The following is a 72,089-nucleotide window of genomic DNA, read 5'->3' as shown; positions in this document are numbered from 1 at the left end:
ACGATCCAGGCACAAACTTACATATAAATACGCAATTATCATTATAGTTAAATAAAAATAAAAATAATTGCTTTGCCAATTAAATTTATTCTAGGTGGTTGGAGGAATAATTATTATCCTTCCCACCTAGATTTAATTTCTACAACAAACTTTACTGCAATAACTTGGAGTCTTTTTGTTAAATTTAACTTTCAAAATTACTATATATTGCTAATATATATATATATATATATATATATAATTTGGTAAATTTAAAATTTATATATAATATTATAAAATATATAAAAACGTAAAGATAAACTTTATTAGTGCTTACATTATTGGAAAGACAATTTCACATTGTAAAAGACATGTTGATAAATGTCTTTCGGATTAATCACATTTTCAGGATTGGGTCGACGTTTCGAACCAACTAATTTGGTTCATCCTCAAGACAAGGTGGGATTGTAAAAGACATGTTATTTTAAATATTATAATATTTAATATATATATTAAAACACAAGAAAATTGGAGGAGCAGTCATGTGCACAAATTACTCAAAATCAATTCTTATATGTTACACGCAAAGCCAAATTACAAGCCACATAAATAATGCTTATGAAATCCAATAGATTCCAAACAAGGAGAACATTATTGAGAAAATCTCTCAACAAAACTCCAACAACCAACAACCCAATCCTACTTATATACTAATGTAAGCATTATTCCAAGTCCCCTCTTTAATGCTTACATTACATTATTACAAAGATTAATACAAAAATGATAAATTACAATTCACATTTCACATGTGTCTAATTGGTCTTCCTCGACACTTATCCCCGCTTTGAAGTCTCCCGGACAACGCTCTTTTCACCACCACAACCTTTGAGCTTCCCATTCAATTCATTTAAGACAAAATCACCTCTAACCATCTTTGATGAACTTTGTATAATTTACGCTTCTAGATCTCCCAAAGGACAATCTTAATACTAGAATGTATCCAACAGTGAATTATGCATCCAACCTTTCTACACACATGGATCTCATAACATAACTTGTAACTGATGGTCTTGAAGTCCGAAGCACAATAAGATTCATCAACATATAAAAAATTCATACAATTAACTTAGCGATGCATTTTTTTAGCACCGAAGAACACCAAAAACCACTAATTTAATTATATTCCTTTGTTCATTAATTAGTTCTCCACCTTTTTTAATCTAGAAACCAAAAATATATAAATACAAACTCAATATGAAACAAGTTCCATTTGGAATATCACTACATAACCATGATTAATATAAAGCTTCCCATTCCTTGCGAGGAGATGAACTGTTCTTGATTAATATGAGACTCCATCGTGTCCATTGCGATGAAATCATGCCTCTATACTAGATTCCTTCAACTTAGGTGAACAACATGTTTATCATGCAGTGCTTTAATGTGGGAATCACAGATATGATAAACCCTTCTAACTTCTCAATGAAGCCACTAAGCATGGATGCTCTGCATCTCATAAATAAAATTGTAAACTTGCTTGACACGGTTCTCTGAAACGGATTGATACAACTTTTTCCAAAATTCGGGATCGAAACAAGATTGAAGATCTTTCTCTAGCTGTGGACTAGTAGCTCATTATATATGGTTCGCTTGCATTGAGGGCCACAGGTTCTCAAACACTTACAGGTTTTGACAACTACTTGATCATCCAACCAGCACAACGATAACAACTTGATCCTTCAACAATCAAAACGAATCTCTCTATGGTCTATAAGTGAGCCTATGCAGGTGTTTTTGAGAATGAAGGCAACGCTTATAGGTGCCTTCATTGCTAATTTGATTATGTTATCTCATTGTCCACTCATAGTAGGTTCCGAAATCAAATGCTGCGATGATCTGTTGCTGCACAAGAATAGGCCAAGACGAATCCCAATCACGAATAAATGTCCAGTGTCGCTAGGATTACCAGATAAACACAGACGAGAGTAGCCCCATGGATTTGAACACCTTGAATAAGATCAAGGACGATATCGATCACGCATAATCTCTTTCACGTTGGCGGCTCACAAATGAATAATTTACGCTGCCCTGAACATAGTGAGTGCTATTAGTTGCGGCCATATTCGAATGTTTGATCCAAGATTGGCAGCATAAATTATTCATTTGTGAGCCGCCACCGTGAAAGAGATTATGCGTGATCGATATCGTCCTATAGAATTTTATATTGAGAGCAAGTTTTAATGGGAGGGAGTGGTATTACAGGGGATGCTACTTATTTAATCAAAGAAATCAAGCAACAGATGTCACAGGGGTTCGAAATGAATCACAGGGGTTCGAAATGAAACACTTTGGTGAATTAAGACACTGTTTGAGTCTTGAGATGTGGAGAGATTTAGGAAAAACATTTTTGTCCCAGGGAAAGTATGTCAAAGGACTACTAGAAAGATTTAGTATGGATCAGTGTAAGCCTGCAGTAGTACCATTACAACAGAACATCAAACTGCAGAGTGAGGATGGCTTTAAAGAGGCAGATGCGGCACTTTACAAATCGCTGGTTGGGAGCCTAATCTACCTAACCACTACTAGATCAGATTTGGCTTATGCAGTCAGTGTGGTAAGTCAATACATGTCCAAGCCACTTGAAAGTCATTGGAATGCAGCGAAAAGTGTTTTGAGGTATCTACAAGGTACTGTAGATTATGGTATTATTTATACTGATTCCTCTGATGTTAGATTGACATGATTTACAAATTCAGACTGGGCTGGAAATGTAGACGATCGCAGATCCATAATAGGCTATGCATTTAGCATTGGATTCGGGGTGATTACATGGAGCAGTAAGAAACAGAACACAGTTTCCTTGTCTTCAGTGGAAGCAGAGTCAAGCTATGTGTGCAACAATGTGTGAGGCAATTTGGTTGCAGAGACTTCTTTAGGATGTTGGGGAAGAACAAAGAGATGCAACAACAATTAGATGTGACAATCAGAGTTCAATCAAACTTGCTAATAATTCGGTGTTTCACAAAAACACTAAACACATTGATACACAATTCCACTTTGTCAAAGAGAAAGTGCAATCAAAAGAAATCCATTTGGTATATTGTAATACATGTGATAATATTGCAGACATTTTCACTAAGCCTCTTGGAAAAATCAAGTTTGACATGTTTATGGAAATGTTAGGCATATTTGTGAACCCCTTATCCATTAAGGGGGAGTGTTAGAGATAATGGAGAATATCTTAGAATAGTGAGTTGGTTCACGAGACTTCAGGATAGGAATTAGTTTCTATTTTTTAGGTTATGGTTCTAACTTCCCTAAATCTGTGATTACTGTATAATGTGTGATATACATGAACAATGAGAGCGTTCTGCATAGCCAGACTCTCCTGGTTCAGGGTCTCTTTCGTAGAGCTGACCAGTGGGTTTCATTTTATTTAATACAAAACATTGCATTTTTAACAAAAATGTTGTTGTTGATGGTTCCATATGAAAAGGTATTTGTATTACACGCTGGCTCTGCCCGAGATCAATTTCTCCAAACACAATAGCCAATGACTTTGATCAATGGGATTCTTAATTCACTATTGTCTGCAAGTCGATCTAGGGGTCAAACTAAACACAGAGAAATAAAATTCACAAACACTCGAACTTAACACAAACAAAATCTAAACATTCTCACACACTCTCCTAATCTTTGTACAAAGAACCAATAACACTCAGGGATCCCTCATCTTCCTGGCCATTCCCTAAGGGAATCAAGCCAGAATAGGCTCTCATATCATCAAGAAAATTGGAGCATCATTCATGTGCAAAAATTACTCACAAATCAATTCGTATATATTACACACAAAGCTAGCTTACAAGTCACATAAATAGTGCTCATGAGATCCAACATATTCTAAACAAGGAGAATATCAAAACTCCAAAAACCAACAACCCAGTGCTACCTATATACTAATGTAAGCATTATTCCAAGTATAGGAAAAGAGGGTCAAATTAATAATATAAAATTTTATATTAAAAAGATTTAAAATATAATTTTAAATCTGAATAATATTAAAAAATAAAAATGAAATGTTTCAAATTTTTACTATTATTATTATCATTATTTTAAGGTTAATTGTGCATTATCTTAAAGTTTCAAATTATATCAACTTATTAACATAACTCATTCTATTATCAATCTTAGTCTACCTCAAGTGAAATCAAATTTAACCGGTAATTTAAAAGCAAGTTTATCAAAATAACGCATTTGTTTTTGAAAATCACTAGAACTAACTAAGACTAAGTTACATAGGGTATCAAAATAATTGCATAGAGACATGAGGTCAAGAGTCAGAGGAATCCAATGGAGCAGAATCCTGTGAACTTGTACTAGCTAGAGCAGAGGGCTTAAGCTCACATTGAAGATGACTTTATAGGAGAGCCAAAATAGCAACCATGTTACCAAGCTAGCCAAAAATGAATGTTGATATCACTGCACCTGCTTGATCTCTCTTAGGGAAGAAATGATGTCCTTACGCTCTTCATGCTTCTCTTTCATGACTCTACCCAAAAGAGTTTTCATATAACAATGGAGGGTGATGGAATTTAGGTATTATCTCTGTCTTACCCTAGTGTGACCAAGGTTAAGAACCCAATTCGCCACCTCCTCCAAAATTTCAGAGTCGAGCAATGATTGACGGTCATTAGTGGTAAGAGCTTGAAACTAGTGGATTTATTCATGAATTTTAGGAGGTGTAGTAGAATGGAAGATAACAATGACTTATTGGATCTAGGGTCAGGCACATGGCCGGCCTTGCGGTCCTTTATCACCAGCTGCCGTGTGGTTACACATACATTTCCGTGGCATTTTGGATCAATAGGAAAGAATCCAGACAAGATTACGATGCCTCAACACATCTAAGCTGAGGGGAATGAGACTAAATAAGCCGAGAAAAATGTAAGGCCAAAAGATACAGGGAGTATGGGATAGCCTGAGCCAACATAGAAGCAGAGGGATTAAGCTTACATTAGACATGAATTTCTAGGTGAGTTAGACGAGCATCTAAGCTAGAAAAACATGAACGTTGATATCACTACACCTGCTTGATCTCGTTCAGGGATAAATTATGTCATTATGATCTTCATTCTTCTCTTTCAAGACCCTACCCAAAAGAGTTTTCATCTACCAATGGAGGGTGATGGAATTTAGGTACTAGCTCTATGTTTAGTTAGTGTGACTAGGGCTAGGAACCCAATTGTCTACCTCCTCCATAATTTCATAGTCATAATATGACTAGCGGACCGCGGTCATTAGGGTAAGAGTTTCAAGATATTGGAGTTCTTCATGAATGTTAGAAGGTGTAGCAGAGTGGAAGATAACACCGACTTCCTAGGCATATGCCTAGACATGTGACCAACCTTGCATTCCTCTAACACTAGCTCTCCTGCGACTATGCATATATTTCCAGGGAATTTTGGACTAATAAGAAAGAATCCAGATGAGATAACTGAACCCAAACAAGTCTAAATTGAAGGGAATAAGACTAAACAAGCTAAGATGAATGTAAGGCCAAAAGATATAGAAAATTCAAGACAACCTGAGCCAACATCAACGTAAAGATAAATACACCATTGTCCCAAAAGGAAACCTCTAGGTAGAAGTACCCACTCGCAAGGAAACCCCAAGGCACAAGACACAATGAACCCTTGGGAAAATTAAAAGGAAATCACCAAACCTGAACCAAAAAAATTCAGAGTAAAAATAACAGGTAACAAGGGTCAAGGGTGTTGAAAATTGGTAGCTTCGGTCGATATTTTCATTTGAAAAACATAGAAGAAATTATGTGCTTTTTATGTTGACCAAGTCGGTCCCACCACATGAAGGGGTTTGAGCCTATGGTCAAAACCCACCTCGTAGCACACATATATATTGGAGCTTGATTGACCTCATTTGGCATCTCATATCACTCATCCATTTGATCTGAAAGAAGAAGATCTATTCACACATGAGAGGAGAAGAAGAAGAAGATCCGTCTCTGTGTTGATCAACTATTTGAATTTTGTTTGACTAGCGTTGACTTGGGATTATTTTCTACTGATTGACTGAGCTTTTGGCTAATCTTGGAGGTTGAAATTAGATGTGGTTCATTGACTATGGTTGACCAAATATTTTCTTCTATTCTAGCTCATTAACTGAGAGTTGACTACAGGTCAACTTCTATGATTTGATCGAGACTTTGACTATGGAATTGTAGGCCAAATTTTGGACCCTTTGACTAGCTACCTCAGGCCAAAATTCAGTCTTTTATTGCATACTTTTACTTGGACAATGCATTCACTTTTCACTCTCTTTTGACTGGTTTGAATTTGCATTCATTGAGGTTAGAGATTGACATTTATACTAGAATATTGTGATGTACATTTTGATGAATTGAAATCTCTCTCATAAGGAAAGATTACTGGGTTTTACCCCTTGTGGGTTTTTTTCCTAATAAATTTTGGTGTCTCTTGTCTCATTATTTACTATGATCTTTATTGCTCTATTGAAGAAGTTAATGGTTGAAATTTTTGACGTGTAATTTCTTAATGATTAGAATTAAATATATCATTGGAAGTAGTTATCAATTTGAAAAATTGTACTAGTCTTGATTGCACTAGAAATTCAACATGGTTTCAAAGCTTTGGTGAAGAGAAAAAGCATTGAGATCACCTTGAAGAGCATTGAGAACACCTTGAAGAGCACTGGGATTCTACATCTTTTGATTTGATTTGTCATCTTCATCATGAATTCTTCCATGAAGACAGAGAAAAAGCTTGAAGGTGCTACAAACTTCATGTCATGGAAGACTAGAATTGACCTAGTGCTTGCAAGGCATAAGGTCATGGGTATTGTATTGGGAAAAATTACTGAACCAGTTGATCAAGAAGGAAAATAAAAGTTTTAATAAGATGGAATCTTCGCCATGAGCATAATTTCAGAATCTGTTAGAGATCATCTATTCCTTGTATTGCTGATCACAAATATTCCAAGATGTATGACTCCATTATTGGTTTGTACACCACCAATAACATCAATCAATCTATAAGTCTAAGGAATCAACTTCATGTTTTCAAGATGACAAATAATGATACTATGGCATCCTAATTTGTCAAAATATTTCAATTAAGAGATCAACTGAAAGTTATTGATGAGCAAGTATCTAACAAATAATTAATAACTATAGTAATGGGGGGTACGTGTAAATCTTAGGATTCTTTCACAGCAAGCATTAGTGGCATAGAAAATCCAGCTTCCTTTGATAAACTATGGGTTTCTTTCGCTAAATAATAATTGAGGCTCCTATGCAGAGGCAAGATTCCAAATCTAGTTGAAGATTCTCAAGCTTTTATAGCCCACTCAAAGAATAACAAAGATAGAAGAACTTTTGGAATATTTCAAAGAAGTACATGTATAAGACCTACTTCAAGATATGCTCCAAGACCTACTCCAAGAAGAGGACCTACTCGACAAAGAATACCTCCTCCTCCATCTCCGCAAAGGAATGATGATTGAAAAAGGAAAGGGAAGCGCCATGATTCTACAACTAACCTCAATTATCCTTCACATAAGAGGAGGTCTAAGAAGAAAGATTCTGACGATGAATATTCTTTTTATTCTGCTTTCATGGGTTCTATTGCAGGTCATGATGAAACTTGGTTGGTGGAAAACAATGTCTTTAGGCACATGACTATAAGTTGTGAGAATCTCTCGAAAATTGTTGAAAAGAATATAACTCAAAGGGTTGAGGATGGAGACAATGTCAAGTACAAAGTCAAAGGAATTGGTTTGTCATCCTTCCGATTGAAATTAGGAGGTAATGTCTCTATTAACAACATTTTACATGCTCCTAGTTTAAAGAAGAATTTGTTGTCCATTTCATCTCTTAAATACAAAGGATATATAATTGCATTCGTTGATGAACACGTTCTAGTATGGAAGAAATATTCCTCTTTTGAATCTACCAAAGTCATTGGTGTATGAATTGGAGGCCTATATCGTATCCTTGGGCGCTCAATTCAAGCCTTGATACACAACACCTGTGATCTTTGTAAACTATGGCATCAAGGTATGCTCATGTTCATGATAAAGCTTTGTTTATAATGAAGGATTTTGTTAAAGGTGTACTTGAAATCAAGATTGAGCATAATGGAGTTTGTAAAGGATGCACTCTTGGGAAAAATGTCAAATAACAAAGTACTAGTAGTGATAGTAGATCCAAAGGAATCTTGTTTCTTGTGCATTCTGATGTTTGTAGGCCTATGTCTGACAAATCCTCAAGTGGTCATTTGTACTATGTCACTTTTATTGATGATTACTCTTGTAAAACATGGATTTATTTCTTGAAATATGAGGATGAAGTATTTGAAAAGTGTTCGGAATTCAAGACACATGTTGAAAATGCTACAGGAAGAAGGATTAAGACTTTAAGATATGACAATGGAGGAGAGTAGGTATCCAAGGAGCTAATTTATCTCTGCCAGGATGATGGAATTAAGAGGGAGTTGATAGTTCCCTATTATCCACAACAAAATGGAATGGTGAAAGGAAGAACATAACTTCTATGGAAGTTGCCAAAGCCATGCTTGATGATCAAGAGCTACCAATGTTTCTATGGGGAAAAACTTCAAATACAATTGTTTATGTCCAAAATAGATGTCTACACTGAATCTTGGATTATAATACTCCTAAAGACATCTTCACATGTGGGAAGCCCAATGTTGAGCATTTAAGAATTTTTGGTTGTCTTGTTTATGTTCATGTGCCCAAGGAGTAAAGGAGAAAGTTGGAACCTTCCAAGAAGAAGGGAAATTTTATTAGATACTTTGAAAATTCAAAGGCCTTTAGGGTCTATGTACCATGACAATGTTATACTCAAACTTGCAGGGATGTCTTTTTTATGAGGATGCTACTTTCTGGAAGTCCAAGGGATCACACTTGGACTCTGATGATGAAATGCAAGTGGCTCCTAAGAATGTGGAATCAAAATCTAAAGAACTTGAACCTATGGAACAAGATCCTCAAGAAGAGTTTGATGATCCTCACGAATTTGTTGACTCACCAAGAGTCACTATGCTTGAGACTAGAAAGAAACCTGCTTGGATTGAAAGAACTTTGAAGGAAGTTGAAGGACATGTAGCACCTTGTGGGACCTTGTAGGAAAGCAAGAGGCAAAGTAAGTATTCATGTTATGCAACATTGATGAGTAAGATCATTGATTCCGAGCCATATAGTATGTTATGCTCTTAATCTGCAAGACGATACCAAAATACCAAATATGCGAAGAAATATACCCAGAACATAGAACAATGAGCAATAACAACAAGTATTTTATTATTCAGAAAGCAATGTTCACTTTCCTCTTTGAGGGGGCAACCTCCAATAGCGCTGAGCTCAATTACAAAATAAGACACGATGCTCCTAGAAGGGAGTCTCTATCCTTTATATAGGATTCATACATGCAATACCATGGGGCAATAACATGGTTCTTATTAATACCATCTATCTAATACCATGGCCCATTTGCAACTAACTGTGGTCATGTCATTAAATGCGGGATAACCCGTTACAATTATTAATATGGGCTTTATTGACTCTTTACTTAACTATAACTATGACTCGATCCTATTACATAAATAAGGGGGTTAGGGTGGGACCCTAAGATGCCCTCCCCCATAAGAATAGCCTTGTCCTCAAGGCTGAAGTTGCGGAAATTGCTGAAGAATAGTGGCTGGTTCCCAGGTTGCATCTTCCAGAGAGGTGTCTTTCCACTTGACGAGGACTTCCTTGATCATGCGGCCACACAGGTGCCATTCTCGTGTGTCTAGGACCTGTTCGGGTTGGAGCCAGATTGACCCTTATTCATCCAGTTCAGGTAGACTGGTTTGAATTTTGCAATTGTTTCTAATCACTTTCTTGAGGCATGAGACATGGAAAACTGGATGGATTTTTGTAGTGGGTGGCAAAGCTAGCTTGTAGGCAACTTCTCCAATGCGCTGAAGTACTTGATACCGTCCATAGAATTTTGGAGATAGTTTCTGACAACCCTTGTCTTTGAGTGATGTTTTCTTATATGGTTGCAACCTCAAAAATACCTGATCTGCTTCTTGAAATTGGCATTCTGAGCGATGTTGATCTACTTGTTGCTTCATGTGGTTTTGAGCTTGATGAAGATTCTCTTGAAGATGGGCCAACATGGTTGTGCGGTTCTATAGGAGTTGATCCACTGCTTGTACCTTCGAGCACCCCTTGATATAAGAAGTAGGGGAAGGAGGGAGTTGACCATAAACTGCTTCATATGGAGTAATTTTGGTGGTGGCATGATAGTTGGTGTTATACCGCCATTCAGCTAGAGGTAACCACTATACCTAGAGATGTTGCTTTTCTGAAGTGAAACACCTAAGGTAGGTTTCCAAACATTTGTTGACTACTTCAGTTTGACCATCAGTTTGTGGATGATAGGAAGTACTGAGTTGTAGTTGGGTACCTTGTAGCTGGAAGAGTTCTTGCCAAAAGTTATTGGTGAAGACCCGGTCATGATCAAACCAATGGAAGTGGGCATGCCATGCAATTTGAAGATCTGATCCATGAAAGATTGAGCGACCAAAGTCAGTGTAAAAGGGTGGGGTAGGGCGCAAAATGAGCATACTTAGAAAGTCTGTCCACAACCACCATGATGACTGACTTGTTTCCTGACTTTGGAAGACCCGTAATGAAATCCATAGAAACCTCCGTCCATATTGATGCCGGGATGGGCAATGGCTGTAATGTGCCTGGTGATTTGACTGTTTCTCCTTTGTGGCGCTGACAGACGTCGCATTCAGCTACAAAAGTAAGAATGTCCTTTTTCATGCCTGTCCAAAAAAATTATCTTCGAGTGCGAGCATACGTCTTCTGAAAGCCTGAATGTCCTACAGTGGGAGATGAGTGCAACTCCGCCGAAATGTGGCTTTTGAGGGTGGATGTTGGTGATATTACGACTCTGTCTTTGTAGCGAAGAATCTCATCCTGCCACGAGTAGCCCTCTGTGGAATTTGGATCCGCCTGTAATTGAGTAATGAGTTGGGAGAGCCAGCGATGTGAAAACCATTCCTTGCGAGCCTCTTCAATCCGTTCTGGAATGGGAAGGGAAATTGCTAGCAGGGTACTTTACTCCTCAAATTGGCGGGATAATGCATCTGCTACAATATTTTCGCGCCCTTTCCTGTAAATTATCTCATAGTCATATCCCAATGTTTTAGTGAGGATAGGCGTTGCTTCAAAAAATATTTAAGGCTTTGATGGTCTGTGCGGATTTTGAAACATCGCCCCAATAAGTATGGTCGCCAGGTATCAACTGCATGTAAGATGGCCATCATCTCCTTCTCATAGGTAGATTGTCCCAGATTCTTCCCACTTAGTTGTTGGCTCGTGAAGGCCAAGGGTCGACCTTCCTGCATTAAGACCGCCCCAATACCCGTACCCGAAGCATCACATTCAATGACAAAAGATTTGGTGAAGTCGGGTAGTGCTAAGACTGGAGTGGAACAAATGGAATTTTTGAGAGCTGTAAAGGCCTGTTGTGCTTCATCATTCCAGAGGAATGAATTTTTCTTGAGTAGTTGAGTGAGGGGCCTCGTAATGTGACCATAATTACGGACAAATTTGCGATAGTAGCCTGTGAGACCCAAAAATCCTCTCAGGCTCTTCAAGGTCTTAGGTTGAGGCCAATCCTGCATTGCTTGGATCTTTTTAGGGTCCACCCTGACACCTTCACGCCCCACAATGTGGCCCAAATACTCAACTTCTTCCATGCCAAAAGAACACTTGGACATCTTGACAAATAATTTATGCTTGTGGAGCAGTTGTAAGAGCAGATCTACATGTTGAAGATGTGTGGCCCAAGTGCAACTGTAGATGAGGATGTCATCAAAGAAAACAAGGACAAATTTGTTGGAAATAATACTGAGAGGGGGGGGGGGGGGTGAATCAGTGTTATCGGATCAGTAAAACCTTTCCAATTTCATACTCAGAAACATATACGCTACTTCAATTAAGTGAACCCGCGTGTACACGCTACTGTGTCTAATGCAACTAGCGTATATCTAGAGATCTTATAATTCAGTTAGCTTAATCTTCAGTAAATGCATCAGAACATTATTAAGCATATTAACAGTAAACAGGTGCAGTATAACAGAACAGAACATCACACAAGAGCCACACACATGAACACCATGATATAAGGTGGAAACCCAATGTGGGTGAAAACCACCTGCTGCAATTTGTCTCTTTCTTCTTTAATAAGAAACTTCTTTTACAATGTACTGGTGCAGTCCTTTACCAGTACGCAGGCTACAACCTGCAGAGGGCTACAACCCTCTCTCGTTTTCCAACTACTTCTGGAAGGGAGCTACAACCCCCTCAGCTCTTGTACTAGCTGATCCATTCACTAGTACGTAGGTGCTGACCCTACAACCTTCTTTCCTTCAGGGACCACGTTTCATCAATTTTCAGACTGGATCCAAGAGTACAAAACAAACATTACTGCAATACAATCATCAACTTATACTTGCATCATAATTCATTAAACAACCCAATACTGAATCACTGAAACCCTGTCATCAAGAACACAAAACCCAAACCAGAGCCCAGAACTCTGCAACAACCACCAGAATCAACAGCAACCTGAAATATCAAATCTTATTATGCATACGCTACTTCACTGTACCAAAACCGCGTGTATACGCGCTTTCTCCAAAGGCAACCCATGTGCAGATCTAGAAATAATTACTTATGCCTTCGCTGTCATATCCGACCCTTGCCAAGCGTCCCGAACAGATAAACAGTAATACCAGATCTTCTCACTTCGTCAGACACACATGCATACCCTTTGCCTAATGATCTTCTACTTATATAGCCTTAGGCCCTTCACAATACCACGGGCCAAAACCATAGTAACACAATACCATCAACTTCAAAACTAGGGATCGACATGTCCGTCGAGACACCATGGTCCAAAACCATAGGCACAACTTCCAAGGACTAACCGTCACGGACCAAAGATAAGTTTTCCACATACACGCTCTTTTACTGAAGCCAACCTGCGTGTACACGCGACTTGGTATATAGCGAACCTGCGTATACGCGACTTGGTATATAGTGAACCTGCTTGTATACGCGACTTGGTATATAGTGAACCAGCGTGTATATATTTTCTCTTCATACTTGTAGTCTGATCATCAATTCCTTGCTGCTATCCTTCTGCACTATGATTTGTCATCAGTGTGATTTGCCATCAAGGACAACACTTGTCTCATAATGCCAACACAATTTTCTAAGATATGGTTTGAGTAGGTGGTTCATAAGGCTCTGAAAAGTGGATGGGGCATTACAAAGACCGAATGGCATGACCAGGAACTCATAATGGCCTTCATGAGTTCGGAAAGCAGTCTTTGGAATGTCGACTTCTTTCATGCGAATTTGGAGGTAGCCTGAGCCAAGATCAAGCTTAGTGAAGAATTGATCCCCATTTAGTTCATCCAGCAAATCATCAACAACTGGGATGGGAAATTTATCTTTGACTGTCAACTTATTAAGGGCCTTGAAGTCTGGACACATATGCCATTCCCCATCTTTCTTGAGCACCATGACCACTAGTGATGAATAAGGACTAATGCTGGGACGAATGATGCCTGCTTCAAAAAGTTCCTTGATTATCTTTTCTATTTCATTCTTTTGGGCGAATGGATATCTGTATGGGTGCACATTTGGTGGTTGGGCCCCTGGGACCAAAGTGATGCTATGATCATGTTCCCCTCTCGAGGGTGGAAGTTCATGAGGCTTGTCAAAGACTGGCAGATGGTTATTTAAGATCTGTTGCATCTCAGGATGAATCTAAAGAGAATTGGGTTCGAAGGCCTGGATGGCATTAAATTGAGCTATAACTCCATGGTGGCCCTTTTTTAACAATTTTTCCATCCGATGTGAGCTGATGATAGAGGGAGCTCCCGCCTGGAGTCCGCGGAGGGTATGTGTGTGGTTGTTCTGCTTAAAGCTCATATATAACTCCTGGAAATCCATTGTGATTGGGCTAAGTGTGCGAAGCCATTCAGCACCTAGGACAATGTCGCACCCTCCCATGTGTATGGAAAACATGTGGGTCTTTAACTTTTAATCCCCCATTTGAAGTTTGACATTTTCACATCGGCCTTCACATTTCATTGTTCCCCCATCAACAATTTGGAACTGGAAGTTAGAAATTGCTCGTACAAAACAATGCACTGCTTCCGCGACTCTTTGATGGATAAAATTATGTGTACTTCCACTATCAATCAAGACTACTACTAGGCGATGCTTAATAAAACCTCTGATTTTGAGAGTTTGAGGCGAGGAAATCCTTGCCAAAGCATGCGGCGAGATAACTGGTTCTTCAGGTACATTGTCCTGCTGGTTGTCCTCTTCTTCCTCCTCTGGTTCCTCAAGTGGTGGGGCTTCCTCCGATGAACTGTGATCAGTAGCATCAATTTGAAAGAATTTGGGCTCCTTACATTTATGCCTGGGGGAGTATTTTTCATCACAGTAGTAACATAATCCTTGCTTTCATCTTTCCGGCATTTCTGCAGGTGACACCTTTTGAACCTTGAGTGTTTGGGTAGTGCTTTGAGCCTGTGGGGGGTGACCCTTGGCGATGAAATTTGGGCGATTGGACTGGGCCGCTAATGCACGTTCTACTTCACGAGCGATCTTGCAAGCCTACAGCCATGAGCTAGGGTGGTGCAGTCGGATGTGGGCTTATATGGCTTCTTTAAGACCATTGACAAAACATTCCTTGTAGAACTCATCTTGTAGATCTCCAGTGCAGAAAGCTAAGGCTTCAAAGGTTGTAATATATTCATTTATTGTTCCTTTCTGTCGGAGCTTAGTGAGACAACTCAAAAAGGCAGAGTCATGGTCAAAGCGATCCATAAGAGCTTTTTTAAATGTCTCCCAAGTCAAGGGCCTTCCATAGCAATGTTGATGCCATTGCCACCATTGCCATCTTCCATTGTCCAAGTACATGATACCCACACTAAGCTGAGTGGCATTATCTAGGATGTAATTCAGATTGAAATATTGATCCATTTGTGCTGTCCATGCTGCCGGGTGAGAGCCATCAAATTTATACATGTCAAACTTGGGTGGTTGCGGATGGGATTGTTGGTGGGTGCCAAAGAGGTGAAGAGACTGGCTAGACTCACCCTCACTTTTTTCAGTGCCAATATATGCCTCCTTGCGTGCCTCCATCTTGCCCTTAGAGAGTGTTGCATTTAATTCCTTCAGCTGTGACACTATGTCTTTCAAGGCTGATTCAAGGCTGTCCATCCTCTCATTTGCCATTGCTTGAGATCTAGTTTGTACCATGCACCGAGGCGATGTACTTGAAATTTGGGACTACTTGAATTTTTTGGCACCAATAATTGAATGGTACCACCTTGCTCAGCTCGTTGTCCTGATTCTTATGGGCTAAGTCACGAATAAGCGCCCCGGGGGGTCTTAGACTTTTTTTTTTTTTTTTTTTTACTCCAAACGAAGTTTTACTCCTTGCTTAGGAATACTACAGTAGCCGAATCCTAGAAATGCCTATGCTGCCAAAAGTCCTGCGAAAATCACGCCTAGGTATAGGAACCCACACAACTACTCAGAGCTGGATGGTGGATCTGATGGATCTGAGAGATTTGAACGGTGTAACTGATTGTTGCTGCGGATCTGATGGATATGAGAGATTTGAATGGCTGATCTGATAGATTTGAACGACGAAACTGATTGCTGCTGCAGCGAAAAAAACCCCACTTGCGAGATTTGATCTGGCAAATATTATGCGTGATCCAGAGATAGATCAGGGAACTATGGTGTCGAGGAGTGTCAAGTGCTACAAATCACAATATACATAAGGGTCTGACAGTAGTACTCGGCCCAATTTTTCAGGGCACTAACCCAGGAGGATCAACCGTACCCTTCGCCGTACAACCTAACTACCCTATCGTACACGCGAGTAATCTCTCCGAGTGCTATTCTCGGTGTACTGTAGCAGCAAGACGACCGACGATTTATCTATGGCGAGGTTACCAAGGGAGCTAGGGGGCTTCCGATATACCTAGAGGGTACTTGGAAGACAGTTCGTGCGCAGTTCTGTCTAATGCGCTACTACTCGAAGGGGTACCCACAGGGGTTACAAGGGAGTCCAACAAGCGTGACCACCTCTTGTATTTCCTGTGTGCATGCCTCCCCAAATCCACAGGTTTATGCGCTCAACGACAGATCTCGTGGTTTAAAGACGCCAGAACATGTCTCTAGCCAAATTTTTTTTTGCTAAAAATTGGAGATCCCACCAACCCTGGAAAGCACTCTGATACCATTTGTTATGCTCTTAACCTGCAAGACGATACCCGAATACCAAATATGCGAAGAAATATTCCCAGAACATAGAACAATGAGCAATAACAATAAGCATTTTATTATTCAGAAAGCAATGTTCACTTGCCTCTTCGAGGGGGCAACATCCAATAGAGCTGAGCTCGATTACAAAATAAGACACGATGCTCCTCGAAGGGAGTCTTTATCCTTTATATAGGATTCATACATGCAATACCATGGGGAAATAACATGGTTCTTATTAATACCATCTATCTAATACCATGGCCCATTTGCAACTAACTGTGGTCTCGTCATTAAATGTAGGTTAACCACTTACAATTATTAATATGGGCTTTATTGACTCTTTACTTAACTATAACTATGACTTGATCCTATTACATAAATAAGGGGGTTAGGGTCAGACCCTAACATAGTACCTATGAAGAATCAACTGAACATCAAGTTTGGAATGATGCTATGATTGAAGAGTACTAGTACATATTGAAGAATGATGTATGGGAAATTTTTCCAAGACCTGAAGGAAAATATGTTGTGTCTCCCAAATAGATCTACAAAATTAAGCATGAAGCCGATGGAAGCATTGAGAAGTATAAGGAAATATTTGTGGCCTATGGATTCTCCCTGAAAGAGGGAGAAAATTATGAATACATTTGCTCTGATTTCCAAGTATTATTTTATTAGATCTATTATTTCTCTTGCTTTTATTGCTGGTTGGAAATTGCATCAAGTTGATGTTTAAGATAATTTTCCTGAATGGAGTCATTGAATAGGAAGTATATATTGAATAGCCTCATGGATTTGAGATACATGATAGAGAAACACACGTTTGTAAATTGAAGAAATCCTTGTATGGGCTTAAGCAGGCTCCTCGTGGATAGTATTCCCATATTGGTGGTTATTTTTTGAATATTGGGTTCATAAAGAGTGATGCTAATCCAATTTGTAATTCAAAGTTGTTGAAGGTGAGCCCTTGATTTTGGTAATGTATGTAGATGATATATTTTTGACAGGGGCTGAGGTTCTCATTGTCCAGTCTAATAGGGAGCTGATTTATGAATTTGAGATGAAGGATCTTGGTCTTATACATTACTATTTTGGATTGGAGATATGGAAAAAGTTCAATGAAATATTTTTTGGATAAGAAAAGTACACAATCAAGAGCCTTTAGAAATTTGGCATGATGGATTATAAGTCCATGGACACTCCCATGGTGACAAATTTGAAGAAGTTGCAAGGCTACGATTCTAATCTGGTTGATCCCTCTACGTATCACAAATTGATTGGCTCATTGAACTATTTAGTGAACACTACAACTGATATCTGCTATGCTGTGAACATGTTGAGCCAATTCTTTATTGTGCCCCAATCTATGCATTGGGTTGAAATGGAACATATATTAAGGTATCTACGTGGCACCATTGATTATGGGTTGAGATATCTTTCTATTGGAAAATGGCAGCTGTATGGTTTTACTGATGTTGATTTGCTTGGATGCAATGAATATAGAAATAGCACTTCTGGTTTCTATTTTAGCTTGGGATCTACTATGATTTCATGGTCAAGTAAGAAGCAAACTTATGTTGCTCTTAGTATGACTGAAGCTGAGTATATAGTTTCCTGTTCAACTGTTGTGAAGTTGTGTAGCTTCAAAAGTTGTTTGCTGGTTTGTTTGATTAGGTGATGTATTTGACCATTGTATATTGTGATAATCAAAGCTATGTAAATCTCTCTGAGAACCTAGTTTTTCAAGATAGGCCAAAGTACATTGAGATCAAGTATCATTACATCTGAAATATTATTCATAGAGGAGTTGCGAGGCTCGAATGTGAAACTATTGATAAGAAGGTTGTTGGTGTTTTGACAAAACCATTCTCCTGCATGAAGTTTGCCTATCAAAGAACAAATTGCACTTTTTGATAAACCCTATCTTGGAGATAGGGATCATCGATTGTATAGCATCATGTGATTGAAAATATTCCTTGGGATTAGCTGAGAGACAAAGCTTTATGGTTGGGAATATTGTCCTAGTTACTCCCTTGGGTCATTGAGATTCACGAAGAAAGAAATATGGTTGGGGAGTTGGTTTTGAGGCCTGGAGTAATCCCTTAAGTCATTACGTTTGACCTAGAGACCAATGGGTTTGGTCGGAGACACTGATTTATGAGTTATATTCCTTGAGTCACTGTGTTTAACTCAGAGGCCAAGTGGACATGGTCATGAAGATTCATTTTGAGTACTCCCTTGGGTCATTGTGCTTGACTTAGAAATCATTACATATGGTTGGAGAGTTTGGCGTCATTGATTAATCCTATGGTTAGTTGGGCATTAACATTCATGCCACTGGGTTTTGGCTTATGGAATGAGTTTTATGTTGTGTATCTTTGCTTATGACGAGACTTGTACATCTGATCTCTCACTTGGGTTATTACTGAGAGACCAATGGATTGGTTGGGGATATTGATATTGAGAGAGAGAGAATGAAAATTACTTCCCTGGCTAAGAGGTAGTGTTGAAAATTGGTAGCTTCGGTCGGTATTTTCATTGGCAAAACAAAGAATAAATTATATATATTTTTATGTTTACCAAGTTGGCCTTATTTTCTCAAGTCGGCCCCACCACATGAAGGGGTTTGACCCTATGGTCAAAACCCACCTCCTAGCAGACATATAGATTGGAGTGCGATTGACCTCATTTGGGATTTCATGTCACTCATCCATTCGATCTAAAACACGAATATCTGTTCACACATGAGAGGAGAAGAAGAAGAAGAAGATTTGTCTCTGTGTTGACTATCTATTTGACTTCTATTTAACCAACGTTGACTTGGGATTATCCACTATTGATTGACCAAGTTTTGACTGATATTGGAGGTCAAAATTATCTATGGTTCGTTGACTGTGTTTGACCAAAGATATGCTTCTATTCTAGCTCATTCGTCGAGAGTTGAGCACAGGTCAACTTCCGTGATTTGACTGAGACTTTGACTATGGAATTGTGGGCTGAATTTGGCCCCTTTGACTAGCCACCTCAGGCCGAAATTCAACCCTCTATTGCAAACTTTGACTTGGACAGTGCATTGACTTTTCTCTCTCATTTGACTAGTTTGAATTGGCATTTATTGAGGTTAGAGATTGGCATTTAGGCCAAAATATTTTTATGTACATTTTGATGAATTGAATTCTATCTCATAAGGAAATATTACTGGGTTTTCCCCCTTGTGGGGTTTGTCCCAATAAATTTGGTGTCTCTTGTCTCATTGCTTACTATGATCTCTATTTCTCTATTAAAGAAGTTAATGGTTCAAAATTTTCATGTCTAATTGCTTAATGATTGGAATGCTCTAAACTGTATCATTGGAAGTAGTTATTAGTTTGAAAAATTGCACTGGTCTTGATTTTACTAGAAATTCAACATGGTTTTAGAGATTTGGTGAAGGGAAAAAGCCTTGGGATCACCTTTAAGAAAATCTTGTACCCTGAAAGCACTATCCATTTTGATGGAGCTGACAATGTTTCTGACACTTAGTTTAGGGTGATGACATCGATAACCTCCCCCTCCAACTCTAGTGATGTTCGCAGAGTTATAAGCCATAAAGTCTTTGAAAGCCCAATTTTTAGCTCTCGTCCATGCACCAACATCCCAACCAAGCAATTTTTTCTACTAGACTCAGAGGTTGAATTGGCTTGCATGCAATCCTAGGTCATTGCCACTTCATCACTAAAGGTTAGTAATCCCTTATTAGAAAAGGGCTAATAATCATGCCATGGATATATATAATTTCCTCTGTGTACATGCACAACACCCTCATACAGTCGAGAGAATAGTCCCACCAACGACGGGGAAGGAGTCAAGGCACAACATAATTCTGGATAGTAGCATTATTCTTCATATGATGAGGATTGTAGGAGGATTAATATCATAGTGAATGAATAATAAAATCATATGCATTATGCATGAGGCAGGACAGCTCTACCACCCCACTTTGAAATGCAGTGGGAGGTGACATGGTGGTGGGCACCCCCAACCTCCTTTGCAATGTTTCAAATCACCCTAATTGGAAGAAACTTTTTATTTTGAAAATTATTTCTCAATAAACTAATTAAAATTAAGAACAATATTAATAACCTTTATAATAGAATTGATTATTAAATTAACCCAAAATACTTTGAGACAAGTAATTTATAATGTAAAAAATGTTAAGGATGAATAACATTTCTATTTAAAATGCCACACCTTTTATAATATGACTTGTAAATTTATCCAATTTCATAACTTAATCACTTTGAGGCCCCCCTTACTTTAAAAAACTATAATAATATTAGCCCTCGCATTTCCACCATGTTAAATTATAGAGATGGTATTTTGAATAATACTTACTAGCAATTGCCCCTAAAGGTGCAAAGATACACCAAAGGAATTGAACATGCCTATGATGTTACTGCAAAAAATTTGCAGCAAAGGAAAGATAACAACCTAAAGGGTGGAGGATGGAGGGGAGGAAATGTGTTTAGACTTGGAATAGTCTCACACTTATGCCTATGCTTGTCTGAGACATGTTGCTAGAACCACCTGGCTAAATCATTTTTTTCCAATCATACCACTATGTCAAAATCTTTTATACATATTATATCCAAGCTCTAACATGCAAGGTAATGTGGAAAGACATTACCATAGGTCCTCATGGGCATTGACGCACAAAAAATGTAATTGCACAAAGGAAATGACTAAAGTGAGTGTGTGTTAATAATGAGATTAGATAAAGAGCATCTTTCACTAGAGTGACCTTCATATTCCATGATATTCTGCAATCAACATAAAGAAGGGGGTTTGTTTTAGAATTTTAGCTATCTCATTTTAAAAAATTTAAATTAATTTGGAGCCATTTTCCTGGAGCCATTAATTCCAGTTTTAAATTTAAATTTAAATTTTGTCTAGCAAAGATTTGTTGGAATTGCAAATTTATGTGGTGTAGTTTACACAATCCAAGAGTCCAAGTAAGCTTTTATGATATGCATTTATAGTTTGGAAAATTTTCACATTATTGGATTTTTTATTTTACATACATTTGTTTTGTATGTGGAATGGAGAAATTATAGATCTCAATTTCATATTAACAAAATATAAATATAAAGGAGAGAAATTTAATATCTAATTCAACCATAATCTTAAAATTAAATTATCATTATTATTATTATTATTATTTTTCAAAAACATTAAAAATAAATAAATAACAAAATTGATTTTAATTTGGATATTAAAAATTAATAAAATATATTTATCCCTATTGTGGAGATTTTTAATTTGTAAATAGACTTTGTTATAATATCATGGGCCATTACTATGGCTTATAAATATTACATGCCCAATAAACCATAATTCATTTCATATGACACTTGTTCATATAACATTTTTTTAATTAATTAATTTAATTAAAAGGATAAAAAATACATAACTACTTTGGAGATAAATATCAATCATTGATTTGTGTATACTACTATGAAAATTCTAGAATATTTAATGGAGGTTAAATCCTTACCATCCACTTAATAATTATTGATAAGAATTCATAATTGGTTAATGTGGACCTCCAAGCAACCCACCACGAAAACATTTCTTCGTCAACACAATATTAAAACCAAGAAACATTGGTGCCTTTCTTTGTCAACACAATATTAAAACCAAGAAATATCCAACTATTGCATTTATGAATTTGGGGTTTATTTTGTTTGTTTGTTTGTTTGTTTGTTTTTGTTTTTTTAATGTTTCACTTTTAGCTCGGAGTGTGTATCTTTGTATGCTTATTGGTGTTCAAAGTATGTGTTATTTAGCTCATATATGAACATGGATATATGTATTCTTCTTTCTACATACACATATATACATATGCATTTATTTATGTATGTAAACTTATGATTTCATGAGTGATGTGGTGAAATGTTTATCAACGACTGTAATGTATTTCATAGTTTGTTAGGTTGCATTGAATTTTAATAAATTTGAAAAATTAGATTCGTGCCAGGTGGCTCTCCACCCGCCAATTTCCTAGGGATTTGAGATTATTCCAATTCTAATAAGTTCCTCCATGATAAGTTATTCATTTATATATAAGCAAATTTTATTTAGAAAAAAGGTCCATTAATTTTAATAAATTTAAAAAATTATATTCATGCCACGTGGCTCCCTACCCACCAATTTCCTAGGGATTTGAGATTATTTCAATTCTAATAAGTTCATGCATGATAAGTTCCTCATTATTATTTATAACATTCATTTATATATAAGAAAATTTTATTTAGAAAAATGGTCCATTACTTTTAATAAATTTTAAAAAATAGATTCGTGTGGCTTCCCACCCACCAATTTCCTAGGGATTTGAGATTATTCTAATTCTAATAAGTTCCTCCATGATAATTTCCTCATTATTATTTATAACATTCATTTATATATGAAGGTAATGATATCTTGTATTTTACAAAACTCCATGAGAATGGAGGGAATGACGCAGGGTTAGAGACAAACAAGATCTGCGAAGATGGAATATCTAAGGTAATGAAGATGGTCTGCGCCTCTTTTCTGCGGGATGTTGCAAACCAAATTGCTGCTTGGTTACAAGGGTTGGTGAACGCATGAGATTCACTTCCTTCTGCCTTTGAGGGGACTAACGACAATAAAGTTACGACTCTCGACCAATAAGATGATAGATAGTTCCAAAACCAATGATATGTGGTGGAACGTTTATAGCATCGTCAGATATTCCTCCTCTGGCTATCGAGTAACAATTATGTAGTCTACGAAAGAGAAAGGCTCATTTTTTCTTTTATTAATTTTCTGTTTTGGGCCAGATTTGCTCCAGCAATGCCGCCACATGCACCTAGACCATCTTTGTGTGCTACTTGTGATCGGAACGATGGAACAATGACTAATCTCCCTGGAAGCTGCAAGAAAATTACTGCGATTTTTCTTCCTGTCAATGTAGGGGCCTGATCTGCCTAGATTGCATAGGATGAACGAAAAATTTGTATAATGATAATCAGTTACTTGCCAGATTTGTCCGTCTAGGGTCTAGCTGATATAGATTTGAACTTTTCTTCATCTCGGTACCTTGCCTCAGCAGATCCATCACAAGAACTAAAACAATGGCCTGAATCTATCTCATCCATAACTTCTATTTGGGGACAATTGGATCCGAGTCCTCTCCTGAGGGATCCGGCGACACCATTGCAGCAAAGTAGCAGAATGGCAGATTCGGCACAACAACCACAAAATGGACCTTAGTCAACAGAAATTGACTTACGCATGCATCGATAGATGACATATGTGGATTTGATTGGTATAAGGCCAGATTTTTCAGCAAGGAATAATCACACATCAGATCTGGCCCTAATCCAAATCTTTATCAAAACCTTTCAAGGGAAGACTATCTGTAAGAGGATTTGGAATGAGATACAGATACAAGATCTAAAGTACGAGATTCAAAAACAATTGGGCATATCAGTGAGTATGCAAAATTTGATTCATGTAGGAGAACCCCACGATCCAGGACTATGGCATTGCTAATGATTCGACCATCATCCTCAATGTGAGATTGTGTGGAGGTTGCTCCAGTTCTAGCTCAAACGATACATGATTTTCCAAGGATGCAGTCAAAAGGAAGGAGGAATCCCAAACCAAACCAATCCTATATCCAAATCTACCTGGGCCCTATATCATGGAGTATAAATCCCAAATACTAGCTTTGACAGTCACTTTGCTCGAGGTAAATGAATCTTATGCATATTTCCACACCAAAGCAGTTATATGTAGATTTAATGGTTTTTGGCCCAAATGAGATGCTATACATCAATGGATATTATCTACATGGACACCAAACTGTGAAATTCACTTATGTTCTAAGGGGTTTTTTATTGTAAGATTTCATACAATAAAAGATAAGGACTATGCTTTAAATGAGGGACCATGGTTTTGGGGCAATGCGGGGCTCTTCATGATACCTTGGTTCCTAGGTTTTGTTGTTACCACCATGATGGTATCCAAAATTTTTGTATGGGTTAGGATACATAATATACCACTACATTTTTGGCACCACAAAGTATTAGAAGAAATTGGGAACTCCTTAGGGAGATTTCTTAAGATTGATGCAAATAGAATATCAAAATGCATTTTTACTTTTGCTAGACTCTGCGTTGAAGTAGATCTTAGCCAAGGTTTACTCGATCGCATTATGTTGGTTCACAACAATATTCAGTGGACATAACCACTAGATTATGAAAATATGACATTTCGTTGTCGTGGTTGTCTACAAACAAGACACCTTCAAAGTGCATGCCCACAAGCTAAAAAAGATCCTAAAAGAACAAAAAACAACCTAAAAATCCAAAAGGATGGCAATGCATTGAATACCCTGAAGAGGCACTAGATGAATCAGACCCCCCTAGAAAACACCACAGACAACAATGATCAGACCACCTAGAACATCTCATAGAAGAACTAGATCGAGTACATCGTCGCATTAGTTTTGAAGCCAACCTTTCCACAGGAGCAGAGTGAGCAACACACCCCTGGGAAAGATGTAAGTGGCAACAAACAAAATCATGGGTTAGAAGGCTTTGATTCTGACAAAGAACTCTCAGCTACTACACAAGAGAGTCAAATGACTATTGTAACATCCACACCCAACACTGATGGTCGGCGAAAAGTGGAAAAAAAGAAAGGTAGAAAAAAGTAGACTAGTTTTTTTGGATGAGTTTCTATAGATCCTTAGACACAATATCTGGTCATTATGCATATGCTCTTTAACATATACAACATGTAATTTTGCTCACTATGAATAAAATTACGATTTTTCCTTGGGAAAAAAATAATTCATTTATGTATAAGCAAATAGCAAAATGGTTAATTTTATAATAAGATGTGTAATTCCTTTTTTTTCTTAAGTTAAAGTTGACCCATGTCAAAACAACAGACAAACAAATATCAAATGGAGATGAAAAAGGTAGACAATTCCTAACCTTACCAATTTCGCAAAAAGACACCTTTAGTGTAAATATGATTTTCTATATTTGTTTAATAAATATGATTGACTTGAAAAAAATAAAAATAACCATAATCAATATTTATTATACAAAAATATCAAAATTAAACATTAAAAACTAAACACTACATACGTACATTTTAAATTATATTTCTTTTTAATTAAAAAATAAACATATATATATATATATATATAAATTATAATTAAAAATAAACTTCATATTAATTTAATTAAAACTATATGATAAATGGGTTTACCAGTTTCTTACCTATAAATTAATTAATAAATAATAATAATAATAGTAGATAAGCAATATCATCATTAGATTTAAACATCAAAATATTTATAATAATTAAAATATTATTTTTTTTACTTTTATTTGATTTTATTTTCTCTTTTATAGATGTGATAGTATACTTATTATATGTTTTTGGAATTTGGATTTTTTCCACTGATATATTTCTATCTAATTTGCATAAAATTTGGTACAAATTTGTTGGGATTGCAAGTTTGAGTTGTGAATTCTCCACACTGAGAGTGCTGTAATGGTTTTTCAAGATGCTAAATCCATATATTTAGTAAGAACATATTTTTGTACCTAGATACCCTCTCCAACCCAATATGGTAGAGATGTTGTAATGTAATGCCATATTTAACATTTAAACTAAGTCAAATTATATAAAATAGAAATAAATAAAATTAGAAAAAGTAAATTATATATATATATATATATATATATATAAGGCAACCATGGTTCACGGTCATATAATAGAAATAAATAAAATTAGAAAAAATAAATTATATGACTGTGAACCATGGTTGCCTTAATATATATATATATATATATATATATATATATAAAGGCAACCATGGTTCACTGTCACTGAGTGGCTGCTACGTCCACAAGTAGATCCATCGAAGGCAAATTCATCATAGGCGACCTAATATATTTGGGCCTAACCCTAAGGGCATCAAGGAGATTTGACCTCGCGACCTCCCACTAGGAAAGGTATTTAACAATGAGGGCTTGACCAATTGAGCTATCCCTTGAGGCTATAAATTATTAATATTTATAATTATGAATAAAACATTTTGACTCTGTCAAATTACATAAAACTAGAAGGAAAAATAAAATAAAAAACGTAAATTAATAATTATAATTAATAATTAAACTAATTTAGATTCATTTTAATTCAGGATCTACCAAGTGTTTAGAATGATCAAATCTCTTGATATGTAAACCTTTTTTAGAGTGAGAAGAGATTTGATCCCTATACAATGTTTATTCTGGGTAAATCACATAATAGTTTATCCGGAAGAAACTTTGTATAAATCATGAATCACAGAAGTCTGCATTCTGAGATTTGATCCCTTTAGACAATGGTAAATCCAGAATTAAAATGTATCTAGACTGATAAATAACAAAAAACCGCTATTTGACCAATTTTTTTTGCAAAATTCAAGCTAAAAACTCCAAAAACACATAATATTTAAATAGTACCTTTATATATATTTAAAATTTATATTTTATTATATTAATTATTGTTATTTAGTAATTACATATTAAATGTTTATATGTGCATTTGATTTTTCAAAACTGTGAATAAATGAATGAGTTATCGTAATCAATTTCCCATCATTAAAATATATAAACGGTACCACTTTTTCGATAAGTAATAAATACTCATGATTTGGCTAAATAAACAAAAGCTTCGAGAACACCTTAGTGGATTAATTATATCTTCATCCCCAAATTAAGTAAAAATATACTTCCTAATCCTGGAAACCAAGGTGGTGCAATTATGAAGTTATTGACCTAATTTTGCTTCTTTAAATAAGAGGTTCATCATTTTATAATTCATATATATATTTTGGGTGAATTATAACTATTTATATTAATAATCTTAAAGGAAGGATTACGTATATATAATGACATATATATATGATGAAGCAAACTTACAGGGTTTAAGGATTTTAAGATTTTTGTGATTCCTTATACCAAATCTAAAGCAAAAGTGGCTATTCAGTATATGATTTATTATATTTTCCTCTTATACATAATAAGTACAATAAAATTGATTCAAAAACATTAGTTTTCATTTTAGGCTCTTTAAAGTGAATGTTGTAAACAGAGGTTTCATAAAGCCACTTGGAACTAGGAAGAGACCAACTAAATGCCAAAGACAACACATTTTTAGAAGGTACACTCACACATATCACATTGGAGTAAAAGATTTATAATGTAAACAATATTCATGAGTGTCAAAAGAAGACAACCATGCACCAAAGAAAAGCCATGTTGCATGAGAGCATTAACAACATATCACCATACCAAAGAGTATACCTAACAACGAAGTGTATAAAATGGTAACAAGAGACATACCAAAGCACTGCTCCCACTGACACACCACCCTATCAAGAAGTAGAAAAGTTGAAGCCAACATCCCATCATAGAAAACCAATCATGGTTGATTCCATAACTTAGCGCCAAAAGCAGACTCCCTTAGACGAGCCTTACAAGCATGAAAACCTTCTTCAGTGTTGAGGACTCCAAAACAATGCATGAAATCATCTAAAAGTCAACAAACACAATAAAATCACCATTCATTATAGGGCCGAGACAATGAATAAACCACCATAGAAGTGCCATAGTTGTAGGTTGCATATATAAAAAATTATATAGTCAACAAAAACCATTCAACCCACGACCATCACTCCTGATCAGATGAAATGATAGTAAGGGTGGACCATGATTAGAAGGGGTTTCACCATGATCAATTGGAGGGTTAGTGAGGTCACTTGAACTAGAATCGCTCACCAGGAAATATTCAGCATGAGCCAAGTAGGAATCAACATTGTCCAAACAAAACTTGAGATTGTGAATCATCTATTTTATATCTTCTAGAGAGGAGAAAGTATTATAAGCTTCAACTTGTTTATCTTTGAATATAAAGTGAAATAGAGTGGACATCTTTTGGTGTAAGGTCAACGAATTCAAGAAATTAAGCCTTCTCTTCCTAAATTTGACAAGGTATGGAACCTAATTCACCTCATCATCAACCAATTCAGAGTCCAAATGATAAGGCCTCTTTCTAGCCTCTTTGCTGTCCAATAATAAGATCTCTCTCATAACCTCCAAGGAAATAGAATAAAAAAACGTTGCTATAGAGTCTAAGGCAAAAGGTCAGCCTCTTTTCATGCCCATAGTTCCTCCTCCTCCTCTTCTGCTCGCCATCCTCTATCTAGGAGCCATGGAAACAATGACCAAGGAACACTAGACATAGTCTCTAAAGAAACCTCTACCTTCAAAGCAGTGAAAAGGATGAGTTACAACACCTTGACTACCATACCTGAAAACTACCCAGTCATCACCCAAGCACCATAAAATAGGGCCAAATTCTAACACATTGTCTAGTTCCCTACATCTCAGAGACATGACATGAATCCACCACCAAACAAAGAGTACAAAAATACAAGAAACTAGGTTAAAGGAGCTAGGACCTTGACATCGTCAAGAGACTCCAGACCTAGAAGACAAGACAAGACAAAGCAAGACAAGACCAAGACAAGACCAACAATCGAAAATGCAGGACATCAACCACAAGCCTCACAACTTCCTGAACACAAATACCATAGGGGCAACGACAGGTAACCCAAATATATAACGCATGTGAAGATTGAAATCTACAAACCAAAAGAGAAACAACTCAAGAAAACAAGTAATCAGTCTAAAACATCAAATTTGCCAATAACATAACGCCTTTCCTGAAATGACGACACTACAATTTTGATAAAAATACACAAACAAAACAAAGTAAAAAGATGAAACCCAAAATGATCGAGCTAACGACATAAACTTCCACACCCCTCCAAAAGAAAAAAAAGAAAAAAGAAAAAAGAAAAAAGAAAAAAGAAAAAAGAAAAAAGAAAAAAGAAAAAAAAGAAAAAGAAAAAACCAAATAATAGACAACGAGAAACCAACCTAACCTCACCTCCATACACCTCATACACTTCAACATCACCCATATCAACATCACCAATATCACAAAGGATTTAACATAGTAAAACCACCCATAAAACTTCCCACAAACCTCAATGTCCACCTACCACTTCATTATGCGAAAGAAACCCTTAATGGGATGGCACACCATCCAAAGCCTATGGGAAAGAGACCCTTAATGGGATCGCACACCTTTATTTATATTTAAAAAAAGTGTTGTGCTAATTGTAAAGGGAGATTCCTATTAGAGAAAGGAGATAAGTACATCTTATATTCGTCCAATGGACATTTCTCTCAAAAGTTTTGAACTCTCACTCCCTTATTTTATTCCTATAATTTCAAAGTTAATTATAAATTCTTTTATAGTGTTAATTAAATATAATTATGACGATGCTATTTCGAATATTGTAAGGTTAATAAAATTGGCTAAATCTTTGAAGTGAAGAAAAGTGAATGCCAAAATAGTCTAGATAGTTGCGTTACTCAAAGGAAAAGGTGTTCTTTTGGGATGCTCTGAGAGTTGGAATTATTATTTGTTGAAAAGTTTTGTTTGTGGAATGGTTTGTGTTACAATTATTATTTATTCATTATCATAGAGTTTGTTTTTATGATTATTGTATTTATTCATTATCATAGAGTTTGTTTTTATGATTTATTGAAAAAGTTAGTTTTTTTTTTTTTTTTAATTATGTGTTCATTATCATAGAATTTGTTTTTAGGTAAAGTGTCTTTTCAAGGTTCTCTTATATTTAATAATTTCTTAAGAATTTAGAAACACACAATTTTTTAGATAGAAATAAATTTTATTTCATATTAATTAATAATAATTATAAATATAATTTAAATATTATAAATATAATTTTAATTAAGAGTTTAGTATTTTTTATATTGATCAGTAATAATAAATTATAAATGTAGTTATACAAAAGACAAGTAAGAATTAATATTTCTAAAATTATGAGTAAGAAATGGAAGATTCTTTTATTAAAAGATGGAAGGAGAGAGGCGAGTCAATGGTGACAAGAAAAACAACAAAAGGTAAAGGGCATAGGTGAGGAAGAATACATTGCTTACATTCACAATTTTCTTACTAATTAGTTGAATATGAATACGATATGTATTGTTTTTCCTATAACAAGTCAATTCACGGACATCTAAAATGCATTCAAAACATAATGCATGGAACCTAAATCTTAGTAGAATTATAAAACTACAATGCTGATTACTTTTTATGTCAAATTTTGATGAAAGATTCAATATATATATATATATATATATATATTAAATTTTATTTTAGGTGCATTTGTCCCACTACACACCCAAGTGCTATGATTTTTTTTTTAATTAAAATTGAAGTTTCAGTTTTGTTTTCTAAATTTTTTTGATGTGAACACATAAAGGTTGGTATTTAAATGAAGATTTTGTACATCATCATTAGAATCCTTTCTCCTTCACCAAAATTAATGGTTCCTCTCTATTGGCACCTAGTTTTGTCATTCAATGAACACATCAACCTTGTATAGTTTCATCTTATTTACCCTCTTTTTCCCCTCAATAAAACGAACAAAACCAGATGAGATATTTTTACTATTTTATCTTAAAATTGACTAACTAACAATTTTTTGTTGTTGTAAGCTTGGTAGGACTATATCTTCATCATGTCTGTTAGGTCCCTATAATACTAGTGATTCCCCCATTACTACTGCCATTGTAGCCCTTATTGTTATTGTTGTGCTCCTATTGTCACCATATTGTTATTTTCCCCCACAGAAGCCCACTATTTTTTTTTTTTTTTCTAAGTAATGCTAATTTATTAATAAAAAAGGTAAAAATACAGCGAGGCGCCGGCCTCTACAGTACTGAACAAAGTTATATCAGTATGGAACCAAGAACCAAAAAGCATGACTGCCCACCGAGGGGAAACCAGTCCAAAAGTAGCCATAATCAACGCCCACGCAGGGGTCCCAAATCATAAACAAAAACATATTAAGCCCACACAGGGGTCCTGAGTGTGATTCAACCAAAATGAAACAAGTGGAATGAAAATTCATTGGGAAAACAACTAGACTGAACCTGGATAGCACATCTGTCAAGCGGGGCCCACTAGGCATCTAGTGGAGGCTCCTCCACAATTCGACAGCCGTAGTCCGCCCAGTCCACTGGCTCTTCCTCGATACGATAGCTGTAGTCATTCCCCTCTGCCACCTCTGCGGACGTGCCACCACCTCTGTCAACGACCTCCTGCGTGCCGCCCGAGCATCCAATGCCTGCATGCTGGCCGCCATCCAAATCCTCGCCATGCAGGGTGCTACCATGTCTAGCCTTGTGCCTGAGCAAGGCTATCTTCGCCTTTTCGCCAGCTCCCGTATCTCGCGTCTTCTCGGCCTTCCCTCTGGTGCAGGTCTTCTCTTCCTCTGGTTCAGTTCCTTGAGTAGCTAGCTCCTCCTGCTGACTCAATTCTTAGCTGAAAGCCACAATGATGGTAGCGATGATGGCAGGACAATTCAACGTGCTCTGAAAACAGAATTGGGCAGTGTGGTAAGAGGGGTGAGGGGGGTCAAGAGGGCCGGTCGTTTGGAAGGCCGCATTCGCTCTTCTGGCCTCAGAATTCTGTGCTCGTCCTCTGCCGCTGCGAGTGTGTGGGTAATGGCCAGTGAGATGACCACTGGATTGAGCAGAAGAAGGGGTGGATGAAGGGGTCTCTGGTTCGGGGATGGACGGCGAGGCTGGGCGAGTGCTACGTCCTCGACTGCTACCGCGTCTGCTCCGCATCCTATGGCGAGTTCGCGTCATGGCATGGCCAGCAGAATGGCGATTGAAGTTTTGGGCTGGGATGACAGAGATAAAATCAGGATGAGGGCCTGGTGAGGAATAATTCACTCTGGGATTGCTGCTATTGTTGAGCCTGGAAGTAGGGGAGTTCTGGGCATAATTCAGGATGCATTGAGTGGTTTGGGTGAAATGGAATCCATTTCCCAAATCCACACAGCTAAGAAGCCAACAACGATGCCCTGTAACTGTGCAGAAGTTCGGCTCCTCAGCTTGAGGGGGGCAAGAACATCTAAGCGGAGAGGGGGAGAAGGTGTTCTGGTCCACATTCACCATGATTTTAATCCTACTGCATCCATCTCGACCTGAGCACCAACATAATTGTGCCTGCATGTTGACAGTGTTGTGCCATAAATTGGCATGGAATGGGACGCGGGTGGCCATGTGGCTCGGCCGCCTGCCGTTCGCCTGTCCCGTCTTCATTAATGCCCTTTTAATCACCCGCATCCGAGTATAGAAGCCCACTATTGTTATTGTTGTGCCTATATATTATTATTGTTATGTCGACTTTGATTATATTATGACCCCTTAGACTCCTATATATAGAAAGGAGGTTTTGTCATTTGTGTCATCGAAGAATTATTCATTTATGTAATGTAAAGGAGGTTTACCCCTTGAAGAGGCTGATTTTGAAGTCGTTGATCTATCTTTTCTTCTATTTTGTGAGCTGACTACATAACATTTGGTATCAGAGCTTTGGATTCTAGGGTTTCGCTGCTCCAAACTGGTCATCGTAGAATTTTTGCTATAACTTTTTTTCTACAGTGTTTCAGATGCGAAAATTAAAACCCATTTGAGCCAAAATCTCGGTGAACCTCGGGTCTGAATTTCAAATATTTTCTCGCTATATTTTCAGATATAGGATCCAAGGAAGTTAGGGTTTTTGCAGACTCCCGAATTATATCTCAAACAGGTGACTTGGGGAAAATCGTCATAACTTTCTCTCTGAGCATCATATTGAAATTTCATAAAATTTACAGAAATAGGACAAAGTGTAGTTTTCTGTATATCATTTTCAGGTCCTAACGTTGAAACAATGACACGTGGAATTTCTTACAATTTCACTCTACTAAACTAGTCTATAATTAGGTCATCATGGAATATTTGGCATAACTCTTCCTTGGAGAATCCAATCTTGATCAGACTTGAGGGGTTGGAAAGAGGACTCAGAGGGATACCACATGACAAAATTTCAGACCTTGGAGATCTGAAATTATAGAGATACAATAGATTCAATATTGAGCTCCTACAAAGTGAAAAAGGTGTGTAGTTTTCTTTTAGATTTTGCATAAGTTTTGTTTGAAAAATTAGTTTGAAGGAATTCAAATGGCATAGTGAAGCATTATTATGATTAATTGATGCCCCAAAGAAATAAAATGGAAACACCTAGTAAGAAACCTGAAAGTTCTAGCATGACTCATGAAGAAGAGGAAGAAATGCAACATGATATATCAAAATTACAAGACCAAGTGCAACAAAATTCACTCTCAAGTAACAGAAGCTAAGATGGATAGTTTAAAGAAAGGTCTAGAAGCTAAGATGGATGCCGTGGAAGCATTGCTTTGCACCATTTCTATTATCCAACCATATTGGATAAATGATTCGTTTAGTTGGAAAAATGATTAGTTATGGTACAAAGATCGCTTATACTTATGTAAGAATTCCCAACTCAAACAAAATATTCATATGGAATTGCACACCTCTTCCTTAGGAAGGTACCCAGGATTTTTAAAAGCTTACCACAGGGTTAAGAAGTATTTTTTTTGGGATGTCCTTAAATTGGATATTCAAAACTTTGTGGCGGAATGTTTGGTTTGCCAACAAAATAAAGTTGAAACAATTAAGACCCCAGGTCTATTACAACCTTTATCCATTCCAAGCCAATGTTGGGAGGAGGTTTCAATGATTTTATCACAGGCTTACCCAAGTCCGAAGGAAAGAGTGTCATCATGGTGGTAGTTGAAAGACTTATCAAGTATGCACACTTTTGTGCATTATCACGTCCATTTAAAGCCAATATAGTTTATACTATATTTGTGGAAACAATTCAAAAGTTACATGGAAACCCAAAGATTATTGTAAGCGACAAAGATCCCATTTTCACTGGAAATTTTTGGACAAAATTATTTTCTTATCTTGGTACTCAGTTAATATTATCATCTTCAATCTAATGGGCAAACTGAGATAGTAAACAAATGTTTGGAAGGATATCTTCGTTGCTTTGTATCTAATAAACAAACACAATGGGTCAAATGGTTGCCTTTGGCTGAATGGTGGTATAACACTTCCTTCCATACTATAGCAAAAATGACCCCATTTATGGCACTTTATGGATATCATCCGCCATCCATCACATCATATTTAAGAGAAAATTATAAGGTTCAAGTAGTGGAAGATCACATCGAGCATCAACAACGAGTTTTCCAACTCTTAAAGGTTAACCTCACTTTGGCGCATAATAGAATGAAACAACAAACATATCAACAACAAAATAAGTTTTCTATGTTTCATGCTTAAAGAAGGTTATAGGTGACAAATTCCCAGTTCAAACAATATTGCCAAAACTTGAAGAGGAAGGAAAAATCATATTGGAACTTGAAGTAGTCATAGAAACAAGAACTTGATAGCTACGAAAATGATCAATTTTAGAGTCACTCATCAAGTGGAAGAACTTACCCAATGAATATTCCACATGGGAGGGTGAGAATTTTATACAGACACATCCATAACTACTCAAGCGTTGATGACAACACTTTTTTGAAGGAGAGGGGCATGTTAGGTCCCTATAATACTAGTGATTCTCCCATTACTATTGTCATTGTAGCCCTTATTGTTATTGTTGTGCCCCTATTGTCCCCAAATTGTTATTATTGTGCCCCATAGAAGCCCACTATTGTTATTGTTGTGCCCTTAAATTATTATTGTTATGTCGGATTAGATTATATTGTGATCCCTTAGACTCCTATATATAGAAAGGAGGTTTTGTCATTTGTATCATATAAGAATTATTCATTTGTGTAATGTAAAGGAAGTTTCCCCCTCGAAGAGGTTGATTTTGAAGTCATTGATATATTTTTTCTTCTATTTTGTGAGCTGGTTACATAACAATGTCCAACTTCTCACCCCAATCAAGGGGGATAGCACAAGATTTGAACCCAAGACTTCTAGTTCAACAAGACTTCATTTCCACGACCATTGGCAATTGAACTACCCTAAGCAGACGACTAACTAAAAAATTAAAATGTTAAAAAATTGTCTTTTATTTAAAATTTTCATGAGTAAAATCATTTTGGTAATTATTCATTCATTGAGTTGGTCGCAACAGTTCCAGGCGAATTACAAATATGGGTTTTAATCCTCATGTACATAGAATGGTGTGGTTCCCCTTGGTTTTGTAGAAAAAAACATAAACACTCAATCAATGCTCTAGTTGACATGGATGCCAACAAGAAAAATTCACAATAATAGGGATTGGATTCACATTTTCTCTAGAACACATGAATGGGGTTGAAGATCACACTCTTTAGGATCAATTTTCTAAGCTTAGAGGCCATATCAATATGTAGTTACTTCAGGATAGAAATCACAACTTAGTTTAATTTATTTCAAGTTGTATAAATAGTTATGGAGAGTAGAATCTAGGAGATCAATAATATACACATAAAAAATTAATTAAGATCTGTATTATTTCTTTTGTTCTTCGAGTTTGAACAATTAGTGATTTTTACCGTGCATAGACCAAGTTTGAAGCCCCCCACATACTTTAGCCATATGTATTGGTTTTATGTGTACATAAAATCTCTATTTCCATCGTACATATTGTTAGTGTCGGTCATGATGCCCTCCATCGGTGATCAAAAGCTCTTTGCATTATGCATAAGTAGGTGTCTCATCGATGTCAGTTTTGCATTCCATTAGGCATGCCATAAAACTGATGGAGGAGATGGTCCTTGTTCCCTTCTTGGTTTTGCTGGATCAGGTCATATCAGTTAATGAACTTGTGTCACGCTTGTTTTGTTTTGTCTTGAAGTCCAAAGTCTTAGGTCTAGGGTTTCGGTCAAATGTCATTGCAAGATCATGAGTCAGAGGTCCATGGGTCCCCAGCGAGCCGGAAGGAGGTATGTAAATATGTTTCATGGATATTTTCATCAGGTACAACTCATTTATACCTTGGATTTCAAAACCATGTTTTTAAAGCCAAGGTCATGTCAATTTTGTAAAAAATAAGGAAATTTTCAAAATTCTTCAAAATGCCGGCAATAACCCTGGTCTCCTCACTAGAGTCCATCAGATGGTCAACCTGCAAAAAGAACGGAGTTAAAGCACCCAAAAAGTCAAATTCAGGACAAAAGTAAACTCAAAACAGTGTTAAAGAGAATGTCAAAACAAAACATTAGAAAGTGGGTTTGGTAAGTAAATTTTTTCAAATTGGGCTTATAAAGAGTCAAATTCCCTCTAAAACACCCTCATTGTGCATCTAAGAGCTTGCAAAGAAGAGTGAGAGGGCGAAGAAGGCGAAAGGAGGCGAATTGCAGAGAATTTGGGTCATTTTCAGGTGCGCGACCACTCAGGAGCTGTGCGCGACCAGTTGGGCAGTGCGCGACCAGTCAGCAGCTCCTCCGCAGTGGTAATTCCTAACGGGCGCGACCAGTCAGGCTGTGCGCGACCAGTCAAAGCCCGTGCGCGACTAGTCAAACTGTCTTCCACAAAACCACTTCAAATTTTCTCAAATCGCCCTCTTGCTTGCTAAATTGATCGAGAGGCTGTTAGAGAAGGCAAACGAGGACAAGAGGTTGCTACGGAACATGAAGAATCACTATTGGGCGAGGATGCATGTTTGTAAGGCGAAAATGAAGATTTTCCAAAGGAGGTTATCCGAGGCCCGTAAGAGGAAGAAGAAGACCAACCCGCTCTGTATCTTGGCTGAGGCCTCTCTCACTCACCATGATACTCATTAGCATCCTCCTAGCAGAAAACTCAAGAAATTTTGAGAGTTTTGAAGCATTTTTGGCATTTTTGGGAATTTTACAAGTTTTGGCCATTTGGCTGGTCTCACCTCGCGCGCGACCATACATGGGGGCAACTCAGAACGGGGAAAACTTTGCATTTTTGGAATTGTCATGCAAAAATACACTTGCCTATGGATGGGTTTCAGATTTTATGGAGATTTGGGTTTCCAAAAGCTCAAAATACATGCAAATTTTGACTTTCTGCCCCTATTTTGAGTTGCAGAAAGCTGTCTTGGGAGAAATGACTTTTGAGGGGTCAAATCAACTCCAAATTGGAAACTTCTGGTGGGTTTGGAAAGTAGACTCGCAGACCTTTCCAACGAGCTATCTTGCACCTGATTTGGACACCGGGAAGGCCCTCAAACAGAGCTGTGAATGTGCGCGACCAGTCAGAGTGATGTGCGCGACCTGTCAGGGAAATTTGCCTGTTTTGACCAGTTCGGCCAGCAAAACACTGTTTTCATCTTGGTTGACTTTTGAGGCATGTAAATGATGGATTTTTGTGTAATTTTCATGGCACTTAGATACTTTTACTCTCCTTCATCACTTCTAGAAGATTCTTTGATGTAAATGGTAAATATTTAATGCATGGATAGGTTTCCTAGGTTTTAGAGGCAAGTTGTTTTGACTGCCTATTATCTAGTGCTCAGTTTAGAATTAGTTGAAACAGCTCCTAGGAAGCTGAGCTCGACCCCTAGAGGTGGGGAAAGGAGTTAGACCATCTATATTATGCCTTCTCTTACTCATTTTCATGGTTGGACTCTTGAGGGAGAAGCTCCTATTGTATATTTTACTTGTATCTCTGCAATTTGAGGAAAAGGAAGACCAGGGTTTTGCAGACATCATTGGGATTCTTGTGGACTCTTGTGTTGATGGTGTGTTCTCTTATTGTAATTGTAAGTGTGTTTATGTGTTCCATCTCTTTCTTTACTGCAGCTTATTAAACAAATGAAGTGATAAAGTTTGAATTCATGCTTGCCATGCTCAGCTTTCAAATTTGTTTAATGTTTATGTTTTCCACTGTCTAGAGAGGATTCAAAGTCATTGTTTGCCCTCTTTAGCTTCTCTTTTTTCTTCCTTGATCATCCATCTCAGTTAAAGGCATCAGCACAAACTCCTACCTTGCCCCAAAGACCCACCTGCAGAAACTGTGTCAAATCCCCGCACCCTAAAATTGCAAATCCTCAATTTGCCACCAAAAAACCCCAAAAACCCCCAAATCAACCTTTTAATCAGTTTACTAGCCTAATATCAGTGTCACTGTATTGGTCATCTCTGTCCATTGAATATTTTACTGAGATTGACCGGAGAGAGCCTTCTCATACCCCGTAGGGCTAGCTACGAGGTGAAATGGTTTGATGTTGCCTTGAAGGTTTACCTTCCTCAGCCTAGGGTGAAATCTCAAGCGCTAACACATATTTACATTGGGTAAATACTTTTTATTCCTCTCAACTTTTGTTATATATTAGATCTTTGTTCTTTAGATTTTAGATTACATTTCTCTTTAGTTTGAACCTATTTCTTAGCAAGGATTGAAATGGTGTTTAGAGTATTGCTATAAGATTCTTTCATCGACGTAGTTGAAAAGACCAACTGTAGCCTATGAATCTACCATTAGGGACCATAATGAATGCTAATTAGCAAGTGAAACTTGATCAAACTTATTTTTATTCAATTTAGTTAAACAATCTTTCATCAATGAATGTATGTTAAAATTCATTTCATCCATCAAACTGCATAGTGAACAAAATATTTTTGTGATAACCATTTACCCTTTGAGGAAATGAAACCTTGCAACTTGTTTTTTGACTAATGAAGCTATGGAAGCCTTAGATGAAAGATTAGATCATGCTTTATTTGAAGTTAACAATGTCTTTATTTTTTTCATTGTAATAGTTTAGTGTAGATAACATTTATATTTCCTTTAACTGTAGCTTAATTTGAATTTTGTTCTCATTTTTAACCTTTTTGAAAATTCGTACCATTGACTAAATAGAACCTTAGGAAAAGACTAAACTAATTCTTCACATACAATGACTACACTTCGTAAGTCTACTGAACCTGGTTGATAAATTAGCGTCTTAACTTATGCAATAAGTTAGCATGACACTCACAATGGTCGAATGACCTTTAATCTAGTGATTCTTACAACTCCTTGGTGAATTACTTGATATATTGGGTTTTCAATCTACAAGATTGAATAGTTGTCAGCTTTTGAGGACTCACTTTGACAAAAAATCATGATAGACATTGATGGATTGTGGATTGATGCTTCGTTATCCTTCCACATAGCCTCCTTTATGACCCCTTCAACATAGACTTCATAAATACATTTTTCAAAAAGAGTAGTCTATACTTGTAGTAGTCTTACATTTTTATTGGAATCTAATGATTTAATAACCAAATTTGTTAGGAGTATATTTTTTTTTTCTCGTTAAACTAGACTAACTATTATATTATGTACAATAAAACTTTACATCCAGAATGACATGTGGCTCAGGGCCAACTGAGGCTGTTCATGATTCAAAATAGGCCCGCGCAGGGGCTTCCTAACCAGACTTACTTGCTTCCAGCCTTTGACAAAATACAAAACTGTACCCACATCTTGCATCAGCGACCCACGCAGGGGTTTCCATCCAAAATCAGAACTATACCCACGCAGGGGTGACCGCGGATCCTTGACAAACACTGACATAAGCCGAACTGGCAGGACTATGATAACCACGACATAAGGAAAAACAAACAAGACCCAGACAGAGATACTTGGCCTATAGCCGACATAGATAAAAACAAAGAGCTGATACCGGACCTGAGCTAAAGAGGATGGAGACGGAGCTTGCCGAGGGTTGTCATTCCTCAGGCTTTTTCTCGAGGATTCGGCTCCATCCATCTCCTTCAGGGCGGCCTTCCCACGCGTCCACTTCAGCCTGCTTGGAGGACGACGCTTCATTCGCTTGCGGATGGGAAGGAGTCTGCTCCAGAACTCCCACTTGTGCTTCCTCAATGATTTCCTTCATGTCCTCGGATGGCTCCTCCTTGCTACTTGAGCCTCCCTCCTCATCCTCAGGGTCCTCCGTGAAGAGAACACAATACAAATGAGCCTGCAATACTCCCTTGCCGCTCTTAACCTGTTCGTCATTCTCTCGAGAATAGCCCGCCATAACTGCACTCTGCAGCACCAGCATTTCAACCTGTGCGGCATTGAATGTAAATGAGCCCGGACATACCTTCTTCAAACCTCGGCGGCAGCGTGAAGAGCCTGCCTTAAATCAGCACGGGGCGGCACATGCATAGCATGTGGCCCTTCCCTGGCTGTCACATTGACACCCACATCCGGGGTTGTTAGGAGTATATTACCACAAAGTAATAAAATTAATAGATAAATAAAATACAAAGTAACATAACAGAAAAGGAGACACTATTATAATGTGATTCACTCGATATGGGCTATGTCCAAGAGAATTTTTCCAATGCTTACTTTTATTTCATCTAGCTAAATGAGGGATATAGCCTAAAAAATTATTTATTGTAACCTCCTCTAGTCCTTTTTATAGTCTTCTATTCTTTCTTATTGTGTTCACTCATAATATACACAACTATATTCTATTAAAATATCCTAAGTCTTTTAAAGACTTTATTACATGAAATCCGCAAGCACAATACCATGGACCGAAAAAAACACTTGTTTATCAGGTCAAGTTTAACTTAACATTCCCCCTTGTAAACTTGACATGGGGAACTTCTCCATATCCAACCTCCATCAAATCAAGATATCTAGGAATTTTGTGTGCCCCCTTATCAATCTAGATTTTACAAGGGGTACACATGCCACACCAACTCTTACAATTGTATGCTCATTTTCATGTAATCAACAATCTCCCACTTGCAGACTAATTACCGTAACTCCACCACTACTACACTTGCTGGATTATGCTACAACTTCAACCAGGAAAATTTCTCATCTTCACCATCATGTTTAAAGGCTAATAAAAACTATGCAAGAACTTGGTTTATCCCTAGTTACTGCCTTTGTTAACATCTATGTAGGATTATGTCTTGTGTGTATCTTTTCCATCTTCAATTGTCTATCTTTCATAACTCATCATATTAAATGGTACCTAAGTTGTATACGTTTTGTCTTATAAAGTAAGGTTGAGTTATTTGAAAGATGAATGGAACTTCAGTTGTCACTATACAACCTACGATTCTCTTGCTTCTTTCCCAATTCTTCCATAAACCTATGTAACCCAATCATATCTTTATTATCCTTTGTAGCAACAACATACTCTGATTTTGCAATTTTGAAATCCAATTTATTATTGTTCCACTGATAGCAAAACACATCTTGTGGTGTTCCTCTTGCTATCTATATCACCTGCCATATCCGAACCAACATATCCTTGAACAATGTTTGAACCCCCACAATATAATGTTGGAGTAGTGGTCCCTTTCAGATATCTAAGAATCCACTCTACTTCTTTCCAATGTCACTTACCCAAATTATTCATATACTTTCTCATAATCCGTTGCATGTGCAATATTCAGTCTTGTGCACACCATTGCATACATCGAACTACCAAACTATTTATGAGTAAGGAACCTTGAACATGTAGTTTATCTCCTCCTATTGGGACACGTCTCCTTAATCAGTTTGAAATGGCTCAATAAAAGTGTACTAACTGGTTTTTCATACTACATTTTAAATAATTGGGTGTGGAGCCTATTTAAAGGTCTTGTTTTAGCCTTGTTGAACCCCAATTCGTAATGGGGTGGCAATGCCACTCATAGGATCGTTGTCAAGGGGGTCTAGGGTGGCAGGGGGGGTGACAATGATGGTATGAGCCCCCTCCTGGCGGGGGTTTTGGGGCAACGCCTTCAAAATGAAAAATATCTAAAAATTTGCCTTGTAAAATATTATAATTTCATAGTCAATCTGGGATGTTATTTAGGTGAATGATCTGATGGTAGAAATTATGTTAATTTAGGGTTTTTTGCAATGAAGGAAACCCTCATTTTATGTGATGGAATTGTATTGCGGTTGTGGATTATTGTTCCGTGTGAGAAAGAGATAGGAGTCTATGTGAGAGCGAAGAGGAAATTACAACATATTTTCTTTAGGTTGTATCTCTTCATTTTGCTGGATAATATAAAGGAAAGACTAGTTGTTTCTTCGTGTACATAGCCCAAATTGGGTGAACCACGTATATCTATGTCTCTCATGTTTTATGTGTTTGTGTTTCTGCAATATTTTATGTGTTTCATTACTCCGTTATTTAATTTGTAACATAAATCTTTTTAACACCTTCTCTATGCACTCACCCTAAGATAACATCAATTTATGAATTTTCATGTCTCTTGTTTCCTCATGCTGAGGATTTTATTTACAACACCCATATCCTTCATCACAAACGAAATATATCTATATATATATTTAATATTGAACATATTTATATCCAACATGTTAGTGCAACAAGCAATTCATCTACATACAATTAACAAGATATTATATCTACAAGCTGTAGAATAGAATATGATTTTTTCTCCAAACAATTACTCCTAATGATTTACAACTAACATTTTATGCCACTATTGTCATTGAAAAATTATACTTTTCGAAAATATCAATAGTAAATGCAATGAGAACAATAAAGATCATAGCAAAACAACCATGCACAATAAAGACAACAATTTTTTCCCTAGGAAACCCAACCTTTGAAGAAAACTCATCAACCTTTTCTTAAGGATAAATTATTCTTCAACAAGGTTTACAAATCAACAATTTTTTCTAGAAATCTCTGCCCATAATCCCAGTCAAATTCTAGTCAACCTGGTCAAATCTTGAGTGAATGTTAGTCAAACCATCCAAAATAGTCAAAAAACAACTTTGGTCAAACAATCAGCCTGTGGTCAAACTCGGTCCTCCGATCAAAGTTTGACCCTGTGGCATACAGTTAGCTACGATCAACCTTGCGGTAAATTGCAGTATAGATTCCGATCAAATTGCAGCCAAATGAGCTCGGTCAAATAATCAAATAAGGCCAATTGTTGCGGTCAAATTCCTCGTTATGTTCACATGTGCAACTGTCTAAGAATGTTGGTCAAACTGGTTCAAGAACTTGGTCAAAGACTCCTTCACATATGCGACCAAGACAAATAGAAAGATAGAGGGATGATATGCAAAACAAACTTGTTCATGCTCAAATTAGATCTTTGTTGGTTGGAGAAAATGAAATGTCACATCATCTATATATACTAGTCAAATGGGGTGAAATGGCCTAAGGGACATGTCCCTTCACCCTCTTAGGCCGACTTGTCATTCAAATTTTTTTTTTATTTTAATTCTTCATTATTCTTCTAGGCCAACTTAGGCATGCGAGAATACCTCCCGATGCTACAAACAAATCAACACTCCCTCTTAGCGAGGGAGGCATTCTCCTTGGCTGCAACATATTTCTCCTCCATAAGAAAAATTCATGAGCTTGTTATGTTGATGTAGTGTCTTTTTGTATGCACGTCTATATATCACTCCATCTTGGAGTAGGTAATGTGAGTATCCTGGGCCATTTACCCCTGGCCAAATTAGCATGTCCGAGCCAAATCAACATGGTTCCTCAGGTAAATGTATCAATCTCCTCTGGTCAAATCAACATGACCCAGGTAAAGTTGTTCATGCACTACAACAAAACCCTGTGATTAACGTCCCTTTTTGCTTCCTTTTTTGCATATAGAGCCCATTTTTGGTAATATTCACATCTATTTATCAAAGGTGCAAAACTTGATGCAAATTTTTCCATGATTTTTGCACAAATTCTTACACCAAGTTTAGCACCAGGTATTTCAATATGTTTCATACCAAGTTTTGCACCAAGTTTTATGGCATCCTTTGCACCAGGTTTTGTTCCAAATTTTGCATCAAGTTTGGCACCTAATTTTGTTTCACCTCCTTTTGCATCCACTTTTTGTGCCTACACTTGCATCAACTTTTGTATCCACTTTTTGTGCCTACACTGGCATCAACTTTTACATCATATTTTGCATCCTTTTTAAAATCATTTTTTGCATCCATTTTTGCATCCCTTTTGCGCCAAGTTTTGCATCGAGTTTTGTGTGTAGTTTTGCATCTACTTTTGTTTCATCCACTTTTGCATCTTGTTTTGAATCGATATTTCCATCCTCTTTTTCATCTATTATTGTGTCCACTATTGCATCTAATTTTGTTGTGCCACAATTTGTGCCTGGTTTGGCACCTCCCTTTACATCCACTTATGCTTCTAATTTTACCTCCATATTTTCATCCTCATTTTTATCTAGTTTTTCATCGACTCTAACATCTATTTTTGCATCCACTTTTACGTCAGGATTTGCATGAGGTTTTGTGTCTAATTTTGCATCTATCTTTGCATCGACTTTTCTTGCATCCACTTTTGCATCCAATTTTGTACCCATGTTTACATCCACTTTTTCATCCCTTTTTTCATTTTCATTTGCATCAAAGTTTTCTTATTTATTTGCATCTATCATTACATCCACTTTTGTTGTGACATGATTTACGCCATGTTTTGCACTTATTGTTGTACCCACGTTTGCTTCCAATTTTGCATCCATGTTTGCATCCTCCTTTGCATCCAATATTTGAATCAAATATTTCATCTCCTTTTGCATCCACTTTTGCATCAGGTTTATGCATTGGGTTTTACGTCTCATTTTGTATCTACTTTTGCATCTAATTCCATTGAATCCAATATTGTTTCACCTATTGCACCTATGTTTGCGTCCACTTTTACATCCCTTTTTGTATCTTGTTTTGTATCCAAGTTTGCATGTTTTTTTGTGTTTTTTATTACAATCACTTTTGTTGCACCACAATTTGTGCCATATCTTGCGCCTACTGTTACAACCCACATTTTCTTCCACTTTTACATCCACATTTTCATCCCCTTTTGTGTCCAATTTTCCTCGAATATTGTGTATGTTTTTGCATCCCCTTTTGCATCCACTTCTATTACATACACCTTTTCATCTAATTTTGTGTCCACTATTGAACCCATACTTGTGTCCAGGTGTACATCCATTTTGCATCGAAGTTTGCCTCATTTTTGCATCCAAGTTTGTTCCCTTTTTTGCATTTGTTGTTGCATCCACATTTGTTTCACCACAGTTTGTGCCAAGTTTTACGCCTACTATTGAAACCATTTTTGCTTCCACTTTTGCATTCTATTTTGTGTCCAAGTTTGCATTGACTATCACATCTACTTTTGCATCCAATTTTGTGTCAGGTTTTGCATCTACTTATGTTGCATCTACTTTTCATCAAATTTTACATCTATTGTTTCCCCCATTTTTGTGTTCACTTTTGCATCCCATTTCCAACATTCATCATGTTTTCTACATTGATGATATTGCTTATGACATTGACAATTATTAACAATTAATGACAATTTCAATAGTCACGACAATGATGACGATGGCATCAATTGTGATTATGATGATAATGACAATGATGATAAAGAGGATGATGGTTACAATGACAATTATTATGATGATGACGATGCTAATGACGTTGGCCAACCTTCAAAATTTTTAAATGTTCTCATTGTCATAATCATAATCATTATCTCTGGCATCATCATCCAAGTCATCATCATCATCATTGTCATCTAGGTCATCATCAACAACAATAATGGCATGAATGATGACGATGCCAATGATGATGATGTCCATGACAATGATGACAACAATGATGATAGAAATTACACTAACGACAATGATGGGTATGATAAAAATGATAATGACGATGGCATTGGTTGTGATGATGATAATCATTGACCATCTCTCAAAAATAGAGTTGTTATTTCTCTTGCATATATCATATGTGTCCTAAACAACCATTTTTTAGAACTCATCACATTTTTTGGGTTGATGATGTTTCTTGCGACACCTATAATTATGAACAATTGATGACAATGTCCATAATCATGATGATGATGATGATGGCATGAATGGTGATTATGATGATAACGCAATGATGACAATAACAATGACAATGATGGTGGTGATGACAATGATAATGAAGATGATGACCACAATTATGATGATGCCAATGACCTTATAATCTTATGTATTCATGCACTTACTAGTTTCAAGACCATCTTTTGCATACATATTACTATCAAACTTTTTAAATTTTATGTCTCTCTTGGCATATCTTACTATAATGGTGGTGTAGACACTAGAAATACATCCTGTTGTAATGGTGGTTCTAATGTTAGCATCAGAAAAGTTTTTGTTAAATTTTGGTTAAAAAAATTGATATGTGCAATTATTTTGACAATCTAGGTAAAAACAAAATAACATACAATTATTTTGACTACAGTCCCATGGATTTTCATGAAATCACTAGTTTCAAGGCCATCTTATACATACATATTATTATTAAACTTTTTTCATTTTCTATCCCTCTTGGGATATCTTGTTGTAATAGCAATATTAGCACTAGAAAGATATCCTGTTGTAATGGTGGTGTTAGTATTAGCACTAAAAAAATTGTTAAATTTTGGTAAAAAGTTTTGATAAATTTTATAAATTCTATTTTATGCAATAATAATTTTTTGTTAAATTTTGGTATTAACTATTTCTAGGTCAAATCATATGTATTAACCATGTTCTTTGTGCTACAAGTCTGATTCTTGGGACAAAATTGAGCTTTCAAATAAGTTGCAAAGAGCATATAAATGGAAGAATAACAATGCCAACTATTTGTATTGTCTAATTGTTCAGGATATCATGTGTGAAAATCTTCAACATTTTCACTAACAATGGATTAGAGGTGAGGCTGTAATTGTACAAAATGTTTGGATGATATCTTAAAACAAAGTTGGTTTATCGATGTGATTAGGATCTATTTTGGATAAGAAACCCTAGGTTTTATAAATATGCAAATAATTAATTTGATTTACCTTTGATAATCAATGAAATTTTATTTTATTTTCCTCGTCAAACCAAGGAAGATATGGCAATAATCCTCATTAGAAAACAACTTGTTGTTGATGAATTACAATTCGTTGCAAAAGTTCAACAACTGACTATATAATTTTTTAGTTGCTATTAGGGCAACAATGTTATTATGGGTTTTAGTAAACATAGATCATTCTTGGTATTTGATTCACTTTGATGATGGCCTCTTCTGACCAATATATGAGATTGTGAATTTTTTGATATTTTTAAGATTACCAAGTAGAGATAGTTGTGTATAGAAATTTTGTAAGACTTGAAGTATTGACAAATGGTTTTTTCATTGTCAAGCATTTTTAAGTCAATCTGGGTTGCAAAACTTAAGGAGAAAGCAAAAACAATTGTCAGTATTTGTGAATCCACTAAATGATTTTCAACCGTGTTCTTTGTGCTACAAGTCTAATTAGCAAGAAAAAATTAATATTTTTTATCAATTACACAGAGAATATAACAACCCCCCTACCACAAAAAAAAAATCATGATAATTACTTTCATAGGCAGTTGTTAAATGACCACCTCGAAATGTTTAATTCTCATGACTTTTAGGGGAGGGTATCTTTTGGTGTATTGAATGGGGCAAGAGAACATAATGATAGCATGGTTGGGTAGAAGTGGGAGGTCCAAGCATGGTTTACTGAGATCTATAATATTAGCATTATAGAATGAGAAGGGGAGTTATTACCGAATGACATAGGGGTTAGGTGGCCTAGAGGGGACACAATGAGAGAAATTGACAAGGGAACCCCCAATAGTTGAGTTAAGCAGATTAGGGGCCGCATTATCACAACCCATAAGCCCTTAACCCATACCACTAAATTCCTTATCTCATTAACCTCTAAGCCATAATCCTTCAACCCCTACACTCATAATTCATAACGCATTAACCCCTTGATCCCTTAAACCCTAAGCCACTGACCCATTAACCCCTAACCTAGAATCCCTAAACCCATTAACCATTAATCGCTAACCCCTAACCTAGAACCCCATTAGCGGGTTGAGGGCCAAGGGTTTGAGGTTTAGGAGTTAGTGGTTAATGGCTTGATGCAATAGTACCTACAGGTGGAAAATACAACACTATACTTCGACAGTTTGATTGTACTGTCTTATTTTACTTACATTTTTGTATTTTTTTTAAAAGCTGTGACTTTCATAAGATATTTGACGAACACAATTGTCGTCAGATATTTTTGTTGGATATCCGATGAACATTAGTAATATTATTATTAATAAAAATATTCAATGTATGTCATAAATAAAATATTTTATTATGCAAGGTTAAATAATATTGACATGTATTTTAAAATATATTAATAAAAGAATGATATTTTAATATAGACACTATGATTTATAAATGAAATATATCTATGTCCATATTAAGTAAAATATTGCAATGTCACCTATGCACATATGTATATATTCTATAAAGTTTTTAAAAAAATATATTTTTATCGCTAAAAATTGATTCGCCTTGGTGGGTTTGAAGTGGGTTTACATTGTTGTCAAGTTCAAACTAATCATCATGATCTTCCTCTTCTCAATAACATATGCTAGATTTTCCATATACAAGAAATAGAGTTATATTACCACCTTATCTATAGATGCCCCATTTATTATAAGATTCAAGGGATGTTCTATTATCTTTATCAATATTTAGATGGGTTGTTGTCTACATTCTTTCAATACATGTCTAGCCCTTTTTATAAGGGAGGTCCTTTGATTTAGATATTTATATAAGGCCTTATGTGGTATTACCCTTTTGAACTCACCTCCTTCCATGTTTCCTTCTCTACTTAGAGCCAAAATTGACATGAGTGATTGACACTTAAAAATAACTACCTTGGATCTCATGGACAAAAAATGGAGATTAGACTCTTTGAAGCTTAGGAAACAGTTTCTCATACTCTACTTAATATATAAGTGGTAGGGCTTCATTATTTTCCATTTTCTAGGAAATCTCACCCAAAAAGTCAACCATTAAAGAATCAATCCTATGTTCAATCACACCTACCTTCTCATTTTTAAGATCTCTATGAGCTTTCACCTATGACTATTAAAGTCAATGCCCTCTAGCACCTCGAATGGTGGAATAGAAAGCATTGCAATAGGTGGTAAACTCCATTCCCCTTAACCTTTGTCAAGATCTATAAAGAGACCTACAATATATATTCCTTTTTTGACTCAACATGAAGTTTTGATTATTTCCATTTCCTTTGCATACCCTCCCTTCAAGGGGATCCTTGTAAGAAGAGATTGCGGTTGAAATATTATGACAAAAAAAATGAGACACACCATCTCCTTATAGGGTTTTAAGGGATGGGTATTGAAAAATAACCATCTTATCCCCTATAGCCCTTAAGACCTTATCAACACAAAAATGAAACAACAAACTTATTACATGGACCCAAAGATAGATCTCATTGTTCAAGGCCAAACCCAGATAGAAAGAACCACATAATGTATTAAGCATTCAAATTGAGTTTTGGTAAATTAAAGGAAATCCTTTCAATACTGTGATCTTGTTTTTAGCATTCTAAAATGCAAGGTTTAAAACCCACATTAAAGAGGGGATATTTACACCTTAGCCTTTGCAACCTTTGCCCAAGATGAATCTATCTAATGGACTAGCTTGGATATGTCAGGTCTTGGATTTTGAGTGCCTAATAAATTCTTTTGAGGCCAACTCCCTATCCCCAACTAAAATTTAGTCCTATTGAAGAGAAAAATTGAAAAATCCTCCTAAATGAGACATTTTTCCTTCCTTTTGATTGAATTACAACAAACCTTAGTGCCTTTTCTTTCTTATCTTCCTCCAAAAAAAATCATTAATCTTATATCATAAACACTTTATATAAGTAAGCATTGTAATCATTTTCCTCAACTCACGAGGTACCTTTACACCTTAACCCATGTAAGTGTACCTAAGTCCATGACAAAACCCATCACACTCTAAGATGGTTCCAATTGTCTCCTCAAAACTAGGGCATAAGAGACCTTACAATGCCAAATGGTTAAGTCATCTCAAACTTGTGGGTTTTTTTCTTCATGGAACACATTCTAGCTAGTGCTCATCAAACAAAATGCACTAACACCACTAACACACACCAAAAGTCCAAGATACCCTTAAGATGTGGCATGCACCCAAGCACTTAGACTACACCTCCATAAAATGCACCTTCCACTTTGGAGGTCTGAAAATAGTAATATTCTAACCCAATATGGCCTATTTGTTGGATTTGTATAATTTTCTCCTTATCAAATCCTTGCACCTCCTTGGCACTCCATGAAAAATCTACTCCAATGGTCACCTTCCAAGTTCCAACACCTCCTTTTGCAACATGACATAACCACTTGTATATGTTGCAACAACCTTGCCAACTTCTTTAGTGGGTTGCACATCTATTTCACATTTCTTCTTCATCTTGCAAAGTGGTAGTGCCAAGGAGAGGGTCAGGTGAAATTTTAAGCATGGAAATTTATTTTGAAGTTTAGAAACCTTGGTGAATATCACTAGTACACAATATACAATTTGTAAAATGTTTGGAAATGTTTTTGTAAAAGTATTCAAATTTATAATAATTTTTTATAGTCTCTATATAAAATTTTGGCGATTTTTAAGGTAAAACATTTTTATACTATAAAATTTGGGCGAATATTTTTTAGAAAAAACAAAAATTAATGAAGTTTTTTTTGGAAAAAGCATGAAAAATTAGCCCACTTGCGATTATTAGCCCCCAAAATTTTCCCTATAGAGGGTATGAACTTTGATCGAGGAATGTTCACTTAGTACCACTTCCAAGTTGCCTTTATGCATCTCATCAAATTTCTTAAGTTTTCTTCACAACTTCTCATGGTGCTTAACTTGTATACACCTCTAAGTGAGACTACCAACCTCTCTAATTATTCCACCTCTTAAATCCTTGTTAGAGTCTTCTTAGACCTACACTCATGCCCCAAGAAAAACATAACACTAGCATCCCAAATGTGCATGCTCGTTCCATTTTTAATGCCTTGTTGAAACCACTTTATCACACCGCTTAAAATGAAATGTTCACATCTTAAGGAAAAGCACCTACTTTGCTTATGACAACATAAAATATGTGAGTGATTAGGAGAGAAATCCATTTTCTCAAGATGAAAACATATGGTCTTAAAACTCCATTGACACAAAAATTTGAATATATTTAGACTAAAGAAGGATACCTACCCTACTCCTTCCAAATTTGTCATATGAATTTTAAGAAATTAAATCTTATTTTTAACTATTAAATCCACTTACTATATACTCTCTTTTATTTGCACCCACGTAATATACAATAACACTTAAATGTTTTCAATACTGCCAAGTTAAGAGAACTTGTTTCTCTAAAGTTGTACCTCCATAAACTTTAAGAGAAAAATCATTGCATAGAAACCACAAGCTTAAAATTAAATTATTATAAATATAAACTAATATGTGAACGCAACAAAAACATGTAAGAACCCTTAGTTTCTCAAATACAACAACAAATTGATGTAAGTGAAAATCAAATATTGTCTCTATTGTTTTATCATGAAAGGAAATTTCAACATTTTTGAAAGAGTTGAGCTTTAATTTTGCTTTACAAAATCCCTCCTAACCCAACTTTGTTTACGTTATCTGTTCACTTTTCACAAGACGGAAGCGAAAACAAGATCACAAAGAGTTGTGATTTGGGATTTTACCATGAGAAGACCCAATATCATACCTCACCATGGGATCTTTAGTCCATTGACGATGCCATGATATTCCGTTTTTAACATCAATGAATTTCCACCCCACATTCACATTCAGTCTTCCACACAAAGAGTACATGCACTTCAAGTATCGGTTCAAAATCCATTGTTATTTTGTAGCCACGCTTGAATCTTTAGGCTTTAATCTCTGTGCTGCATTATTTTACTGTTTGCAGGGATGGCATTAGAATTTGACGAGTTCATGAGGCCATTTAACATAGTAAAGGAGCATGATCAAAATACCCGAGTAAGAGGCTTAGATGGTCAAAAGGCCAACTTTGTGGCCACCAGGGCCATTGCGAGAGTCCTCCACACCTCACTCATCCCTAAGGGAATGAACAAGATGCTCCAGAGCATCAATGACGATGTCACAATTAGTAAGATCATGTTCTATTTATTCATTCACTATATCTGGATTGGTGAAACCCCCTAAAAATTATGAAAATAAGTAGAACTTACTTTAAAAATGTACGATTCATAAGTAGAAATTTATTTAAAAATTTTGTAGATATTCTAAAAGGAGTGAAATAAGCAAATACTTTGCGATATGATCACTCTTTCTCACAAACTGTGAGGCCCATTGTGCTAGATGCTCTACATATGCCGTTTCCTACCTACGGAAGTTCTTGAAATTGGTGAATGTGTTGAGATGTTACTAACATTGAGACATAGATGCTTTACAGGGATCTACTTGGTGTAGAGGTACTTTTCGAAGGGATCGGTCCCTTCAAACCATACCAATTTTTACACTTTTACAAGTCGGCCATGTTTATATCAGTTTAATATTTTATATTGAATAACTAGTCCTACTTTACTTGTTCATCAACTTAAAGAAAAATTATAGGCCAACTCCAACAAAATCAAAATGTCAACAAATTTGTGGGTTAGGTTGGAATTGCTCCAAATACAATCACACATGCATATATAATCACATATTTTCCTTTTTAGATCTTGATCCGCTGAACAAAGAGGTCCATTGCCTGCATAATTCTATCCTAGACCTCTATATCAACACTCATAGACAAAAATATTCTTAATTCATCACCTGTTTGCACCTTAGGGTCCCTATTGGTTTCTATATTTTGATGGAGCAACCTTTGACACCTTTCACCATAGAGATGCTGTTGTTGGATAGCAATCTCCACAATTGTCTTACACCAGAAATATAAATGGCTATCGTATATCAAAACAAGAAGCAATAACATATGAAGATGGGACAGACCATAAACTCTGTGCATTGAATCAATTTCTTGTTCTTTCATGGTAGTATTCAACCAAGGGTCAAACATGAACACATCAATGGTATCAATTAGATCCATACTTACTCATGTATCTTCAAAATTTTCCAAGAGGAAAGTGTTGGAAAATTGATTAGGGCAACATGTTTAACTTTACATTTTCCTTTCTTGATATTTATCTGTGATTATTAGGTTCTTCTTAAATTTATTATAATTATGTTCTTTTGATCAAATAAATGAAAAAACAATAAAGATTAAATGAACACAAGATATAGGCTCCACACCAAGGAAAAACCCCAAAAATTGGGGAAAACCCAAACAATCTCCTTCTTTTAGAATCAAATCAAAATGAGGCCTCTAAGACCCAAATTCCAATGCCAAACCTCCTCAAATATTCAAGTATTTCTTTCAAGAGTCAAAATCCAAATCAAGAAGTCTCTCTTCTACACTTTCAGGGTCTAGGCCCTCTGAACATATCCTCCCACTTCAGTCTATATGGGTGACCGCCACTTCGGTCTTATATGAGTGACAGTAACTTAGATCATCCTACAACTTTGACTTTGAATGGGTGAATTCAATAGAAAAGATAATGAACTGTCCAACGCTGCTTCTTTCACATGTTTCTCACTGTCCTTATGCTCATATTCACCTTGGATTGAACCACACATTTATTTTTCAAATGAGTTGAGCTATTCATCAATATATACACTTCTTTGAAGGTCGAATACTCCATCTTCAAGGCTGATTTGAGCAAGGTAAGGCCAACTCAAGCTTGGAGGGGTATAATGGCTTATACATAAGTTACATGATTACAATTTTCCAAATAAGTTCTTTACATTGACACCTAGACTCATGATAATCATAAAAGAATTTTAATTAATGCTTGACATAATGAAAAAAATGTAATAAGCATGAAATTAATTCCAAAAATAATTTTTCTTTCTTCTTTACATCATATGACAATAATGAAGGTTGAACCTAGTTACTTTTCCAACACTCCCTCTTAGCTAGGGAGGTATTCATAATGACTCAACAAGTCCATCTCAAATTGAAATATTCTCATACGAAGGGATCCATATTGATAAGAATCACTCCTCATAGCCAACATTGTCACATTACCCAAGGCCTTGATAGGTACAATCTATCTCTCACAAGATTAGAGCACAATGGTGGGAGGCATTTCATAAGACACCGTACCACCTCATCATGGTACATACTTCACAAGATAGAGAACTTTATTCACTAAATTTGTACATAAATTATCTCCTCGACCTGCAACCTCTCAAGCTTATGCCCAAAATTCTTCTAGCTATCCTAGCTAACCTCCTCCTTGATTCGACCTTTAAGAGAGAATCCTATTGGATTGTTTAAGTTAAGTATGCTCATATTCTTTCTTCATTGGTTGGGTTCTTCAAACCAAATCAGAAAATTTGTCTTTTCTTCTCCTTCTTAATGTAGAATTTCCACAAAATTCTGATCTGCTGATAAGAACAACCTGGACAACACTCTCTTTTCTTAAAAACATAAAATTTCTCTACAATATTTGTAGCGGAATTAGGAACAGAAATAAAAACATGATCACCAAATGAACAACACAATTTTTATAGGGAACCCAATTGGGAAAACCCCCTCCTTGATTATTGAGAATTTATTGAAGAAAATTGAGCACTAGATCTCTTACAATACAACTGTTTCAATATGAAAACAACCTTGTTTTCCCTGCTTAAACTAAGCTTAAAACCTTGTGCAATAATTCTGATCTCTTCTTTCTTACTCAAGGAATTCGTCCTTCTCCAATTCCCACAAGCCTTTCCTATGCTTATACTCCTCACACAGGCTCCACGCACAACCTTGTGCTTCCTATTTCTTGGTCTCGCCAACTTGTGATCACCAAAACAATGATTAAACTTGTGCCTTCATTCCTTCTTTTAGAGCAATTTGAATGGAATTTTTTTGTGAATTTTGTAATTAAGGAAAGTGCTTTTGTGATTGATGAGTTAGCATGAGTTAACTACTCATGCAACTCGTCCTATTTCAAGTCAACCACTTAAAACTCAATTATTCGTTCTTTTCCTCAATCAACACACCAAAACCTCGACCTTCAATGTAAACACATCAGTTAATTACCACCTAAATAATCCTAATTTTTAGGGATTGATTCCTAAATTATAGGAACTCATCCTAATTTATAAGGAATCTCCTAATTTTAGGAAGTCATTTTGGCTCCTATGACTAAGGCACAAATCAAGGAAATCTTTTCTCGCTAATATTTTCAACACTTGATGTGCTTGGTCATCTAGGGCATGTGAAGTATTTTTGTTTTCTTGCAGCCCTATTCTTCAAGGAGACTCAATCAATAGAGATATTCTAGCTACCTATCATGTTGACCTTAGCTTTGATACCATGTTGGAAAATTGATTAGGGAAGCATGTTTAACTTTACATTTTCCTTTCTTGACATTTATTTGTGATTATTAGGTTCTTCTTAACTTGATTATGCTTATGTTATTCTCATCAAATAAATCAAAAAACAAAAAGATCAAATGAACACAAGATATAGGCTCCACGCCAGGGAAAAACCCGACAACTTGGGGAAAACCCAGACAATATCCTTCTTTTAGAATCAAATCAAAATGAGACCTCTAAGACTAAAATTCCGAAGCCCAAGCACCTCCTAGCTTCAAGTATATTTATTTCAAGAGTCAAAGTCAAAATCAAGAAGTCTCTCTTCCACACTTTCAGGGTCTTAGCCCTTTGAACATATCATCTCACTTTAGTTTATATGGGTGACTTCCAGTCCAATATTATATGAGTGATTGTAACTCAGATCATCCTGCAAATTTGATCTTGAATGGGTGGCTTCAACAAAAAAAATAGTGAACTATCCAACGATGCTTCTCTCATATGTTTCTCACTATCCTTATGCTCGTATTCACCTCAAATTGAACCACACATTTTTTTTTCGAATGACTCGAGCTCTTCATCAATATATACACTTCTTTGAAGGTCAGATGCTTCATCTTCAATGCCGACTTGAGCAGAGTAAGTCCGACTCAAGCTTGGAGGGATATAATGGCTTATACATCAGTGACATGATTACAAATTTCCAAATAAGTTCTTTAAATTGACACTTAGAATCAGGATGATTCTATAAGCATTTTAATTAATGCTTGAACTAATGGAAAAATTTAATAAGCATGAAACCCATGTCAAAAATAATTTTTTCTTTCTTCTATACATCATATGACAATAATGAACACTGAACCTAGTTACTTTTCCAACAGAAAGTCAGTTTTTTAGATTACTTGGCATGAATGTTGTAGTGGACGCAACTCACTTCTTTGGAGGCATAGACCCATCCTATACACTTCTTCTATTGATCCAAACTAATCTTATATGTTGCAGCCTCTAATAGTCTTTGAAATGCTTTCCTGAAACTTCAGATCTAGGCCAATAATACCCTTATTTTAAGAGTAATGCTAAGCCTAACACCTCCATAATTGAGTGTTACACTCGGTGTAGAATCTTATATTTCCTGACACACTTTTTCTTTTATAATAACTACCTTATTTATGTTGTTCTATTCTCAAGAGATATAGTGAGGAAAATTAGAACCCTTGCAGTGCCTAGTGTAACTCTCACTCAAGAGTTCCAAGTCAATCTCTTACCACTATCATATGCAAAGTGTAAAATATCAAGGATATTCCCATTGTCGAGATATTCATAAACAAGAATGCGCTTCCCGTGCTTTATAGAGTTACTGTATTTCCCATATTGCAACTCTGCAATATGGCTCAATAAGAAAGCTTTGTGTCTTCAGCCTTTGAGTTAAATAACATGAAATGTGTCCAATTATAAATCACTCCATTGTTCCAATGTTCTATGACTGTCTCGTTTCATCCATATTGATCATTCAAGATTAAAATCACTTGTTGCATTGGCATGCTTTTCCTCGACATAATTAAGCAAGTGGAGTGTTCCAACCCGGTTTCAACCTCCATAAGTGATTGAAGGGGTGGAGAGGAAAGTGCTTCCTTGTGTGGAACAAGGGGTTTTGGTGCACTATCCAACATCTAAAGTCTCTTAAGTGCAAACTAAACATCAAATCCTATCCTCTAAAGTGGGCATTGTACTCCAAAGCATCCAAGGCATCACCTAGGAGAAGCTCCAAAGTGGAAACTTAAAGGGTTGTCCCTTCCTTCAAAAAAGGAAGTAAGTAATCTCAAAGTAGATCAATGGGCTTTGACAGGCCAACTCCAACCCCATGTCACCATACAAGTGTTCACATTAGTGCTACAAAAATTATTCTGAAGTATTGCATCTTACACTAATTCCTAAGATGGATGTGCAAAGGGGTTCTAGAACGAGCTGCTTAGTTTTCATTGCCACATTTAAGACTATTCAAAGGGATTTGTCCCTTAAAACCATACAATTTTTTACACTTTCACAAGTCAGCCCTGTTCCTATCAGTTTATATTTTGTCTTGAAAAGGTAGTCCTGCTTTACTTGTTCAATAATGTTAAGAACACTTATAGGTCAACTCTAACAACATGTCAACAAATTTGTGGGTTAGGTTGGCCTTGCTCCAAATACTATCACACATGTATATATAATCACATATTTTCCTTTTTAGATCTTCATCTGTTGAACAAAAAGGTCTGGTGCCTGTATAATTCTATCCCAAACCTCCATATCAGCACTCATAGACAACAATCTTCTTAATTCTTCATTTGTGTGCACCTTAGGGTCCTTGTTGGTTGCTATATTTTGATGGAGAAATCCCTAAAAGCACAAATTTTACCACATAGATGATGTTGTTGGATAGAAATCTCCCCAGGATTCTTACACTAAACATATACATGCTTGCTATATATTGCAACAAGAAGCATTAACATATGAAGATGTGGCAGACCCTAAACTCTGTGCATTCAATCCATTGTTTTTTATTTCATGGAAGGATTCAACCAAGGGTTAAACATGAGCACATCAAAGGTGGTAATTAGATTAATCCTTACTCTTGTAGCTTCAAAATTTTCCAAGTGGAAATTTGGGTTGTTTGGCTTACTTGACATGATGTTGTAGTGGATGTAGTTTGCTTCTTTGGATTCATAGACCCATCCTCTACACTTCCTTTATGGATCCAAACTAATCTTATATGTTGTAGCCTCTAATAGTCTTTGAAATGCTTGCCTAAAACTTCAGATATGGGCCAACAATACCCTGAATTTAAGAGTAATGCTAAGCCTGACACCTCCATAATTGAGTGTTACACTCAGTGTATAATATTATATTTATATTGTCATCATTGGAGAGGATATGCAATAAGATTAAGTATGCTGGAAATTTGATCACTTCTAGAAAAATATTTGTATGCTTGAGTTTTTCTTCTATACTTGTTGCATTGAGGGCAGCGTAGTGTATTCTACTACCCAGGTGAATGTGGGGGTGGTTCACCAACTCTTCGTGTAGAAGTGCATTGAATAGGGACACTAGTGCAACCCGCCTAAATATTAATCTGACATGTACACGCTATAGGATGCATATATCAAACTTAATATATGCTATCTTGAGGTGCATATCCCGGTTTATGACGAGTTTGGGCTAATTTGTATGGTACTATTATATATGTACTTTTGTGTGTACAATTAATGAAAATAGAAAAATATTAAGATGTAGGATGATATTAGATCACTAGGCAACAAAAGTAGAATTACAATTGGGTTCTCATTATGAGCTGGTTAGGTAAACTACTGGTTTAGAACATAAAGTGCTTAACTTATGGAAAAACAAATGTTTAGGTGCTTAACTCTGGGTTGTTTGGAGCAGTGATTACATTGATAACTTTATTACTCTGAGAAGAATCAAGCTAAACCCTGATGGGAACTTGAGGTTGTATGGCTATCATGAGAGCTCTACATCCTGGCATGTTGGATGGAGTGCGGTAGAATACCAATGCCTTGTGTATGGATGGTGTGGGAACTTTGGGCTATAATTTTACAACAACATGAGACCTTTTTGCATGCGCCCATCTAGAATTTTTGTTGTAGTGGATCTGAGAGATCCAATGCAAGGATGCAAAAGAGAGAAGGACATTGACATCGGGGAGTGTAGAAACAACCAGAGGATGGTGGAGTTGGAGCATATAGATTTTTTTTCTTATCCTCTAGAGTCTGATGACTTCTATGGAGGGGTTTCAGATTGCCAGCAAAACTATCTCAAGAGTGAGAGTTGCATTGCAACCAGTCTTAAATGATGGTTCAGGAATGTGCCACTTTAAGACAACAAATTTTACTAGTGCGTACCAATCCATAACAATTCCAAGAACATATTATATTAATGTATGTGGTGAGAAATGCTTTCTGCCTCCGCCTCCAGTGATGCCAACAACCACATATTCAAGTACAATCAAAGTATCTGTTGCTAGAACTACACTAGTTGTTATGGTTCTGCTTGCCCTTGTAATCATTGAGACAAGATTTTGGTGGTATTTCTGTAGAAACAATCCTAGCTTTGGAGGATTGTCAACTCAGTACACACTTTTAGAGTATGCTTCTGGAGCTCCAGTTCAGTTTTCTCACAAAGATCTTCAACAATCAATGAGGAATTTTAAAGAGAAGGTGGGTTTAGGTGGCTTTGGGACAGTATACAAGGGTACATTTCCAAATAACAGAAGCATGTCCTCCAATTAGGTAATCTATGCAAGAACTGAAAATAAGTTCTCTTATCAGATTTGAGAGAATTTGATGGGCCTACATTGTAGTGTAAATTAAAAAGGATGGCTCAAAATAGACACCATGCATCCAACCCATGGTTTATGAACAGGTACATATTTTAATCCAAGAAAGCAAGTGACAAGAGTAACCAAAACAAGGACTTATCGTGAAGTCACATACTCATAATTTTTTATAACCGAAGGAAAAGATAGAGTGAGATACTAAATTGATCTGATGAGCCACACAATTACATGCATAGTCCTAGGTTATTGTTATAAAAAAATAAATTGAAAACTAAGTTTGTTACCTCTACTATGAAATGATTGTTAGGAGCTACATAATATAAAATACAGAAGGTTCCTTGGGTCTCTACTATTATATAGAATGATTTTGAACTATAAAGTTATGTTATAGAAGTCCTTTTATGACAGGAGTACATGAAATCTACCAATTATACAATGCATATATTTTATTACATCTACTATTGGACTACAAAACAAGACTGAATACATCATATCTAGGTTATTTTGGGGAGGTTATTCAACATACATCTCCATAGTTAGGTAATTGACCCTAGAGTAGGAGGGTGGTGACCTCCTTGTAAGTAGGAATAATGTGCAAAATGCAAAAAAAAAAAGAAAAAAAGAAAAAAAAGAAAAAAAAGAAAAAAACATTTCAACTATAAGCCTGTGTTCTTCCTCCATAACTATGGAAGGAATTATGCTCATTTCTCCTTGTATACAATTCTTCCATTCAGATCTTGAGTTGGTCGAGAATTTTCATGCTGCAATACGTAACATATACATCCTCAGCCTCATGCATTTGACTTCAAAACTAAAACCGCAATGCATTCATAGGTTGAACCCATTTTATTAAGATGTTTTGAGTTAAATAAATTCTTGTATTCCTTCATTAAGTAGAGATCTCTACTCTTTATTAGGTAGAGATACTTCATTCCAATGAATAGAAAGAAATCAATTGAAACATAGCTGAAATTATGCTCTACCTTAAGAGCATCATATAACATATCTGCTTGCATGGGAGAGACTTCATGAATCTGTAAAAATGAGAAGATGGAATAAGTAATTCCAAACCCCTGAGGGTTATTTGTCCATATATTTGTAAAAAACTAGTCAATTGCAAACATGACGATTCAACTTCAAGTCTGTGTAGATAAATCCTAGTAAAGAAGCTACTTGTATACATAAATTCAAACACAAAACCAACATTAAGGGTATTATATCTCATTTTTAAATGATTAATGTTTTTATTAAGCAATAATTCCCAATTAGAAATCACATATTACATTTTGACCAGAGAAATTATGCAGTTGTATATCTTAGGTTAGCTTGTGATGTGATTCCTTTGAAACCTTTTGATATGCGCAGTAACTAACATATATTGTTCCAGCAAACATATCATGGATACATTAGAAAACTGCACATTCTATTGAAAACCCAAAAAGGTACTTCAGCAAGATTACGGTTTGGTCACGTTACCTTCTTCATAACTATCCACATCACTCCCTCTGTGCATGGATGCGTGGTTAGGGAACATTTATATTGATAGAAATGCTTTCGATTCAAATGGAGCTCTTTTGGATCCACACCACTTGTTATATCCACTGAGTGATTCCTTTCAAAAGATTGTATGTATAGCCAAAATTGTTTGTATAGTAGAAGACAACATGAAAAAATACTGAAAGCATGAATATGGGTGTTGCAGTGATTTTCTATTGGACATAAATGTTATTTACACCATACAAATCATGCTTAAATTGCAGTTTATAAACTTTGGAAACAAAAGTTATCACCTGGAGAAAAACTATATTTTACGACCCAAATAGTCAGCTATGTATCATTTACGAGGGCTATAATTTTCTGGTTTGCCAAGCCCCTTTAATTTACATATTTTGAAAATTAAACTTCTTAGCTAACCTAGATAAATTGGTTCACTGGGGCATATAAACTATATAAAACAATGCTTCCCAATCTGACAAATTCTTGCAAAATTTATCCAGATTTACAAATTTTCAACCTAATTTTTTGCAGTTCCATTCCTCATTCTCTTGGGTAAGAGTTTTAGAACAATTTTTTGGATAAGATCTTGGGTAGTTGTTGAAACATTGGACCTATGGTTCAGGGCTTACTATCTGGAGAGGGTGCCCATCATGGAGTATATAGATCAGTTAAAGAGTGACCTGCTAGCCAGGGCCAGGTACCAGGTTCGATTGCTAGCTTGTCCAATTTTCAACATAGGGTGTTGTTGTTGGTAGCAATCAATACATTTTTATCTCCATTGTGAATTGTGCCTACCTTGAAAGGGCATATAGCCAATGGTAGAGCCCATTGTATAGGGACCAATCCCTGTTTCACTAGAAGGCTCGAGCCAAATGGTGTTGTAGCTAGCATCAGGATTCCACAAGTTTAGATGGAACTATTGTGGGCGCCATCATGAAAAGGCATAAGAATGAAATGGCATAACTCACTAGTAGAGAAACTTGTCACCCATGTGTAGGTGTAGGGTTCATATCCTAGTCTGTCTAGTTTCAAACATCACCATCCAAACACTTTGAGACATCTGGTGTATATGTTTGTTCCCGTGATAAGTCTGATTATCTACAAAGATCTCGCCAAATAGAAAATACTTTCTCACTATGTGTGAGAGAGAACAAAATTGAACCTAAAAAATACATGGTTTGAGTGAGCTCATGAGTTTACAAACAAGTTTCATTTCAACTCTCTGAAGTGAGCAGAGTGGCCTTGATCATAACGCCCCTAATTTTAGGACATGCTTGTGTTATTTTCAAATTTGGTATTTTTCTAGTTTGGATGGGGACCGTATCAATGCCAATGTATTTGTTTGTGCCTGTGCTCTTTGAAGTGAGAAGAGTGGCCTTGATCATAACACCCCTAATTGGAGGACATGCTTCATTATTTTGGAATTTTGTATTTTGTTATTTTGGAAGGGGACAATATCAATGCTGGTGTTAGTGATTTTCAATAATATCAAAGCACAAGCAGAATTCAAAGGCTTTTAATTATTTTCAATAATTTTAGCCTTTAATAATATATTGTTATGACACAACGATACTTAAAGTACTGGACTCTTACTTCTAACAGAAATAAAAAGTAAGTACTACAATCAAAAGTAGGTATCACTACTAACAATTTTCAATCAACCATACTTGTAAAGTTATCTTATCCTTGATGGATACACTTAATAGATAGTTGTGTCTTTTTTCAACTCTATACAGTATTACCTTGTAAGCCTAGTAACTTTGTTTCTTCATGCTCATACAAAAAATATAATGTTCTTCTTACATTACCAAGTGTATACACCTTTTTCCTTTACCAAAAAATACCTCAACAGGGATATAAAAATATCTGTTTTTAGAATTGAATTCTATTACCTCTATGTGTAGGCTTAGGGATTCGTTATACCTCCACACGACTTTGATGAGATTCATTCAAGTATGCATACCTCCCATGAGCTCCTCTGAGCTATCACAAAGTTATAATTGAGCTTTAAGAAGGATATGCGACCAACCTTCACTTAAACCTTCCAAGCAATTGAACTTTTTCTGTGTGTTCCTGATCCTCCAACCTCTTGAGCTACCAAAAATTGTCTACTAATTGTAGAATTTCCTTGAAATTATGCAACTATTGTAGTGAACAAATCTGAAACTAATCGTTGCACCAAGACACAAAATTTGTCTACCAATTTGTAGCAGAATAGAAAATAATTAAAACACAGTCACACAATAGAAAAAACAAAATATTTTCTAGGGAACCCAACTGGGAAAACCCTCTTCTTGTCCTTTTCCAAAGACAACTCCCTGTAGGAGTCAAACAAACTGAGCCTCCAACTCCTGTGCTTAAGTCAAACTGCTGCATGAATCGTCCTAATTTATAAGAACTCATCCTACCTTATAAGAACTTGTGCAGGCTAAAGGAAGACTACTTGTGGTATCTTTGACTAAGGCACACGTTAAATAATACCATACTCACTACTGTTTTAAACACTAATGAATACAATTTCTCTTTGTATAGACCCTGAGTATCTTTAAAATCCACCAATCAAAGTTGAAAGTGTCAACTGGGTTCACTTCTTGACTGATTATTTGGTTCCACATGAAGTATGATCCATTGTCTCTTGGATTTATGCCTTAGTTCCCTTCAAAGTTGTTATAAATCCATGCACCCCAAGTCTAGTCTATGTTCTTATCTAGAAGACATAAACACACTAAAATTCCTAACTTAAAACTCTTTCACAATGGGAATTACACCAACAATTAGATCAATATACAATATACAAAGTTTAATGCTCAAACTTGTTTCTTATTTATCCATTAGAAAGAAAAATCAATGAAGCAAAATCCTGTAAGCAATTTTTTTTTGCACTAGTATTACTGCTTTTACTTATCCTTGGATTATTATTATCGTAATTTTTTTCCATATACACATAGAGAGAATTAAAATTTAATTTTGATTATAAATTACACTTTATGTAGCGACCTTCATTTGTAATATGTAAGTTTGGGAATATTTGCATTGTCTTGCATTTCCACAACTTGTGCTTAAGGGGCCAATGCCGAACTGCAGTCAAATTTCTAAGCATTTGTGTTGATTTAATGATAGGGTTCTAAAACTCATGGAACTTTGATTGTGTGAAACTCAGGCTACCCCTAAAGATACGACCGGATTCAACCCCATTTTTTTTCCTGAAAAAAAGGTCTGTTCGCTACAAGTTTATTCCATTCCTATGCTTAGTTGTCAGGTTTCTGACAAATCACATTGTTACCATCTATAGAGCTAGAGGGTGGAGTCTATATTTGACTGCAAGACTGTTGTTGAGGTAAATCCAAATTAATTTTCTAGATATTAATATTTATTCTTCCAACTATGATGTTTCTCTTTTTCTCAAGAAGGCATGGAAGAGGAGATCAATTTGATCAAATATCATATCAGTTTCCCAGGTTGAATTGTCCTTTCCACTAAATTAATGGGTGTTTTAGTGAGTATGATCCCATGGTGCTTGAAATTTAGGTTTTACTATATACTAGTTACTAACCACCTATGTTTCCTTTGGTTGTTTTGCATTGCAAGTTGGGAATTATTATTAAAAATAAAAAATAAATGTCAAAAAAAAAACATTCTATGCATGATTAGAAACACCATTTAAAGATCAATAATTTGTTGCTTTGGAGTTTCTTATTTTTATAAATATTTATAAATCAACTTTTAGTCAAGGTTGGTTGTCATGTTCACTGGGTGTAACACTCTAATTTTAGGGACAACCAACTATGTTTGTGGATGATACACTTAAAATTTTAGGTTGCAGGTATGTTTGAAGAATTGTGTATTAATCTTCAAGCTTGAACTTAAGCAACACTTGTCTCAAGGGGCTTTCTTTGGTTTGAATTTTTGCAGCACTATAATGTTGTAGGTAAATATATAAGTGTGACGTGCTTAAAATATTTTGTTGACTTGTCTTCTTACAGGGAGAAAAAGAACATATTAGTAGCACTAGAGATGGAGTTAGTTGAAGACAGGTAGCAAGGTTTTGTTCCAAAGCACTCCATGGTTGAGAATGATACAACTACAAGTAGAAGGTTGATGGCTGTGATAGGAATCATGACAGAGTTTGGTCATAGGTCCAACAGAGACTCAATACGAAAGTCATGGATGCCAACTAGTAGTTTTTCTCTTCCCATTGTCTTAATGTGTTTTATTAAAATATTATGATATCATCTTTATTTTTGTAAAAGCATTTTCCTGCAATAATTTTTTTATCTATAGAAGTATAAGAAACCATCTCAGGAAGGAGGCATCGCCCATATTTTGTTATTTGTTAGGGAATGTAGTATTCAATCTTTCATATCCATTTATAGTAGGGATGGTTAAGCTACACTTTTATCTTATCCTCAATTGCAATAAATTAAATTAGTTTGCTTCACCTCACTCCAACACATTTACAACAGAAACTGAGGATCCCCCAATGAGAAGGTTTTTCCCTCTAACTTGAAAATGGAGTGATATGAACCAACTTGTCCTTGGTGCTTACTTCAAGTGATGCTTTATGCCCTCATAAATGTACCATTTGTGAATGGTTTGAAGTTAGGAGAGACTTGTATCCGCAACATGTCAAAAATCTATACAATAACTAAGACCAAGATCAATGATAATGAAAGAAACAAATTATGTAATTGCCGCCTTTTTCTTTATGGTTATTTGAACTTTGGTTTATATTGTCATATCTCAGCTCACTGTACCTAAAAGTCATTGTTTATGTCTAACTATGCAAGTTGTGCACACAAATAACTAACATATTTATGAATCATTACATTGTCATATGTAGTGAACCTTGGTCAAATTTGTTGAATATCTCAATGTTTTGCACATTCTATTGCATTCTTGTTAGGGCTGTGCACCATACTAAAATATGACTTAGTTTTGGTTACTATTGTTGACCAAATTGGATGCCATGTTGCTCCTGAATTCAACAATGATGCAAAATATAGATTACTAATTTCCTAAGTGGAAAAATTGGAAGGACATTGAAACAAATTGCATGGGAAACAATTCAACCATGGAGCATGAGAGGATTTCAAAATTGAGGCTTTTGTGATTTGAACTAAGTTGAAATTCCTCTTAGGGATCCATCACATTGAAATTATTTGTGCCGATGTTTTGAACCATAAAGTGTGGTTCATCTTTAGGACAAAAGAATGAACCACACTTGATGATTCAAAATGTGGGCACAAATAATTTCATTGTGATGGATCTGGAAGAGGAATCTCAACATGAGAGGATATTTTGGGTGATCACTTACAATGGCATGCTGAACATGTGCAATTATCTCCACATGTTTATTTCTAAAGCATGCCATTTCATGCCAACATTGTGATAAAGTATCCACATGTTCAATTATCTCCTTATGCTATACCAACAATGTGATGACACCTCAGTGTTTTAAATAGGGGTTTTCTATAGCCTACAAGAATTAACAAGAGTTGGAGGCAACTACAAACCAACTTCTAATGATCTCAACATGAACAAATTAGGAGATCATATCAATTCTGTTTATACTCTAATTACAATGCCATTAATAAGGACCCAAAAGACAAGACATCTGGATGGTCAAATTTCTCACTTATCCTTGTGCTCAGAATTATGAAAGAGCCTTGCTAACACACAATGCTTTCATTACTAAATCAAGTGTCAGTATGACATGGTTTTTATTTCCAAATGCACTCCTTGTGATTGCATCTTCTCTATTTTATAGATTTCTTACTAGCCTTTGTCTACATAAAATACTATCCCTTGTAGTTTGATTTTTTGGAGCCTTTGTTACTCAAATTTTTTAGAGCCTTTTCATGGGAAACTCCATATCAGCCCCAATTTTCTGTTTCGAAATGACCCAAAACTTATACATCCCAAATACATCTCATAAAATCCTAAGAGTCTTCTCTCCGTTGTCCCATGTTTCTCATCATTTCTAATAGGTCATCTCGATTCTTGAAAGCTTAAGAATAGCGAGTCCTAAATGCTTACCTATTTGTGGACCTTATCGACTATGTGGGGGTTACATGTGAAACGTAGAGTGGACTTCAATAAAAGAAAACCCCTAAAAATAAATATATAAGACTAGAATAAACCCTACTTTTTTCTCACTTCTTACTGCCATATTTCATTTTTTTGTGTTTAATTGCTAACTTTTACATATATTATTCAGTGTATCTTGCACCTACAAGCATCGTGTATAATATTTAACGTATGTCTTCAATACTACCTTCATATATATAATTCACTAATTTTCTACATGTTTGAAGGTTTACACACACAAACAAATGTTTACAACTTTATACATAACATTTCAATTGATATTGTTTGACATCATTAGTTTTCCCATGCTCTTTATGTCCATTCATATTTTTTTTTTCTTTTACACCCTTTTCTATGTGTGTATTTAAGATTATCTAACTTTGTGCCTCTTAAACTCTTTCTTCTAGACAACTCAAATATTTGGATAGCTTCATTCTTTCATTGAAAAGCTATTGGTTTGGCCAAAGGCATTTTTGGAGCTTCATGACATGTACATAAGTGGTTCTCTAAAGAGACCAATTATGATTCTTTTGCACTCCCTGCTTTCTCAAATTTTTGTTTCTAATAATCTTCTTGTATAATGTGGATGCGTGTGTTTTAACTGGCCATTATTTAGTGATTTTTTTCCCTTACCATTTGGACAATCGGAACCTTGAAATGAAGGGTCAAGAACGCAAAAATATTAGTTTGAACATTGTCCTATGTGGGTTATCGTTTTCGTTTTATTTTCAAATATGTCACAACCTTTAAAATTTGTCTATGATAGCGTGTTTTCAGGGTTCTTGTCGATTTCGTTTGAAATTCATTTATGATTGGTGACGTTTGGGCTTCTTGCTGATTTCATTTACATTATAATTTAGGGAGTTCACAACAAATAAAATGGAATCATTGTCGTCACTAGGTATAATAAGGTATAATGGATTTAGTGTGACAACGGATATAATGAAGTATTTATTTGCTAGCATTCGTTCTTGAATGAACATTATGGTCCATTATATCATAGTGAAAATTATATGCATTAAAAGAAATTCAATATTTCATATGACATTCATATTGTATGTGACTTATTGTTCATTAAAAACGATTTACTTTTTCATGTGACATTTTTTTTTTAAATTCCTTCTATTATTACTCTAAATTACAATTGTAATTTAAAATAAAGCTTCTAGTAACTTTTTGACTGATGGTGCATGGGTATCATAAGAAACATTTACAATAGAATATGAAGAACAATTGGGTACCTACTTCATATGCATTAAAAAATGTTTCTACTACTTAACGTGAATTACAAGTGTAATTTTAGCCAGATCTCCAATATATTTTAAACCATATTTTCATTTATTTTTTTAGTGTTATTAGATATTATTATATCCTACCTCATTTTATGATTAGCATTGTAACACAAATATTCATTTTTCCATGGAATTAATACTAATATATATATATATATATATATTATTTTTATTTTATTTTATTTTTTATTTATTTATTTTATTTATTTATTTTATTTTATTTTTATTTTTTATTTTATTATTTATTTATTTTTATTTTTATTTATATTTATTTTTATTTTTTATTTATTTTATTTTTATTTTTATTATTATTATTATTATTTTTTTAATTAATTAATTAATTTATTTTTATTTATTTTAATTTTAATTTTAATTATTTATTTATTTATTTATTTTTTTAAATTTAATTTTTTTTTTTTTTTTTATTTTTTTTAATTTTTATTTTTTTTCTTCAGAATGCTACATGTAATAACTGCATAGATGATGATCCAAAATATGCTGAGCATAGGTTAGATATAGGAAAAAATTATGATGAGGATGAGGATGGCATTGGTGATTATGATGTGGATGAGACTGATCAAGATGGTCAAGATGAGGGTGATCTTAACTATAATCATGGTGGTGCTAGCTAGACATGCATTGTTTTTTATATTTAGTTGAGATGTAATAATATGGTAATCATACATTTGACTTTTAATTTATTTGAATAAAGATGATGATACTGTCGATACTATGTTGTTACCTTATGAATGCATTGAAAATTGTCAACATTTTTTTGATGAAGAATGATTGTGTATGATGAGATTCGTATTTTTAGATGGATGTTTTGCATTTACCTTAGAATAATGATATCTATGAAGCATTTTGATTTGGTAATCATACATTGAATTTTAATTTATATGATTAAAAAAGATGATGATATTATCAATATTGTCTTGTTACTTTCTTTATCTATATATATATATATATATATATATATATATATATATCTTGAAAATTGCCAACATTATTTTAATGGAGAATTATTATGTATGATGATATTACTTGGGATGGATGTTGTGAATTTACCTTAAAATAGTGATATTCATGAAAGACTTTGATTTGGTAATCACATATTTGAATTTTAGTTGATTTGATTAAAGATTATGATATTATTAATATTATCTTGTTACTTCATATATGTGTTGAAAATTGTCATTGTCTTTTGATGGAGAATCATTATGTATGATGATATTACTATTTTTGGATGGACGTTGGGAATTTACCTTGGAATAATGATATTCGCCGTAGGTGTTGATTTGGTAGTTATATATGTATATTGAAAATTGTTAATAATTTTTTGATGGAGATATATTATATATGATGATATTGCATTTTTTTGGATGGATGTTGTTGATTTCCCTTGATTTTTTTTTACAAAAACATTTATTAATTTGAATTGTCTTGTCTTCTTTATTGATATTTAGAAATTGTAATATATTTCACTATGTAATTTAAATTAGTAAAATTAACCCATAAAGGGGGTCATAAATGGAAAGAAAAGTACACTCTAAACAAGAAGCCAAATGTGGATGTAACCATGAATGCAAAATTGGGAGTAGAATTAAATGTTAAACTAGGCATCAAAACAAGATGCAACCAATGACACAAAAAGGGTTTAAACTAAAAGTAAAAAAAGGTGCACCAATAGACACAAAGAAGGGAACAAAAAAAGACATACAAAAGGATACCAAATTGGGCGCAAACAAGGATGCAAAAAAGGACACCAAACTAGATGCAAAAAAAGACATATAACTAGATGTAAAATTGGATGCAAAAGGGGATGCCAAGTTGGTTGTCTAAAAGAAGAAAAAATTGATGCAAATTTAGACGCCAAATGGCAATGCAAAGGATGGTGTAAAATTTAGATACAAAATTGAGAAAAAAAAGGAAGAAAAAAGGATGTAAGAAAAGACTCAAAACAAGATGCAAAATTGGGATTAAAAAGGGTGAAACCAAGGACGCCATATTGGATGCAAAAAATGATGCATAATTGGAAGCAAATTCAGACTCAATCCTAGGTGCAAAATGAGATGCAAATGTGGACACAAAATGAGGTAGAAAAAGGATGCAAATTTGGATGCCATAAAAAATTGCAAAATTGGATGCAAAAATGGACATAAAAAATGGTGCACAATTAGACATAGAAGTAGACACAAAAAATGGTGCAAGAATGGACAATTTTTTTTCTCAAAATTGGATGAAAACTGAGATGCAATGTTATATGAAAAATGAGTTGTAAAAAGTGATGCAAAAACAAATGCAAAAGTGGATGTAAAAAATGGCTCAAAATTGAACATAACATTAGACACAAAATGGGATGAAAAAGTGGATGCAACACATGTGGTCAACATAGGATGAAAATCTAGATACAAATTTGGACTCTCAAAAGGATGCAAGAAATGGTTTTAAAAATGATGCAAAATTGGATGCAACAAATGATGCAAAATTAGATGAAAAGTATGGTGCAAATTGGGAAGCAAAGAAGGGAGACAAAGAAATGCAAAAGTGGATGCAAAAAATGGTGCAAAAATGGGCACATAAATGGATGCAAAATTTGGCACTAAATGAGATTCAAAATATGGTGCAAAATTGGATGCAAACGATGGTGCAAAAATAGACACAAAAGTTGGCGCAAAACCATATGCAAAAATAGGTACAAAATTAGAAGAAAAAACTAGTGTAAGAATAGATGTAAAAACTATGATAAAACTAGATGCAAAAACATACAAAAATTGGATGCAAAAAAAACACTAAATCAGATGCAAAAGATGGTGTAAAACTCGATGCATATGATGGTGCAAAATTGGAAGCAAAGAATTTCACAAAACAAGTAGCAAAAAACAAAACAAAACAAATGCAAAAAATGGTGCAAAACTAGAAGTAAAACCTGTTGTAAAACCAAATGCAACTACTGGTGCAAAATATGATGCAGAAAAGGATACAAAATTTGGCATAAAAACATATGCAAAATATGGTGCAAAAAAGGGCGCTTTTAAAATTGTACAATAGAGCTAGATTTAGCACCTAGGCTACTCATCCCAATTGGAAGAAAAATGCACTAAAATCTGGTGCAAATTGCTTTTTTTGTTGTAGTAACCCCTGCGGGGTGGGCGCCCTGGGGAACCCAGCACACGACACCCCCATGGGTGCCTGAGCTCCCTGCCTTCGTGC

Source organism: Pinus tabuliformis, chromosome X, assembly GCF_031772625.1.
Source record: "Pinus tabuliformis cultivar Carrire ecotype Pingquan chromosome X, CPIR1, whole genome shotgun sequence".
NCBI classification, from domain to species: Eukaryota; Viridiplantae; Streptophyta; class Pinopsida; order Pinales; family Pinaceae; genus Pinus; species Pinus tabuliformis.
The sequence above is the reverse complement of the archived record's forward strand: the minus strand, read 5'-3'. Positions refer to the sequence as shown.